Here is a 72,089-nt window from a genome sequence, read left to right as displayed (position 1 = left end):
CCCGTACCTTGACATGTTCGTGGTAATTTTCATTGACGACATTTTAGTTTATTCTAAGGACGAGAATCAACAAGCCGAACATTTGAGGATTGTATTATAAACCATGAGAGAGCATAAGTTGTATGCCAAATTTACAAAGTGCGAATTTTGGTTACGCAAGGTTTCTTTTCTTGGGCACATAGTGTCTAGTGAAGGTATATCGGTAGACCCGACGAAGGTGGAGACGATCTCGACTTGGTCCATGCCTAAGAATGCGTCTGAAGTTTGAAGTTTCTTAGGTTTAGCGGGGTATTACCGGAGGTTTGTACGTGAGTTTTCCAAGATTGTGTGACAGTTAACTCAATTGACCAGAAAAGATATACGATTCGTTTGGGATGATCAGTGCGATGAAGGTTTTAGAATTTTGAAGACACGACTCACTTCTACACCTATCTTAGCACTACTAGATGGAGAGTCAGAGTTCGAGCTGTACACTGATGAGTCGAAGAATGGTTTGGGGTGTGTGTTGATGCAGAATGGACACGTCATTGCGTATGCTTCACAGCAACTAAACACCCATGAGATCAACTATCCGACGCATGACATGGAGTTAGCTGCGGTAGTCTTCGCTCTCAAGATATGGAGAGACTATCTGTATGGTACTAATTTTAAGGTCTTGTCAGATCACAAGAGCCCTAAGTACATATTCACCCAGAGGGAGTTGAATATAAGGCAACGACGATGGCTAGAACTAATTTCAGATTATGACTTAGAGATCTGATATCATGAGGGTAAAGCTCATGTTGTCGCTGACACTTTGAGCCGGAAAGCTGTACATAGTTTGTGTAGTGCCTTGGCTAGAGTACGTTTAAGAGAGGAAATCGAGGAAATCGGTATCGAGATAGTAGAGCATGAAGCAGTGGCGTCGATGATGGAGGTGACATCTGATTTGTTTGAGGAGATAAGGATGAAACAGACCGAAGATATACACCTGGTTGAGAAGGCCTCTCTAGTGGTTGCAACTCCCGACCCACATTTTAGCATACACGAGGATGGCAGTTTGCGATACGAGGGCAGATGGTGCGTGCCTAACGACCCAGACTTACGTACTCACATTTTTAGAGAGGCGCATAGTTCATGTTTCTCCATACATCCGGGCACTGACAAGTTGTACCAAGACCTCCGGAGAACATTTTGGTGGCATGGTATGAAAAAGGACGTTGCTAACTTTGTTGCCAGATGCCTGACCTGCCTGAAGGTCAACATAGATCATCGGCGACCTCAAAGTTTGCTTCACCAGTTGCCAATACCCGAGTGGAAATGGGAATCAATATCTATGGATTTTGTATGTGGACTACCGAGGACCAAAAAGGGCAACAATATGATTTGGTTCATAATTGATCGACTGACAAAGTCAGCACATTTCATTCCAATGAAGGATACCTGGAACAAAAATCTATTGGCTTTAGCTTATCGTTAGCAAGTGGCGAGACATCACGGAGTCCCACGAGATATAGTTTCAAATAGAGATGCTAGGTTTTTGTCTAATTTCTGGCAAAAGCTACAGGATTCTTTAGGTACTGAGTTGAAAATGAACGCAACGTTTCACCCAGCTACAGACGGACAGACAGAGCGGACGATACAGACACTTGAGGATTTGGTAAGAGCTTATATGTTTTAGATTTTGGGGGTTCATAGGACGATAAGTTGGATATGATTGAGTTCTCAAACAGTTATAAATTTGAGTATCGGGATGGCACCATTCGAGGCACTTTATGGTCGTAGTTGTTGTAGCCATGTATGTTGGGATGATAGTTTAGACACGGTAGCTATGGAACCGCCTTTGATCCAGGAGATGATCGAACATGTCCAGCTGATAAGCAAGAGGATGAAAGCAACTTAGGATAGGCAAAAGAGTTATGCAAATCAACGACGTTGACCTCTTGAATTTCAATTTGGAGATAAAGTCTTCCTTCAAGTTTCACCAACTAGAGGTGTGATGAGGTTTGGGAGAAAGGGTAAGCTCAGTCTCAGGTTCATTGGACCCTACAAGATCCTTGAGTGCATAGGCGAGGTAGCGTATCGACTTGCGTTACCTACGTCTATTAACCGAGTGCATGACGTTTCACGTATCCCAGCTGAGACAATACATCAGGGATGATTCACACGTTCTTCAACCTGAACATTTGATCTTGGATGACACCTTACAGTATGAGGAGACTCCCATTCAGATTCCAAATAGGAAGACGCGTGATACACATCGGGGTAGTGTAACGCTTGTGAAGGTGTTATGGTTTAATCACGTTACCGAAAAAGCCACGTGGGAGGCAGAAGATGCCATGAGACACGATTATCCTTGGTTGTTTTCTCAGGTATTTCTATGTTTATCGTTTTATAGCTATTGCATCTCCTTAGTCTTAGAGAGTTAAGTTCGAGAACGAAATTTATTCTAAGTTGGGTAGAATCATAAGATGTCGGAGTAATACTAAGTTTTAACAATGCTAAGCCTTAAAGTTTGGTTGTTTCAAATAGTTAGTACGAGTAATGTAGATTCTTACGATGCACAAAGTATGAGAAATTGGGTAACATAGCTTTACAATATCTATATTAGCTGGATATTTGAGTATATACTTGAGACTTGGTTTAACTTTGAGGATGAAGTTCATTTCACGTTGGATAGAATGTAACATTTGAGAAATTAATAATTTAAGCTGAGTGAGTTTAAGTGAATTATTAGTGCGAGAATAACCTTAAATACATATGACATAAAACATTCTCAATTTAATTCCTCTCCCTCACGCGTATCAACCCAAAAAGGAGCAGGCATTCACCATCTTCTTCCTTCAAGCCATTCAAATCAGTCTTCATCCCGCTCACTGTCTCCAAATTCGAACCAGAGACCAAAAGGGAAAATCAATAGAAGCAATCTCTTCCTTTTAGCACTCGAAATTAGGGCAACAAAATTTCAGTCATCTTCTACCTCAAGTTCTCACAAGATCCATTGCAAGCTCTCCTCTCATGCCGCCATTTTCGGATAAACTTAGACACTCCATGAATGTTCTTTTCTTCTTGATTGATAATTGGTGTAAAAAAAAATTAAGGTTTGAATCTCTCAATCCCTATGTGTTATTTTACTCTATTATTCTCTCATTCTTTGATGTTCCTCTCAAGAACCGAACCCTAGCCATCTTTGATTGTTTTTTAAAGTAATAATTTCATATTGTAGGATTTTTCCCCTATTGTAGTAGAAATCAGCAAAGCAGCAGCCAGATTCTTCCCTTCCCAAGTCGCCAGTTCTGCCGAAATGGGAGAAAACAAATGAAATTCGGTCTTGTGCGTTTGAGCATTGAAATCCAAGTCAAACATCAATTTTTGAAATCTGTTTTGTGGTATCTTCTTTGCTACCGTCAAACAGAAGGTGAATCCTTCTTGATTCCCTTTTTTTCCTTAATATTTATGTTTTCTTATTAGGTTAAGTTTCTTTGGCATATATCCACTTTTATAATCTTTTATTTATGTGATAAACCCTAAATGTTGTTGAATCTTCGAATTCATATGAGTTAATTAGGTGAGTTCTTAATTAGAAAACTTATGAGAAATGTGTTTCTAGTAAGTTATGTGATGATAAGAATTTTTGTGTGGATTATAGTTTTAGTAGGAGATTACTTTAACGACTTGGTTTTGATTAATTAGTGTTCTTTGATATGTTGTTTAATTAGAAGATAAGGATCTTGTAGTAGATACCAGAATATTGAAAATGAAGACTTTGGCATATATTGTTGAAAATCATGGTATTGGTTTAGAAAATTAAGTAAACATGTTAGTAACAGAACCTTCTTCAAAAAGGTCTAAAGGATACGTTACATAACAAATATATTGATTTTCTTCTCCAGCAACGGGCTCGATGTTGTAGCATCGTCCTTTGTAACGATCAAGACTGGTAAGTCAGTCGGTCCATACACTTGTCCATGTACCAATAGAAGATTTGGCAGCTACTACAGCCCATGGTAATGGTAAAATGTTGAAGGATTGGATGTTCTTGAAAGAGTCTAGAGTTCGTGTGGAAATCATTAGTTGATTGGATGAATTAGCTTTGTTTTACTAATTGGATAGTTTGTTATTCTTGTTTTGGTTTCTTGGATCCTTTCAAATATTCTTGGTTGAGTTTAGATGAACATAGAAGTGTTTGAATTGGAAATACAAAGGGAGTTGTAGAGACGTATGATCTTTACAAGAATATAAACTAATCTAGAGCATGGTTATAATATTTTGATGATATGGAGTGTTTAAATTAGAAGTGCACTATCCTTTAATGCTTAGAAATGTTAGAATATAATCCTTGATGAAGTCATAGTCTTAGGAGGAGGTGCAATAACTTATATAGATCTAGATTGTAGTATCTAACACTCTTTCGTGATGTTGTGTTTGTTATGCTTCAGGAGGCGACATCATCGAAGAACCCTTCTAGTTGATAGCTGTGATCTGGTTTCGACTCCTTGAAGCATCTTTTGCAGAAAGTAGTAGCAGTCCCTTAAAAGGTCTGGCCAGACTACAATTTTGAAAATTGTTTTATTAAAGTTGGAATTCTATAATGTTGAGACAAATTTGTTATGAATGATTATGCTGATATTGATATGGTTAATGGATCGGGCTCACGTGCTGGTCATTGACGGAGTAGAGAAAATCTTTCTTACTCCCTATTTTGAGGTGATTGTCATTCAAAATTGACTAGCCTCACCCGAGAGTGACATAGCCTTAGAGCTATGGATGTTCCTCTCAACTAGACTCCCTGTGCGCACATAGATCTAAGAAACTGATGTTGCTTTTAAACCTTTGTTTTGAATTACTGTGTTTCGTTGTTTTGGATTGTTACTTCTCATTCAGTTTAATCTAACCCTCCGTTGTTTCCAACTTTTAGATTGTTTACAGATCGGAACCAGTCGGGAAGGATGGATTAGCAGTGTTGATTAGAGTTTCCAAGAATGTTATAATGAGCAGAGCAAGTTAGAATTTTGTAGTTTTGTACTAAGCTTTGGCAATTTTATATTAGTCTAGACTGTATTGGTTATGTTGGACTTTTATGATTAGTTTATGATTTAGATAGATGTTGAGATTTAGAATTAGCTGATTTAGCTATGTTTTAGATCTAAAGACTCGTTTGCACAAGTTTTGGAATTGAGATTTATGTTTTCTTGTGAAGTAATCTGTCAACGGTAAGTCGGGTTGTTACATAAGTCGGGTTGAATGAAAATGAAATTGTCACAACATTTGAGAGCTTCAATGAATTAAACGGTGAATTAAACGTCAAAATGGTGAATTAAACATTTGAGAGCATAAAAATGGTTTAGTGAAAATTATAAAGACAATAACCAACACTTAATAAGGGTAAAAATGTCAAAAGGTGAATTAAACGAAAATTAACAAGAATTTAATGGAAAATACTACGGTAGTTAGATAAGGTATAAATTGGATGCTACCATATGGAAAAATCTTACAAAAGTGCAACCACTGGCGTTTCATGAAAGTTCGATGCTAGCATGTGGAATTTCCCTAAACTCTACTTAGGGTATGCTTGGATTTGGTTTAAATATTTAAGGGGGAAAATAAAGTCAAACTAATGAAATGAAAGTAAATAGAGGTGCATTAAAATAGTTGAGATAGTTATAATGAAGGTAAAATGAGCATGAAATAAAAATAATGAAGGAAAAAGAAGATGATTTCCCTTGGAGGTAATACATTTCCCCACCTTCCTCTATAATAAATATTTTTACCCTACAAAATTGAGAGGTCCCTTCATTTTTATTGCTTTGCAACCATTCTTCCACCTCCACAACAATCAAATTTTACTAATTTCTCATTTATCAACTTTGTTTTCTTAGTTTGACTTTTTTTACCCCTTAAATATTTATACCCAATCCAAGCATGCCCTAAAGTCGAAAGTTTTTTTTTTTTTTCAATTACCAAAGTCGAAAAGATTAGTCAATCATTTAATCCATCATTGCATAAGCAATTTGATATTGTATTGATTTCTTGTAATCTTCTGTCCACATACGATCATTTTTGAAGGACCAATAATTAGGATCGGCCCTATATAGGGCAAGAGGGCGAGCTCATCCAAAAAATTAAAAAAAATGATGCTTTATTATTTATAACTAAGGTCCTATAATAAAATAGGTGTTTTTCAAGTATTTTTAATGAGATTTTGAAGTAGAAAACATGTAGGACTTGTAGAGATGTTTGAAGGAAGTTGTTTCAATGAGTTTGTGAGTGTATTAAGTGATAAATTATGAGTGAAATGAAGATGATGGAGGGGCTGTTTTTTTTACAGAAAAACCAGATTCTTTGGCCCTTGTATTTGTTTTTTGCAAGCTTGTAATGATACCCAACATAGATAAGAACAAAAGGGTTCTTGGGTAGAGTTTTTAGCTTGTGTATGTAAGAGTACAAAGGGCTATAAGTGGGGTTGGAGACAGCTATAGCATGGCTTGTTGGGGTTGCTTTTTTGGTGATTTTTGTCCATCATTTGGTCTATTATACTATAGGAAATGTTTATCTAAGATAGTTTAAAGTTTGGGTAAAAATTATTGTACATGTAACAAGTTATGTAATTTGTATTTTATGTTTAAAATCACTTGTATATATGTATGAAATATTTAATTTATTCCCATCATAGTTAAATAATATGGTCAGGTAATAATTATAATTTTCTCAAACTATTATGGATAATTGCTCAATTTCAAGATTTACCTCCAAAGTTTACGTTACATGTTACGATTCATGAGTACGTTATGAGTTAACAAGTTTCTAATCATTGTAGAAATTTTTTTGTCTCAAATTACTGCCATCACTAATTAAATTTCTAACCTGCAGCGTTCTCCTTACCACTTTCCTAGTTAATCCAAGTCAAGTAATTCACCAAAACTAGTGAATGCGGTCATTACTAGGAGTGGTAAGGTGTTATTAGAGGATACGTCTCCAAGCATGGTCCCAGTTCTACAAGAATCTGAGCATGAAGAGATCTCACCCCAACTTTCTAATGATCTAACTCCACGTACCCCTTTACCTTGCGTCTAATCTGTACCATTCTCACAAAGGCTAGCTAAGGCAAGGTTGGAGAAGAGGTGTGGGAAGTTTCTATAGTTGGTGAGAGTTATATAGTTGAATATCCCTTTCCTTCACGCTATAGAGATTCCATCCATTGCTAGATTCTTAAAGGACCACACCACCAACCACAAAAAAACTGAAGGAGTTGTGAACTTTTCTAAAGAATGCAGTGTGGTGCTCTTAATGAAACTCCCTCTTAAGGTTGATGATCCATGTAGCTTTTCTATCCTTATCTCTATTGGTAGTTTAGTTGTTGATGATTCTTTGTGTGACTTAAGGGCTAGTATTAGCCTTATGCCTCTTTCTATGTAGAAAAGGTTATCGAATTTGGGAAGCCTACTCCAGACTAGCATGACCCTGCAGCTAGCCGATCGGAGTATTAGGCATCCCAAGGGTATTATGAAGGATGCTCTAGTCTTTGTAGGGAATCTAGTATTCCCGTGTGATGTTGTCATGGAGATTTCTTTGAAGAGAGGTAAGCTAACCTTAGAAGTGGGTGAGGAGAAGATGGTGTTTGAACTTTGAAATCCAATAGAAGGTGCTTCAACTGAAAAATATCAATCGGTTAATGAGCTCGAGGAATGGCCTTTTGAAGTAGGATATCACGTTAGTAGTACCAAGGACAAATAGAATGGTGATCAGTTGATTTTGAAGGTAAAAAGCAACAACATTAATGTGTTTGGAAGGACCTACAAGGACTCCATTGGTATTTCCTAATGGTAATTTGGTGAGTCGCCTCGAACTGACGATGTTAAACATAGAGCTTCAGAGAGGCAACCCGTTTTACTTAAGTTTTCATTTCAGATTTCTTATTTTCATTGTTTTTGTCGTTTAGAAATGATTGTTTATTTTAGTTTTCGATTGCATAGTCTTGGTGTAGATATTTTCACTTGATCATTTTGTTAGATGATTTGCATGTAGTTCGGGAATAAGGAACAACAAAAGGCTAAAACTATAAACAATATTCATCAGGTATATTTCCTCCTCTTCTAATCTAATTTTCTCTCTTCTAGCTCCACAAAACATCCCCACCTTTCCCCGCCCTAGCAATCATTTCTTGAAATTCTCGCATATTCATTTACTAGCCACATGAAAATTCAACTGAATAGTTTATCAACTACACAAACATATACCCCTTCAATCCTATTACATTTATCGATTCCAAATCGCAAGATTTGAAAGCTTTGGGTTAATATGTGTTGGAGGGTTTGAATTAATGAGCATTTGTGTTATATTTGCATATTTTGGGTTGTTGGCTTATATGTTGTAGTTGATGCTTGCTTGAGGGTGATGGAGGAGGTGTGAGGGTTGTTTGTTACTTGGTAACATTGTTTTTCTTTGTACCATTTGCTTTTCTTAGGCATGGGGGGTGTTTGAGGAAGACTAGGTTAATCTAAGGAATGAAACTCTTTTAATCGTAGTCATTCTACCTTTGCCAACTAAGGGAGTTGGAGATCTTTTGTGCCCCCTACCGTCCTTAGTCCTTTACACATTGAGGACAGTGTTCAAATTAGGCATGGGGGAGGGAAATGTCATCATTTCTATGTGCATTCTTTTATTTGAGTATTTGATTTTTTCTTTCTCATTTTTTTGTGTTTTATATGAAAAAAAAACGAAAAGAAAGAATTGAAATGGAAGAACCAGACTTGACATTAGGTCAAGGAAAAGTGAGGTTCAAAAATCAAGAGAGAAAGCTCTATAACAAAATCATGATGAAAAGAAGAAAAATAATGAGTAGCTACATTGAAAACTCGCAAGGGCGATGTAGGGAAAAGGAGAGGCTTAGAATTGACTTTCATTTCTTTAATCGTGGGGTCATATGAAGGGAGTTTGGAGGCTTTGGTCACTCAATGATTGTTTGTAGTTAGGAATGGGAGTTAGGATAGAAAACCTCTACTAGGAGCTGGTGTTTCACAGGATAGTACTTAACTCAACGGTATTATCCCGAGTTAATGCTTCTTTAGAGGGAGATTTATCTAAACATCCCCAATAGCGATTGTGAGGTAGAGTGTTTAGGCTTGGAGTAAGCCTTGAGGTAGACATGAGGGAGGAGTTTGATTGTCCACTATGTCTGTGTTGTAGCCTGCCTCATTCTAGAGTTCCTTATTCTTAATTTTTATTAGGAGATGTTGCTTGATTGTGCTTATTGTTAATGCTTAGGCATGGGGAGTGATAAGTGTAGTATTTTACACTTATTGCGCCTTCTTTGTGGTTTATCGAGAGCTTTGTTTAGTGTGTTGAGGTTAAAAGTGGTCGAGATTTGCTAATTTGAGTTCAGTTGTCGTCGTGTCTTTTTGTGCCTTAATGTTTGACATTCGAGTGAGCGAGTTTCCAGCCATTGCAATCCTCAACCATGTCCATCAGGGTTCATTGAAGCATTATCACATGTATAGACATCATTTTGTGGCACACAAAGATATTTTATGAATATGAGGAGGTTTTGATAATCATTTGATGAGATTCCAAGTCATTTGGGCTATCTTGATGAAGTTTCAGCGGAGATTTGTGTATCTTTAGTTGAAAATAAGCTAAGAACAAGGCTTGGATTGATTCTAATGATGCTTCCGGCAAGATCCATGTAGCTTCGGTCGAAGCAGTGTGCTGAGCTATATTCTGATATGTGTTGATTGAAGATTTGGGCGAAGCTGCTGAAGTTTCGGGCGAGATTGTTCAAATTTGATCGAGACTTATATATCTTTGACCGAAGTTATGTTAATGAAGAAGTCTGAAGCCTGTTGTGATTAACTTCGAGCGAGACCAAGCCCCACTTCGGGCGAATCTCCACGCGGTTAATTGCCACTTCGATTCTCATAGACTCTTCAAAACCTTTGGGATATAAATACTACTTTTTTTGCTAGGTTTTTTGAGGTTATTATAGATTTATCATTTTTTTCTTAGTTTAGAAGCCTAATTTTTTTTATGCTTTTGTTAATCATTTCTTAATCTTTCTTTTTATTTCAATTAGTGTTTTTATCTTTATGTGATTTCAATCTTTCACCATTTTTAAACTTTTTTTTTTCGATTTGAATTTCTCATTTGTAATTTTATTGCGTTCTCTTCATCGTCCATTGGAATTACAATCATTGAGATATTATTAATTGGTTTCTAATCTCTTAATTATGTTTGTTATTATTCTTTTTGTTAATTTATTAAACTTAATTGCTTTCATGAATCCAATTAGTAAGTAGTCTTCTTTTTAGGGCTTGGTATCAGGGGCGAAACAAACAATTTCAAAACTCTGTTTTATTTTTTATAAATTTCTAAAAACGAGGTCATAACTATAAAGGAAAATTTTTCTTAAACTAAAATAGAAACTCAATATAATTTTTATTTTATTAATATTAATTTTATAAAATAATGTAAATTAAGTTGTTAAAAATTAAATTTTCATCTCTAATATTAAAAAGGAAGAGAAAAAATAATATTAGATTGATGGCTTATAATAAAAAAGAAAAAAAATTTAAAGGATTTAAAAATTAAGAAATACGTTGATTATTTTTATAAATTATGTTGGTGATAATTGGTGTTTAATAAATGAGTAAAATTAAATGATGTAAGAGATAATATTTAAAAGTTAAGGAGTTGCTTTGGAAAAACATAAAAAAGGAAAGACAAAATATAATCAATAGGATTTGAACATACAACCATTGAAATATAAAGCAAAACTTCAACCAACTTGTAACCGCCTCGAATTATGAAGGCAAACCACTAACTGAAATTAGTATTAATCAAGCGGAAAGTTACTTTTGCCAACACAATTAAGGGGTTACTTAAAGGTCAAACCAATATCCAAGTATAATACTTAAACCAAACCAAAGCAATATATCAGAAGTCTTAACTGTCCAAAATATAGGAAAATTACAACCAAATCGAAATAAGTCCAAAGTTCAAATTACATCCTTAAATCTAAACAAAAGGGGAGTCATACTCCAACTCGGGTTCATCTTCCGCTCACAGATCCATTCTCCGTCGAGGTGCCATAGAGGTTTACTCTAAAAACAAAACCATTGGAAAAACATACAAAGCATAGTATCAGCAAAAAGGCCGAGTATAAACACACTGGTGTCCGTCAAACAAGTTATTAAACTTTTTTTTTATTTGAGTAAAATTCATTTTGAAATGTGCTTTTTCATATGATAAATTATATTATGATTCAAATCCAGTTCAACGGCTCTATAGTCATTTCAAATTCTCATTTTTCATCATAAATCATAAGATCTCAATGGATCCAAATCAATTTCAAACTCATATCATAAGTTTACATGGGTACTCTGTAAGTCATCCTGTGACTCGTTTGTTAATCGGTCTACCGTCCGCGACATGTCCGGCAAGTGTAACACAATGGTATTGTAAACAATACGCGCTCAGCATTGGTGAGTCGTTTAATCATGCACACAACATTTGTTGTAGCATATGTACCCGCCATTTAGGCTAAAACATTTTTTTTACGTAATATATATCTTGTAATTTTAATAGCATTTGAAAGTAAAAAACATTAACTTTTTCCATATGATAAACATCTTATATTTGCACATAGCAAAACATATTTTATTTGTGACTTAGCAAAATCAAATCATAATATTTTCCACATGGGTAAAACATGCTTAGCATAATCATATCATTAAAACCTTTGTATTATATTGGGGCATCACTAGCATGTATGGAAATGCAAAAAGTGATTAAAGTTCAATACGATTTTTTAAGGAAAACCACTAAAATATTTCGTTTCAATCCTTCTTAAAGTAAATATAACTTAAAAGGGTTTTGAAATTCATTCAAAACAACTAGAATATGATTCATAAGTCTATAAAATCATTACGACAGAAGATTTCACAAAACACGATTTTCTTAAATACGAAATAATTTTGCCGGTAATAAAATCGATAATTTATTTACAAAGTACATATTAATTCTCCAACAAAGCCCAAATTAATCAAGTCAATAATACCTTATTTAAAATGAATTTAAGGTTGTCCCATCAGATTATAATTGGTTGTGCAAATTTATAACGATCTTACAATTATTTTCGACAATTTGGGTATTTACCGTTATTTAAATGGTGTCTTAAATCCGTAAAATTTATAAACCATCTAATTTAAACTTAATTTATACTATGAGGCAGTAGGTTATTAATATAATTATAAATTTTTTATATAGGTCTAATTTTACCCAAATTTAATTAACAATATTACACTTTTTAATAAATAAATATTTTCTATTAATTTAAAAAATTAGTAAATAATTAATAATTTATTTTGTAAAATTATACCAAAGTTCCAAAAGTCATATAACATGTTTATTAGGCCATTTGAACTTATAAAAATAATGTATGATGTTTTATTATTTTGTATAAACATTTTATCGATAAATAGAATCAAATAGCTTTAAAATTATTTGAGTTCGAATAAAATATTATAAAAGTTATATGATATTTCAGAAGCTATTTTAAGGGGTATAAAATTTTGAATAACCATTAAAAATTATGTGTGGTATTTTTAATAAATCGTTCTTTAACCGATAAACCGAATAAAATTTATTTAAGTCCAATATGGTCACGAAAATCCATATAAATTTTTGAATAAGTATCTACTGTTTACATAAGTGTCTCATAAAATTTTCATGTCCAAAAGAAGTCATTTAGTATTTATTTTATATTTTACCGTTTTCCAACTTACAGATTATTAATAACAGAGTAAAAATTATTAAGGTCCTTAAATGTCAACGAAACCTTCCCAAATTTTTACCAATTTTACCTACTATCAATATGAGTATGTGATAAAAATTTCAAGTTCATATGTCTTTTTTTGGTAATTATTTTATATTTTACCATTTTACAATTTACCGTTAAACAATTTAACGATTATTCAAAAATAATAAAAAAATAAATTCCAAACTAAATATATTCTGGCCAAACCTTGTTGGAAACATTATAATATGTTTTTATTAATTATTTTTGATGATGAAGAGTTCATCTAATACCATGTTTTATAATAAGAGTATTTAACACCTTAAAATACATTAAAATATCAATTTAACGAATAATCTCAAAAAAAAGTATCCAAGAAATTTTCTAAACATATAGCTACTGGAAATTTCTTTTAAAATGAATTTCAAATATTTTCGAATTCATATAATCATTTCCATCACAATAAATTTCACAAAGTAGTGTTAAACATGCCTTTAAACATACAATAATTTATATAATCAACATCCATGATGCTCACAATAATAATACATGTAATAAATTATTCCATACTCAAATTTATCAATTTGACATCATTTTTCAAGATTTAAGAACTTCACTTTGGGAATTTATTTTTTTTTTTTAAAAAAACAAGTTTATACACTAACTTTCCCAACTTGTTCTTAAATCTTTTAAAAATCACCCTATATGACATACCTCGACTCCAAATCTATATAATTATTCCGTAAGCTCCTACGCGTTCTTAGAAGTGGTTCTAACTTCGGGTCCTTGCCCTTCAAGTCTCAACTCCAACTCTTTAACTAAACGTATTGCATTCATCCAAAAATCAATAATAATTTTGGATTTCTAACATGCACTTAACTTTCCCTAGTTAGAGTTGTTAGACTAATACTTGTGATGATTTTAACATATTTAGAGTATACTTATTATGTTGAGCAACATAATTAGTTAAGTCCCATAATTTTACTTGAGTCATTTATGTAACAAAATTTATATGTTTGTGGAAATACATCTTCTTACTTTCTATTATGGCCTATTTTTATAGATTTATAAGTGATGATTTTCTTAGTTTAGAAATAAAATACTCATTTTATAATGATCTTAGTTTATAGAAAGATTCATGTAAAAAAAATGTTTTTACATGAATCAGTTTTAACTAAAACTAGTGGAATAAAGAAATGAACATAACTTACTCTATACTTGGTGGATTTCTTCAAGTTTGGTGTCTATGGAAAGCTCTTAAGATGAAGATTATTTTTATGGGAGATTTGAGTTTATAAACATAATTTTCAGAAGTTTTAGATGGGTTTTTGAAGGAGATTTGATGAGAAAAGAAGGTGTTTTAGTTATTGAAAGTTTGAAGGATTCTAGTGTTTGTTCATGGATGAACTTGGGAGCAAGGTGTTGGGGTTTATGGCTGAATAATTATTCAGAAAATAAAGTGTTTTTGCTTCAAATATTTGCCTCTTGCATGCTTGTAATGATGCACAAGCTTTGGGTAGAACAAAAGGGTTCTTGGGTAGAGTTTTTAGCTTGTGTATGTAAGTATACAAAGGGCTATAAGGGGGAGTAGAACAGCTTTAGCATGGCTGGTTGAGGTTGTTTTTTTTTTTGGTGATTTTTGTCCATCATTTGATCTATTATAGTGTAGGTAAGGTTTATCTAAGATAGTTTAAGGTTTGGGTAAAAATTGTTATATATGTAACAACTTATGTAACTTGTACTTTATGTTTAAAATTATTTGTATATGTGTAAAATATTTAATTTACTCCCATCATAGTTATATAATATGCTTGGGTAATAATTAAAATTTTCTCGAACTGTTATGGGTAGTTGCTCAATTTTAAGTTTTACCTCCAAAGTTTACGTTTCTTGTTACGATTCATAATCACGTTACGAATTAACAAGTTTCGAATCATTGTAGAGATTTTTCAAATTACTACCATCACTAATTAAATTACGGATATTTCATAATATACCACTGAGTTTCTTCGAAATTCACCACATACCACACGAAATGTTTTAATTCACCATATACCATTGAGTTTACGTCCGTTTGCACAGAATACCATTAATGACAACTGCCGTCAGTGTGCCGTTTGTGATAAATTACCAGTATGCCCTTACGCATTCAACTGGCGCCATTGTTAGGCTTAACTTCCCCAAACACAACGTATTTCTTCAAAAAATTGATCCTCCATCTTTCTTCTTCTCCATTCAAAAAACTTTGTATTCATCTACATTGATCTAGAACCCTTAAAATCCATCAAAAATCTTTAAAATCCTTAAAATCGATTCGTATAAAGTGAATTGCAAGCTTGTGAAGTGATTTAGAACCAAACACAGGTTTTCATTCATCTTTCTTTTTTTTTTCTTTTACTTCATTTTTAAAATAATCATTTTTTTTTACTTTTTCACTTTACAAGTTTTCAAATTTCAGTTGTTTTCTCTTACTTCAATTCCACCTGATGAATCAAAGGTATCCTTCGTTCACTCTTGCTTGAATCACTTTGGATTTGGCTATTTCATGACCGAATTTTCTTCCACTTATTGATTTTATGTTACAGATTCTCAACGGTGATGATAGCAGAATCATTTCTGATGATTCTGACTTAATTTCGGTTTCGAATAAAATGCATTTGCTTTCCATCAACGATGATACTATTGCAGAGTCCTCTACTGGTAACTCGCAGTTTAATGAAGAGTTACTTAAGGCTGATGAAGAATTCGCTCGATTGCTTCAGGTGATCAATGTTAGATTTGGTTCTAATTTGGTGCAAAATTGCAATTTTGAAATATCGCGTCACAATTATAGCATTTAGCTGGTGAAAGGTTCATGTCATGACTATTGTGATGGCTATCGTCAATCAAACATTTGAAGAAATTATGGTGACTAATTGTAATATAAAATCTGTTATTGTCTTTGATTAGTCTGCGTTTGAGAATACGTTGTTAATTTTTCAAGATTCTCAATCTCCTCTCACATAAGTTGTTGTTGGGCATAATTTAGGGGTTTTGTTTAGCCATTTACTGTTCTTGTTAGAGGAGAATGATGGTCTTACATATTGATATTGAGTAGCTCATGCTAATGATGTTAATATTAATGACAATTAATTTCAGATGTGTATGTTAGTTGCTAAATACAGAGATATATAGAGGCTTTTTGGAGAACTTTTATATTAGCTGATAAAGCTGCCATTTAGGCTGAGGAGGAAGCATTGCTTCTTCAACAGTACGCTGCTGCTGATGGTATTTGACGCAAATAAAAAAAAGTAAATGGTATATGGTGAATTATTAATTTACCACAAACGGCACACTAACGGCAGTTGTCATTGATGGTATTATGTGCTAACGGACGAAAACTCAATGGTATATGGTGAATTAGAACATTTTGTGTGGTATATGGTGAATTTCGAAGAAACTCAGTGGTATATCATGAAATATCCGATTAAATTATAATTAGTAACGAACAAATATATGAGGAAAATTAGGCGTTAAAAACGACTAATGAAATCTCCTAATAATACGATTGTTTCAGTCTTCCCTTCTTACAAGAGTTTCGTACTCGAAACTAATTCAAACTAATGGTTATAAATACATCACTCAAATAAGTAAGGGTATCTAATAAGTAAGGGTATCTAATTAACATGTCGTCCTCTTTTTCCCAAGTAGCACTATCGACATCCTGTCCACTCCATAGCACTTTCACAAGTGGAATCGTGCGGCTACGGAGTTTTCTAACCTCTCGACCTAGGATCCTCAGGGGCTTCTCCTCATACTGCAAGCTTTCAACAAGTTGAATCGGCTCATACTGGAGAACATGTGATGGATCAAACACATATCGGTGAAATTGCGACACATGGAACACAATGTGAATCTTAGCTAATTGTGGGGGTAATGCTAAATCATAAGTTACCTCCCCAACTCTGCGCAAAATTTCATAGGGTCCAATGTATCGAGGATCAAGCTTCCCTTACATTCCGAACCTCTTGATTCCCTTTGTTGGCGCGACTTTAAGGAACACCTTCTCACCGACTTGGAACTCAAGTTTCCTCCTCCTACGGTCTGCGTAGGATTTCTTTCGATCTTGGGCAGCCTTCATTCGGTCTCTAATGATTCTGACTTGTTCAGCGGTCTCTCTGATCATCTCTGGTCCAACGAGCACGCCGGGCCTCCCGGTATCCCAATAAAGTGGTGTCCTACACCTTTGACCATTCAAGGCCTCATACGGAGCCATACCAATACTACTATGGTAACTATCATTGTAGGAGAATTCTATCAATGGTAAGATGTCCTCCCACGAACACTGAAAATCAAGGGCACATGCCCGAAGCATATCCTCTAGAGTCTGGATGGTCCTCTCCGTCTGCCCATCTGTAGCTGGGTGAAAAGCAGTGCTGTAATTAAGGGTCGTGCCGAATGCCCTTTGTAGCTCATTCCAAAATCGAGCCACAAATTTTGGATCTCAATCTGAAACTATTGTCAATGGTATACCTTGTAGTCTAAGTACTTCTTTCACATAAGCATTGGCCAATTGTTTTGCTTTCCAAGTTACTTTAGCAGGAATAAATCTAGCAGTCTTAGTGAGTCGATCAACAATCACCCAAATAGAATCATTTCCTCTTCTCGAACGGGGCAATCCAACAACAAAGTCCATACTCACTAATTCCCACTTCCACTTAGGCACGGAAAGTGGTTGCAATTCCTCCGGAGTGCGCTGGTGGTCAATCTTGACTTGCTGACATACTAGACATTAGAGCTATGAAATCCTCGACATCCTTCTTCATGTTCATCCACCAAAAGTATTGTTTTAAATCTACTAGCATCTTATCCCGTCCTGGGTGGACAGAATGCATAGTCTAATGTGCCTCTTTCAGTATTTTCTCTATCAATTCAGGATCTTGAGGCACGCATAACATTCCCTTTAGATGAATACTCCCATTTTTAGCAATACTGAAGTCTTTAACTGCACCCTTTTCAATACCAATCTTCAACTTTGACAAGAAGTTATCATACTGTTATAGCTCACGGATCTCCTCATGTAGACTCGATGTTGTACTCATAGCATTGAGAACGATTTCGTATGATCCCTTCTTAACCACAATCAATTCTAGCTCCTTCATCTCCACATAAATCTCATAGGGCACTGAAATTAGTCCATTAATGACCATTCTCGGTTTTTGGCTTAAGGCATCTGCTACACGGTTTGCCTTCCCGGGATGATACTCCAAAGTGAGGTCATAATCTTTCATCAATTCTAGCCACCTTCTCTGCCTCATGTTAAGCTCCTTCTGTGTAAACAGATAAGTCAAACTCTTGTGATTAGTGTAGATCTTGCAAGTAGTGCCATAGAGATAATGCCTCCAAATTTTTAAGGCAAATATGACTCCGGCTAATTCTAAATCATACACTGGATAGTTCTTCTCATTTGGCCTCAATTGTCTCGATGCGTAAGCAATCACTTTCCCCTCTTGCATGAGTACACAACCCAAGCCCTCTAAAGATGCGTCACTGTATACCGTGAACTCTTTCCCATCCTCGGGCAATACAAGTTTTGGAGCCGTTGTCAACCTTTTCTTCAATTCTAGGAAAGCGTCTTCACACTTTTGTGACCACACAAACTTGGTATTCTTTCGAACCAAACTGGTGATCGGTAGTGCGATCTTAGAAAACCCATCAACATATCGTCGATAATAACATGCTAAACCCATAAAGCTTCTTACCTTAGTTACACTAGTCGATGCTGGCCAATCAATGATAGTCCTTATCTTCTCGGGGTCCACTATTATGCCATCTTTTAAGATTACATGACCTAGGAAGACAACTCGATACAACCAGAATTCACTCTTGCTCAATTTCCCATAAAAGCTTCTTTTCCTCAATCGTGTAAATACCAATCTTAAGTGCTCCTCATGATCTTTCTCTGTCTTAGAGTACACCAAGATATGATCAATGAAAACCACTACAAATTTATCAAGATAGTCATGGAATGTTCGATTCATCAAGTCCATGAATGCTGCAGGGGCATTGGTTAACCCAAACGGCATCACTCTACACTCATAGCGCCCATATCTGGTGCAGAAAGCAGTTTAAGGAATGTCTTCCTCCGCTATCCTCAACTGATGGTAACCAGATCTCAGGTCAATTTTAGAGAAAACTCTGGCTCCTTTCAACTGGTTAAATAAATCATAAATTCTAGGAAGTGGGTACTTGTTCTTGATGGTGATTTTGTTTAGCTCCCAGTAGTCAATGCATAGCCTCAAAGACCCATCTTTTTTCTTCACAAACAACACTGGAGCTCCCCATGGTGATACACTTGGTCTGATAAACCCTTTATCTTGTAACTCATCGAGTTGGGTTTTTAGTTCAGCCAACTCAAGTGGTGCCATTCTATATGGTGCCTTTGAAATAGAGCTTGACCTTGGAACTAGGTCAATGTGAAAATCAATCTCTCTCGTTGGAGGTAACCCAGGTAGATCATCAGGGAATACATTAGAAATTCTCGCACTATCAAGATCTGGCTTAAGTTGACCTCCTTGTATGTTGACTCGCTCATGTGGTAGACCTGGGCTTCCCCACCTCTCTTTGGAAAGGTTGTAAGCCTCTCAATCATCTCTGGCTCAATATTAGGTATGATCGCATCACTAAAAGCTACTTGATCCCCTGTATTGTTCCCAACCTTTACATTCCTCTCATAGCACTCAATCACTGCCCTGTGTTTACCTAACCAGTCCATTCCTAGAATGATATCAAACCCTCCTAAGTCAAATACAATCAGGTCTACATGGAACTCCTTACCCTGGATCACTAATGGGCAATCAATCAACTTTGTATTGCATGATACCGTTGATCCATCGGCTAAGTCAACTCTATGCATTATAGGGCATACATTAACAAAACAGTCTAAGGATCTCACAAATGACTTAGAAACATAAGACTTGTCGGCCCCAGAATCAAATAAGACACGGGCGGACTTACCAAGCAATAACAGTAATCCGAAAATGACTTTACCTTCTGTCCTAGGAATCAAGGTGCTAGGCTTCTCCGTTGTAGTAATGGCAATGAATTTTCGTCCTCCCGGGCGCTGGTTCCCTTGGCCTCCAGAAGATGAGGCTTTATTGTCTCCTTTATATTCAAGGCGAAGCTGAGAGTTATTGTTACGCTGGTTCCCTTGATTTCCTGAGTATAGTGCTCCACCATTCCCGGAGTTTCCCCGGTTCTTGCCCCAACAATTTCGAGCCAAATGACCTGGTTTTCCACAATTCAGCCACACAGCCTTACCCTCACAGTTGACTCCCTTAGAGTGCCATTTCTTGCATCTATCACACAGTTGACTTTTTAGCGGGTTGGAGTTTTGTGGGTTTCTATTGCTGTTGAAGCGGTTTTGGTTTTGAAAGTTTCTGAGGTTATGGTTTTGATTATTCCCCTTGAAGTTTCCCTCAGCTCTGGACTTCTTGCTCTAACCTCCCTGGTCTCCTCTAGATCTCTTTTTCCTCACATCTTCCTCTCTCTTACAGACCATTTCTTTCTCCACAGCATGTTCATACATAGCTTAAAAAGACTCATATTGACCCATCAACTTTTGGTAGCTGAAGTTGAGACCATTGTAGAAGCGATCCATCTTTTTCTTTTCATCAAGCACATAATCTTGGGCAAATCGAGCCAACTCCAAGAACTTGTTAGCATATTCGGTAACGCTAAGAGAATGTTGCCTCAGGTAAAGAAATTTTGATTCTTTTTGTCTCTGTAGAGCTGCTGGGTAGAACTTCTTCCTTAGTTTCTTCAAGAAATCTTCCCATCTCCAACTGGTGGGTTGTGTTGCTCCACCAGCAGATATGGAGGCAGCTGAGACACCTTTTAGGGCTCTCCACCAAAGCTCTCCGGTCCCACTAGATAGAATGCTGCAAGTTTAACTTTAAGATTTTCTGGACAGTTTACCACCTCAAAAATTTTCTCGGTTTCATTGATCCAATCTTCAAGGACAACTGGATCTGTAGCACCATTGTAGGTCTTAGGCCTGTGGGTAGCAAGCCTTTTGTAAAACTTAGTCTCGTCATCCACACTAGCATGTTAGCTGACTATGAACTTGACTAATTGAGCATTGGTCTCTTGGATGACTTTGAGTTTCTCGCTTAGGAGATTTAATTAGACTTGGGGATCCATTCCTTTCCCAATTTCCTCTAGGTTCCTGCCAAGAGGTAATAACTAATTAATAATTATGCCTTTAATACAAATAGATATGTACTTGCATAACACACTTTCTTAACTTTATTGATTTAATAACTTCATCAATTCCTATACCATTGGATCACTTGTTTAGCAGTTTCAACATTTTTAGTGATGATTCCTCAACTTAATTTACCATCATGCTTAGGCAACTTAGCCACATAATTGGATCATCACTTGCTTACAAGAAACCTTTAAGACTTCTACTTTAATAATACTTAGTTAATAATCTGATTTAAGTTAGACTTACTACTTAAATCCTTTCTTTACCAATGATCCCTAAATTTTAAGTTCATTTCCTAATTACTTCCATTAGTTACTCCAAACTTCAACTTCTTTAAGTTAAACTCGTTCTCTAATATTTTAGACAAGCTTCCAAAGCCTTGGCTCTAATACCAACTGTAATCGCCTCGAATTATGAAGGCAAACACTAACTGAAATTTAGTATTAATAAGGCGGAAGCTTACTTTTGCCAACACAATTAAGGGGTTACTTAAAGGTCAAACCAAAATCCAAGTATAATACTTGAACCAAACCAAAGAAATATAACAGAAGTCTTAACTGTCCAAAATATAGGAAAATTACAACCAAATCGAAATAAGTCCAAAGTTCAAATTACATTCTTAAATTAGTCTAAATCTAAACTAATAGTCTCTCAAATACAATAAAGAGATCTAAACAAAAGGGGAGTCACACTCCAACTCGGGTTCTTCTTCCGCTCGCAGATCCATTCTCCGTCGAGGTGCCATAAGGGTTTACTCTAAAACCAAAACCATTGGAAAAACATACAAAGCATAGTATCAGCAAAAAGGCCGAGTATAAACACACTTGTGTCCTCAAACAAGTTATTAAAACCTTTTTTTTTATTTGAGTAAATTCATTTTGAAATATGCTTTTTCATTTGATAAATCATATTATGATTCAAATCCAGTTCAATGGCTCTATAGTCATTTCAAGTTCTCATTTTTCATCATAAATCATAAGATCTCAATGGATCCGAATCAATTTCAAACTCATATCATAAGTTTACATGGGTACTCTGTGAGTCATCCTGTGACTCGTTTGGTAGTCGGTCTACCGTCGGCGACATGTCCGGCAAGTGTAACACAATGGTATTGTGAACAATACGCGCTCAGCATTGGTGAGCCGTTTAATCATGCACACAACATTTGTTGTAGCATATGTACCCGCCATTTAGGCTAAAACATTTTTTGTACATAATATATATCTTGTACTTTTAATAGCATTTGAAAGTCAAAAATATTAACTTTTTTCATATGATAAACATCTTTTATTTGCACATAGCAAAACATACTTTATTTGCGACTTAGCAAAATCAAATCATAATATTTACCACATGGGTAAAACATGCTTAGCATAATCATATCATTAAACATAAGTTACATAACCTTTGTATTATATTGACGCATCACTAGCATGTATGGAAATGCATCGTAACAAAAAGTGATTAAAGTTTGATACGATTTTTTAAGGAAACCACTAAAATATTTCGTTTCAATCCTTCTTAAAGTAAATATAACTTAAAAGGGTTTTGAAATTCATTCAAAACAACTAGAATATGATTCATAAGTCTATAAAATCATTACGACAGAAGATTTCACAAAACACTATTTTCTTAAAATACAAAATAGTTTTGGCAGTAATAAAATCGATAATTGATTTACAAAGTACATATTAATTCTCCAACAAAGCCCAAATTAATCAAGTCAATAATACTTTATTTAAAATAAATTAAAGGTTGTCCCATCATATTATAATTGGTTATGCGAATTTATAACGATCTTACAATTATTTTTGACAATTTGGGTATTTACCATTATTTAAATGGTGTCTTTAATCCGTAAAATTTATAAACCATCTAATTTAAACTTAATTTATAGCATGAGGCAGTAGGTTATTAATATAAATACAAATTTTTTTATATAGGTCTATTTTTACCTAAATTTTATTAACAGTATTACACTTTTTAATAAATAAACATTTTCTATTAATTTGATAAATTAGTAAATAATTAATAATTTATTTTGTAAAATTATACCAAAGTTCCAAAAGTCATATAACATGTTTATTAGGCCATTTGAACTTATAAAAATCATGTATGATGTTTTATTATTTTGTATAGACATTTTATTGATAAATAGAATAAAATAGCTTTAAAATTATTTGAGTTCGAATAAAATATTATAAAAATTATATGATATTCTAGAAGATATTTTAAGGGGTATAAAATTTTAAATAACCATTAAAAATCATGTGGGGTATTTTTAATAATTAATATCGTTATGTTACTGATAAACCGAATAAAATTTATTTAAGTCCATATATGGTCACGAAAATCCATATAAATTTTTGAATATGTATCAACTGTTTATATAAGTGTCTCATAAAATTTTCATGTCCAAAAGAAGTCATTTAGTATTTTCATCTCTAATATTAAAAAGGAAGAGAAAAAATAATATTAGATTGATGGCTTATAATAAAAAAGAAAAAAAATTTAAAGGATTTAAAAATTAAGAAATACGTTGATTATTTTTATAAATTATGTTGGTGATAATTGGTGTTTAATAAATGAGTAAAATTAAATGATGTAAGAGATAATATTTAAAAGTTAAGGAGTTGCTTTGGAAAAACATAAAAAAGGAAAGACAAAATATAATCAATAGGATTTGAACATACAACCATTGAAATATAAAGCAAAACTTCAACCAACTTGTAACCGCCTCGAATTATGAAGGCAAACCACTAACTGAAATTAGTATTAATCAAGCGGAAAGTTACTTTTGCCAACACAATTAAGGGGTTACTTAAAGGTCAAACCAATATCCAAGTATAATACTTAAACCAAACCAAAGCAATATATCAGAAGTCTTAACTGTCCAAAATATAGGAAAATTACAACCAAATCGAAATAAGTCCAAAGTTCAAATTACATCCTTAAATCTAAACAAAAGGGGAGTCATACTCCAACTCGGGTTCATCTTCCGCTCACAGATCCATTCTCCGTCGAGGTGCCATAGAGGTTTACTCTAAAAACAAAACCATTGGAAAAACATACAAAGCATAGTATCAGCAAAAAGGCCGAGTATAAACACACTGGTGTCCGTCAAACAAGTTATTAAACTTTTTTTTTATTTGAGTAAAATTCATTTTGAAATGTGCTTTTTCATATGATAAATTATATTATGATTCAAATCCAGTTCAACGGCTCTATAGTCATTTCAAATTCTCATTTTTCATCATAAATCATAAGATCTCAATGGATCCAAATCAATTTCAAACTCATATCATAAGTTTACATGGGTACTCTGTAAGTCATCCTGTGACTCGTTTGTTAATCGGTCTACCGTCCGCGACATGTCCGGCAAGTGTAACACAATGGTATTGTAAACAATACGCGCTCAGCATTGGTGAGTCGTTTAATCATGCACACAACATTTGTTGTAGCATATGTACCCGCCATTTAGGCTAAAACATTTTTTTTACGTAATATATATCTTGTAATTTTAATAGCATTTGAAAGTAAAAAACATTAACTTTTTCCATATGATAAACATCTTATATTTGCACATAGCAAAACATATTTTATTTGTGACTTAGCAAAATCAAATCATAATATTTTCCACATGGGTAAAACATGCTTAGCATAATCATATCATTAAAACCTTTGTATTATATTGGGGCATCACTAGCATGTATGGAAATGCAAAAAGTGATTAAAGTTCAATACGATTTTTTAAGGAAAACCACTAAAATATTTCGTTTCAATCCTTCTTAAAGTAAATATAACTTAAAAGGGTTTTGAAATTCATTCAAAACAACTAGAATATGATTCATAAGTCTATAAAATCATTACGACAGAAGATTTCACAAAACACGATTTTCTTAAATACGAAATAATTTTGCCGGTAATAAAATCGATAATTTATTTACAAAGTACATATTAATTCTCCAACAAAGCCCAAATTAATCAAGTCAATAATACCTTATTTAAAATGAATTTAAGGTTGTCCCATCAGATTATAATTGGTTGTGCAAATTTATAACGATCTTACAATTATTTTCGACAATTTGGGTATTTACCGTTATTTAAATGGTGTCTTAAATCCGTAAAATTTATAAACCATCTAATTTAAACTTAATTTATACTATGAGGCAGTAGGTTATTAATATAATTATAAATTTTTTATATAGGTCTAATTTTACCCAAATTTAATTAACAATATTACACTTTTTAATAAATAAATATTTTCTATTAATTTAAAAAATTAGTAAATAATTAATAATTTATTTTGTAAAATTATACCAAAGTTCCAAAAGTCATATAACATGTTTATTAGGCCATTTGAACTTATAAAAATAATGTATGATGTTTTATTATTTTGTATAAACATTTTATCGATAAATAGAATCAAATAGCTTTAAAATTATTTGAGTTCGAATAAAATATTATAAAAGTTATATGATATTTCAGAAGCTATTTTAAGGGGTATAAAATTTTGAATAACCATTAAAAATTATGTGTGGTATTTTTAATAAATCGTTCTTTAACCGATAAACCGAATAAAATTTATTTAAGTCCAATATGGTCACGAAAATCCATATAAATTTTTGAATAAGTATCTACTGTTTACATAAGTGTCTCATAAAATTTTCATGTCCAAAAGAAGTCATTTAGTATTTATTTTATATTTTACCGTTTTCCAACTTACAGATTATTAATAACAGAGTAAAAATTATTAAGGTCCTTAAATGTCAACGAAACCTTCCCAAATTTTTACCAATTTTACCTACTATCAATATGAGTATGTGATAAAAATTTCAAGTTCATATGTCTTTTTTTGGTAATTATTTTATATTTTACCATTTTACAATTTACCGTTAAACAATTTAACGATTATTCAAAAATAATAAAAAAATAAATTCCAAACTAAATATATTCTGGCCAAACCTTGTTGGAAACATTATAATATGTTTTTATTAATTATTTTTGATGATGAAGAGTTCATCTAATACCATGTTTTATAATAAGAGTATTTAACACCTTAAAATACATTAAAATATCAATTTAACGAATAATCTCAAAAAAAAGTATCCAAGAAATTTTCTAAACATATAGCTACTGGAAATTTCTTTTAAAACGAATTTCAAATATTTTCAAATTCATATAATCATTTCCATCACAATAACTTTCATAAAGTAGTGTTAAACATGTCATTAAACATACAATAATTTATAAAATCAACATGCATGATGCCCACAATAATAATACATGTAATAAATTATTCCATACTCAAATTTATCATTTTGACATCATTTTTCAAGATTTAAGAACTTCACTTTGGAAAATTTTTTTTTTTTTAAAAAACAAGTTTATACATCAACTTGTTCTTAAATCCTTTAAAAATCACCCCATGTGACATACCTCGACTCTAAGCCTATATAATTATTCCGTAAGCTCTTACGCGTTCTTAGGAGTGGTTCTAACTTCGGGTCCTTGCCCTTCAAGTCTCAACTCCAACTCTTCAACTAAACATATTGCATTCATCCAAAAATCAATAATAATTTTGGATTTTTAACATGCACTTAACTTTCCCTAGTTAGAGTTGTTAGAAAGATTCATGTAAAAAAATGTTTTACATAAACAAGTTTTAAAAAAACTAGTGGAATAAAGAAATGAACATAACTTACTCTATACTTGGTGGATTTCTTCAAGTTTGGTGTCTATGGAAAGGTCTTAAGATGAAGATTATTTTTATGAGAGATTTGAGTTTATAAACATTATTTTTAGAAGTTTTAGATGGGCTTTTGAAGGAGATTTGATGAGAAAAGAAGGTGTTTTAGTTATTAAAAGTTTGAAGTGTTATGAATGGTGTGACTTGAGTATGTTAATGTAGGTGTATTAAGTTGAGTCTTGATGATTGTGGTTTATGATGGTGATTAAGAGTATGGATTAATGAGGTAATGAAGTATAAGTTATTCATGGGAGTTATGGGACTTAATGAAGAAGTTCAAAGGTTTAATTCAAGATGCTCTACTATGCAAGTCGAGCAATACTGTCAGAAGCCTTCTGAAGTGCAGTTCGACCGAGTAAGCTCAGAATGGGTCGAGCGAGCATACAGAATGCTACCAGAAACTTCCTGTAGCCCGCTCGACCGAGCAAGCCCCTGTTTTGGTCGAGCAAAGTATCTGATACTCCTATGATGCTGTTTTTGACTCTTCAAGTACTTGGGGATGTTTCATTATCATTTATTCATAGTTTTTATGTACTTAATGTTACTTAGTGAGATCTCTCCTATAAATAGAGAGCTCTCATTCACATATAAAAAATCATCCACAAAATACACCCCAAGCCAAACGCTAGCCTATATCTCTTTTTTATTGTAATTCTCCATATTTGAGAGTTTTTTGAACTCCTTTGATAATATAAGAGATACTACACACTGGAGGACGTAGCCTAAGTTGGGTGAACCTCGTTAAATTTTTGTGTCGTTTTATTGCATTACTTTCTCCTACAAACATTGATATCATTGATAGCTTAATTTGTTTGTCACAAAACCTCATACATTCGATCTTGGCAATATTAGAGTTTGAAACACATTGTTCGAACTCTAATATAGCATCGTTTTCATGAAGGATTCTAGTGTTTGTTCATGGATGAACTTGGGAGCAATGTGTTGGGGTTTATGGCTGAATAATTATTCAGAAAATAGAGTGTTTTTACTTCAAACATTTGCCTCTTGCATGCTTGTAATGATGCACAAGTTTTGGGTAGAACAAAAGGGGTTCTTGGGTAGAGTTTTTAGCTTGTGTATGTAAGTATACAAAGGGCTATAAGGGGGAGTAGGACAGCTTTAGTATGGCTGGTTGGGGTTGTTTTTTTGGTGATTTTTGTCCATCATTTGATCTATTATAGTATAGGAAAGGTTTATCTAAGATAGTTTAAGGTTTGGGTAAAAATTGTTGTACATGTACCCATGTTTAAAAATCACTTGTATATGTGTGAAATATTTAATTTACTCCCATCATGGTTATATAATATGCTTGGGTAATAATTAAAATTTTCTCGAACTGTTATGGGTAGTTGCTCAACTTTAAGTTTTACCTCCAAAGTTTACGTTACTTGTTACGATTCATAATCACGTTACGAATGAACAAGTTTCTAACCATTGTAGACATTTTTCAAATTACTACCATCACTAATTAAATTATAATTAGTAATGAACAAATATATAAGGAAAATTAGGCGCTAAAAATGACTAATGAAATCTCCTAATAATACGACTGTTTCACAACTACTCTATCTCGCACACCCCAAGAACGGCCCATGCTTGGTATGAACCCTAATGTGTATTTGGATTAGTTTATTGAGAAATTCTTTGGTTTTTGTTGTCTAGTATTGATCAAATATGCCAAAATCCACTTAAATTAAAGTCTTTTATGCTTTTCATGTTCTGAAATATGAAAGTTGAGGTAGAAATGTATATTATTCTTAAGTGCAAAAACAAGTCAAATCCTTTAATCGTCATTCAAAATCACGAAAGCTAAGAATTGGTTGTTAATTGATCTTGTTGATGGTTAAATTAATCAAAATCACAAAAGTTGAGATTAAGAGAGAACGTTATTCAATCCACGATTAGTTGATTAACACCCCAAAAACAAATAATTAACTCTTCGCCTAAAACCTAGATAACATAACCAATATTGAGCTTGATTATCTAATCCTATACATATTAGTGGAGATTACTATTGCCCTAGGCCTTTTTCTTATCAAATGAGGTCTTTTAATATCATTGCAACTTAGTTTATTTCAAACTCTTTGATTGTTGGTTGTTTGATAGCAATTATTGACTGAATTACTCTAAACACGTCACCATCATGTGATTCGTAATCGTACTACAATACCTGTACACTGGCAATACATTAAAATAAAACTCCTAACAAAAGGACATTAGGGCAAATAATTACACATCTGAAAAAGCATTGAATGAGTTGTTGGAAGCAAGATTTGGTGTCATCCTAATAGGAATTGTTTGATATAAACCTAATTTTTTACATTGTGTTTCTAAATGGTAAATCCGAAACCATGTATAGAAATATGTAGAATAATGGGAAACACAATACTAAAGTACATTGTAATCGATATTCGGGAGCAGTTAATGTATACTTATGCATTGATTTTTATTTTGAAAATAACAACTAATTGCTAATTATTTTCCAATCCAAATAGTTCAGAATAAATATTATCACCGTGCAACGCATGAGCTAGCAATAAGTAGTATACTCATCTAGTAAGATAAGTAGACAAATACACGACTTTGCGCCTGGTTAGACAAACATGATTTTATCATAAGTGAAGGCCGTCTCACACTTTTAAAGGGCCCTAAGTGAAGAAAACAAATAGGCCCATCAGAAATAAATACGAATTACTATATTACAAAAGTAATAAAATTATTATTTATTAATAATTTTTTTAGTCATATATATTACTAAGTTTAAAACTACATATTTAAAACTATAACAAATCACTAGTCATGAAATATCAACCAATCAAATGCAATTTTTCATAATAATTCTGTTAGAGTAAGCTAACGAATACGAAAGAGTGGGCATAAAGGTGGCACGAAAGGTTAATAACCATGAATTGAAGGTGCACTAATGAACCATGGTTATATATAAGTATTAAGGTGATTTAAGTAATAAAATTAAATAAAACATTAACACCAAGAGTTAAGGTGGTTCACCATTAATGAGACTACATCCACCATCCTGAGCTAATGTATCAATATGTGTTTAAAGGATAGAGAGCTTGAAAGCTCATTACAATGTTGAAGGAATTATATCAATGAAGAGTAGTGTGTGTGTGGAGTACAGAATTGAATGAGTATGATAAGGATAAAATGGGAGGCTCAAGCTCTTGGCTTGGCACTACACTATACACTAAAGTGGTACAACAATATATAGACAAAGGGGGAAAATGGGACAGCAACTTGGAGTACACAAAAGGTGGCAGAAGCTGATGAAAAACGAGCAGGAGACTCGCTCGACTTGGTGCTCGGGCGAGCAGCCAATTGAGCGGCTAGTCAGCAGGTCCCTGTACATTTGTTTCTTCGTTCATGCATTGTCACGATCTCCAATACTTCAAACCCAAGTCCCATGACTGAATGTTTGCACTTCACAAAGCTTCACATGTCAAGCTAATGCTTCCAAATGTACAATGTACTTGTGATTCCCATATAAACCAATCACAATGTGTCCTTTACCATCTCAATAATACATGCTTAAGGTCTAATAAATAATTTCTTACTTCTAACCTTTAAGCCATAATTCTTCTACATTTTAATTGTCATTTAACACATGACTAATTAATGCAAAATTCAAGTCACACTTCTTTCAAATTCAAAAAATAAAAAAGTTTTAGTATCAAAAATGAAATAGAAAGAAAATTTTAAAATTTGTTTATGATTTTTTTTTTCACATTAGCATTGTGGAAATTCTTCCCATTAAATTGGAACCAAATATGACAAAATTTGCAGGCTACTTATATTCATAAAAAAAGTAAGAATGGTGGGCCCCTAAATTCTGCGCCCCGAGCAATGGCGCCTGGTGCTGCCGTGGAGTAGCCAGGCCTAGACTTCATTCACAATTACTCTCTTATTTCGATGATTTTAATTAATTTTTTTTTATCTAAATTGGAGTAATGAACTTGTCATATTTCTATTTTTGAATATGATCTTATCACTTTTAGTCTTTATATAAGATACATTTTCGTGTAAAACACGGATGTTATAAATATTTACTGATATGAATAATGATATTATTTTGTAAAATTAATTAATTTACAACATACACTTAATTATTAAATCTTTGTATTTGTTATGATATTATGACTATCAAAGTGAATAAATAATTTATTATACAATAATATCAAAACATATACTTATAGTAATTATTAATAGTTAAGACAAATAAACTATAAAAGTCTTCAACCATGATAGATAGAAGAGATAAGTTAGTTGAAAAAAATAGTCAAATTAGTTTGTTTATTCATTATGTGATAATAATTTATTATCTAAATTAAAATAAAATTTTACATATATATTCTTTTTTGGTTTATATAAGAAAATATAGTAAGAATGGTGGGCCTCTAAATTATGGGGCCCTGCTCCTGGTGTTCTTGTAGAGTATAGCCGGCCTTGGATGTTATTCAAAATTACTTTATTATTTCAATGAATTGCTTAATTTTTTATTTAAATTCGCGTGATGAATTTGTCATGTATCTATTTTTGAATATGATCTTATGACTTTTAGTCTTTATATTCTTAGTCTTATTTTAAAATACTCTATTTTTTAAGGTAATATACCCAACTCTATAGTCTTCCGGTCATTTTGCAAATTAGGCAATCCAGATGGGACGGTAGAGAATAGTGAAATGTGCGCGGGTGTGAATAGGCAATATACATGACTGACTTATGCAAGTCTCAGGCTGCTTCACTGAAACATTCTTATTCGAGTACTATTCTCTTAGGCTATACCCATGACTCTTTTCACACTATCCAAAACATCATGGATATAATAAGGACACTTTCTGAATCAAAAAAAAAAAGAAAAAAGATTATACAAAAAGAAGAAAAATGTCCAAAGGCTTGATTATTTAGAATATCTTCTCTTCGATGCAAAATCTTTATTTCATGGTGTAAAGTAGAGGTGTTCATTTGGGTCATCAAATTGATTTTGGTTCAGGTGTTTCAGGTTGGTTTAAAATATGATGTTGGGTCTTTATTGATTTTTACATAATTTTACATTTATTTTGAAATAGAGTCAAATCAGACTCGATTACAAGGTCAGGTAAAAATCAGGTCGTCGGATCTATTTTAAACACCACTAATGCAAAGATATCTAGATTTTATGTGGCTTCTCCAATTATATCAAACCTTTGTTTACTTTGAAGAATATTCTTTCCATTAATAAACTTAGGACTTCAATATTTACATTTACATTCTTTCTAATTTTATTTTTTAATCTTTATAAATTTAAGTATTGCAATTTAGAAAAATTGAAAGAAAGGAATTTCTTTTTTCCTAGGCCATCTATGATAAAAGAAATTCTAAACCTTAAAAGCTGATGTTTCAGCTAAATAAATAACTTAGGCTTTAGGATTTCCGTTGTCGGGTATTTCATTACCCTATATTTCATATAACCTCCTCAGGACTATAGCTTAGAATAGACCTTCTCGCACTCTATCCTTCCCTACCTACCTTTTCTCTCTCATACCAAAAACGGAAAATCTTATAATGCAAAACAAACTCTTTTTTAAGCTTACGACCTCGCCTATCTTCCTTGTATTTTTGTTATTGCCTTTCTCAGTTTTTTCAACATTCACAATATCCAACAATTGTCCATTCACAATATGGCCAGGGACGTTATCTGGGTCAGGTACACCCCCGCTTTCAACCACCGGGTTCCAGCTGGAGTCAGGGAAGACGGTAAGACTCGATGCGATTCCAGGGTGGTCGGGCAGGATATGGGCGAGAACTGGGTGTCGATTCGATGCGACTGGTGCTGGGATGTGTCTAACAGGGGATTGTGGAGGGAGGTTGGAATGTGATGGGAGCGGGGCTACACCACCAGCTTCGTTGTTTGAGATCACACTTGGGCAAGGCAATGATAAGGACTTTTATGATGTTAGTATTGTGGATGGTTATAACTTGCCTATTGTTGCCTGGCCAACTGGACCAAATGGTGCTGCTTGCAACGCAACAGGGTGTATTTCTGACATCAATACGGGTAAATTATCACATACTTTTAGTTCTTAAGAGTATAGTCGCTTTCCTAGTTTGACTTGTGGTGGCCAACTTCGAAGATAGGAGAGTTGATTTTATACAAACCCGATAAAGTTTCATTCTAAAATCAATTGGTATTAAGAGTGACCCATCAATTACTTCCTCTGTTCCTTAAAGCTTGCTCCATTTGACCTTCGAGCACTATTCGTCAGCGAAATTTAACTCTTTTATTGTCGTTAATTGGTGGTTTCCATAATTTTTTGATAAACATAAATAAGGATATTAACAATTAAAAACGAATAAAATTGTGCATTGGGGGAAGAGAAAAGCCAAATGGTGTAAGATTTAAAGAACGGAGGTAGTATATTATGTTAGTCAACCTCTCTCTAATTCTTCGATATATGAGATCATATGTGGGTATTGGTGGGTTTTACTGTTCTGAAGACAGACCAGAACGAATTCAGATCCATTCCACAAGCAACCCTCGAGTGTGCCAATCTTTTTGTCAACTTTTAGCAAATAACACAGCCAAAAAACTGGTTTGCCCATCTCAAAGAGCCTAATTGGGAATTTCTATTACTAATAAAAACATAACATATACTATGATTGCATAATTCCTAATCAAATTTATGATTCATGATTTCATGTAATGATAAAAACTCTGTGATGCCAGAAATACTGATGAAATTGAACTAATAGTTTTATTGGAACATGTTTGTAAACAGGATGCCCGAAAGAGCTGCAAGTGGTAGGCGGAGATGAAAAGGAAGGAGTCATTGCATGTAAAAGCGCATGTGAGGCTTTCGGACAAGACCAGTATTGCTGTAGTGGACAGTTCGCCAACCCAACAACATGTAAACCCACATATTATTCAACGGTTTTCAAGAGAGCTTGTCCGAGGGCATATAGCTATGCCTATGATGACGGCACAAGCACATTTACGTGCAAGGCTTATAACTATGACATAGTCTTCTGCCCTTCTACTGCTGCTATGTAATAATCACCAATCACGGTTTCCTTTAACTACTATTTCAGTTGTAGCTATGTCCCCCATACTCACTTATTGCTCTTTCGATTCTTCTTAATTTGATGCAGGAAGAAGAAACCCTTTGGCAGCACAGCTATGTCACCGCCACATGTCCCATATGACTCACCATCAATCAGCTATGGTACACCGCCAAGTAACACGTACAGTTCACCACCAATCGGCTATGGTACACCCACGAGTAACACGTACAGTTCACCACCAGTCGGCTATGGTACATCCCCAAGTACCACCTACAACTCACCTCCAACTGGATACGAGACACCACCGAGCTTCATTTATGACTCACCGCCAACAATCAGAAAGCACAGTTATGGGGCATCTGAAGGGGAGGTCTCCTCGGCATATGCCATTCCAGCATACCATGTGCATATACTTATACCCTTCAGTATGCTGCTGTGGCTCTGAAATGATTCATTAATGGAGCTGGAAATTCAGTACTTTGGACTGGAAGCTCACTCGGACAAACGATGCAGAAAAAGGTGCTCAAGGTGTTCTAGTTATTGGAATGATGGGAAAATGTAAGGACTATTCAGTGAGATAGAAGCTGTGTAGAAGATGATTAACGCAATTATTTCATGCCTCAAGGAACACAAGGCAGATCAAACACAAACCAAATGTCGATATCCAAAAATATTCATTTTTAATGATATAAAAATTGCTAACATAATTAAATTCTGCACAACACTGATTGTTCTCTTGTTTTAGCATGTATCTACTATTCTCTTCCATTTGGAAATTATTTTCATTTTCAAGCTATGAAACAAATTACTAGACGAATTAAACAAAAAGATTACAGGGTCTAATATCTATACTATACCTTTTGATTTGATTGAACTAATTGAAATAAAATACAGCAGCTAGCAACCAAAAACAATCATATCATACCATTTAATAATTTTGCTGTAAAATAACAAATAGCAGCTCATGAAAGCTTTATGAAATGTCATTATTTCAATGATTAACATATTATCATGTGTCAGTTAATAAATAATTAATTGGCCGAATCACCACATCATTTTAAACACGTTTACAAAAAAAAAAAGATTAGGTGATATAAAGATCTTATGACAACAAAATATTTGACCTAAACAATAAGACTTAACATGCATTATTCTCATACTTAGGGATTTATTTTAAGAATTTATTTTAAATATTGTAGTGATATCATAGAAGGAGTATATAATGTTATCAAAATCATACATTATAATATAAAACTTGGAAAATTGCAAATTTTACAACTAAAGAGAGTTTGTCAACTGAAACTTATTTATTGGCTAATGAAAAATGACATTACATTGGTCTTGACCAATATATCTATCATTCAAGTATCTTTAGCTAGTATTTATTTATAGTTAAATTGAGTAAATTAGAGAATATCATATATTGCATAATATATTGTTGACATCATTTCATATCATACACTATACTAAAAAACTTGAAAAATTCTAATTGTCCCAACTAAAGAGAGTTTGCCAAATGAAACTTAATTATTAGCTAAAGAAAAATGACATGAACTTTGATCTAAACCAATATCTCTACCATTAAAGTATCTTGGACTCACATTTATTCAAAATTGAGTAATTACAGAATATAATATACTGCATAATATATTATTGACAATTTTAAAATTATAGACATAATTTACTACATATGCTTGTCAAAGTGGAGTGTTTCTACTGCATTATATTTCTAGCTTTATCTTTTTATATCATATGTTTGTATATGTTGATGCTAAATAACCGTGCATTGCACACTAGTAGAATATATTGTAACGGACAATCCTTTACTAAAAATAGATTTAATATAATATAATAGTAAGTAATGCTAAGCGGAAGACTATCGAACCGTGATTATTGCGAAAAAGAAACAAAACAAAACAGTATTTAAAAAAAAACAAATAAAACTTAAATCATTAAAATAAAATTTTACATATTACATATTTCTTTAATACATAACTATCGTTTTTATATACCCATAATATAAATTACATATATACTATATCTTAACATCACATAGATAATTCAATAGCTTCATGTATAGTCACCTGTAGCATCTGCTCCCGTTATATGGGAACAGCAGACGGAAATCGGTCAGCTAATAAGCCGAGTATAAAAACTTACCGCAACTATACAAGTATGGATAATATATGCACGACAATAAGTAATAAGCAAAAATAAGTGAATTACAATAAATAATATGCAAGGTATCTTATGTATTATAGGAAATTCATCTTTTTTCTATTAGATTTATTTAAATATATTAAACTTCTGGTCCTTCTGCTTGAATACCAGGGCGTGATTTACTAACACTTCTGCTTGAGTGTTAGGGCGTGGAATCCGATTACTTATTTAATGAATGCAACACATATGATCTTTGTTTAATATATGTAAGGGCCTGTTAGGGTGAGGTAAACCAAAACCCCTAACTTAGTAGGAGTCGTCACTCCTCCAGTACAATGTTGCTCGAGCCACAGGTCAGGTTAAATAACCTTACTGTGTTCGCCGTATTTTACGTGCCGAAAAACACGTCCCACGTTTTTTACATGCCGGAAGCATCGTTTGGCATTTCCTTACTATCAAGCCTTTTTATTATCATGTTACTATTTTCATATAAATGCAACATTACAATAACATATAATAGAAATAAATTTATATCATCTTACATATAAATAATCATTTATGATAAAACTAAATCAAAACTAAAATAGGTCTTTAGTATTTATTTATAGATAAATTTTCAATTAAACTTTATTAATTTCTTAATAGCTTAGTTTTAGATTTAGTACATGAATAATTTATTTCCTTAAGATTCTACATGAAATATTTTAAAAAATTAACTTATTATTAAAAGAGTTGGTGTATATTCTTATTTACCAAAATAAAATAATTTTAATTATTATTTTCACTTTTCTTTCTTTTCGCCTATTATAACAATTTAGATTATTAATTTATTTCTTTAAAATTTAAATATCACAAAATTTGACAAAAATAATTTAAATTAAAAGAAAATGCAGTAATAATAAAATAAATTATTATTTTCCAGAATTATATAATTTTAACCCAATTTATGAATTTTCTTATTTAGCAAAAATTAATAATAATATTTATACTCAACTATAATTCACGAAATTAATACACAATTTATATCTCATTATTTATATGTACCGAAAAATTTTCGTTTAAAAAATTAAAATTATTTCGGATTATGCAGTTTTTTTGAAATAAAAATGAATAAATCTTATAAAATAAATTACAATGAATTAATTCACCAAAATTTGCAGAAAATTAAATTTATATATTATAAACACATATAAAATTTATGGGCATAATTTTATGTAAATAAATATATGTAAGAATTTATATCTTTAATAATTTCACTATTAAATAATTTTCTTTGTTGTAGAATTTCTAGCCACAAAATTAGCTTCCTCCCCTTGAATTTCTATAATTAACACTAAATACTATTATTAGGAAACTTTTGAGGATTTTTAGGAATTTTTGTAGGGTTTTTAGAATTTTTTTAGGAAGCTTATATTTGTGAATTAATTTTCTGATTTTTCCTTCCCTTTTTTAACCCACTGTATGCTTTTATAGGCTAAAACTTATTTTTTTTATTATTATTTTAATCTTTTTCCTTCATGGGCAAGAAATTAAAATGAATCCAAGATTTTTCTGCTTGGTTTTATCTTAGGATAAGACTAGATTAAATTTTTTTGGCACCAAGCCCACGCTGCCGCCACTCCAAGAGATTTTTTTCTTTTTTTTTAATTTTATTATTATTATATATTTTTTGATTTTTATTCATAATTTAATATAGAAAATAAAAAGATTAAGTTATTGTAGGTAATTTAACTAGATTTAATATTTAGGTAATTTATTTTAAGAGAAATAAGTTATACATAAAAGAAAATCGAGAACGATTAGAATAAAATTCTAACGGCATTAACAAGAAAATAATAAAACGAAACGATTATTTATGCCACTTTTTTTTCTTTTCTAGGATGATAATTTATGTCAACTTTAAAGTCTTTAATGATTTCCAGCCACCGCCTTTGTCACATATTCAGCTCCTTCTAAGTGAAGACATATTTCAAATTTTTATGATCAGTAAAGATCTTGCATGGTATTCCATAGAGATAATGTCTCCATAACTTCAGGGCAAAAATTACGACTGCTAGTTCAATGTTGTGTACTGGATAATTCAACTCGTGTGGCCTTAATTTCCTTGACGCATAAGCTAGTACTTTGCCTTCCTGCATTAGCACACATCCCAAACCTTCCTTCGATGCATCACAATATACCTCAAATGCTTTCCCACAGTCGGGCATGATCAACACAGGTGCAGTCGTAAGTCTCCTCTTAAGCTCTTCTAGTGTTTTACTATGCTTCTCGCCCCATTGAAACCGAACTCCCTTTTTAAGCAACTCAAACAACGATCGGGCAATTTTAGAGAAATTTTCCACAAACTTCCTATGATAGCCTGCTAAGCCTAAGAAACTTCTTACTTCAGTAACACTCTTTGGATTCGACCATTCCATCACTGCCCTAATCTTTTCAAGGTCAACAGAAATTCCATCCTTCAAAACAACGTGCCGTAAGAAAGATATCTTTTCTAACCAAAATTCACATTTACTAAACTTGCCATAAAGTTTCTCCTTTCTCAATTTCTCCAAAACTATCCTTAAGTGCTTCTCATGTTGCTCTTCCTTCTTCGAATACACCAATATATCATCAATAAACACAACTACAAACTTATCCAGGTAAGGGTTGAAGTATCTTTGCATGAGATCCATGAATGCTGCTAGAGCATTCGTTAGACCAAATGGCATTACTAGAAACTCATAGTGCCCGTATCTGGTTCTGAATGCAGTCTTAGGAATATCTTCTTCAGCAATCCTTAATTGATGATAACCAGACTTCAAATCTATCTTCAAAAAGACCCTTGCTCCCCCCCAACTGATCAAAAAGGTTGTCTATCATTGGCAAAGGAGAACGATTCTTGATGGTAATCTTATTGATCTCCCTATAATGAATGCATAGCCTCATACTCCCCTCTTTTTTTCTGACAAAGAGAACCGGAGCTACCCATGGTTAAACACTAGGTCGAATGAAACCTTTTTCCAACAATTCCTCTAGCTGCTTCTTCAGCTTAGCCAATTCAGTTGGAGCAAAACGGTAAGGAGTTATAGAAATAGGGGTGATATCAGGAATAAAGTCAATATGGAAGTCTACCTCTCTTTTTGGAGGTATATCGGGTACTTTTTCAGGAAACACATCAAAATATTCTTGAACGATTGGGATTTCTTGCAAACTAGGTTTAGGTTTCACTTCTTCAGTAGTAACAAAACATAAGAACCCTTCATCTCCTTGTCTTATCATTTGTGATGCTTGAATTACAGAAATTGTCACTAGCTGAGATTTTGAGTTCTTCTGAATACACTTCATTTCCTCGGGAGTTTCTATTCTAACAACCTTTTCCTTACACAAAATCTTCGCTGAATATCTCTCCAACCAATCCATGCCCAAAATGATATTAAATGTTCCCAAATCAAATTGAATTAAGTCAGCTGGTAAAAGATTCCCATAAAGCTCCAATGGAAAATCATAAAAGATGCGATCACATAGGTAAGGTGTACCATCAGGTAAATTGATACACAAGTGGGATTTTTGAGGTTTCAAAGAAATAGAAGATATGTGGAGAAAAGCACTAGAAATAAAAGACCTATCCGCTCCACAATCAAACAAAACATTTGCTGTTAAATTACTAACAGGAAATATTCCAGAAATTACTTTACCTTCAACTTCAAACTCCTGGTGTAAACCATCATAATGATCTCCAATTGCATGCAGGCCCACGGATGCTCTAGTCTCATTCTTCTGAGTGTCAAATGCTCTGTTACCTGCAGCTTCTGATGTTGTTTTGCTCTGGTTGAACGTTTCCCCGCAATTATTAGCCAGATGTCCCTCCTTGTGACACTTGTAACATACAATCTTCTTATTACAATTTCGGCCTCGATGATCTTTTCCACATAACCTACATTTCCACCGTGTCGGCCTTGCTACAGTCTGAAACGGCTGCTTTCCCTCACCCTTGGCCTTCTTGTATCCATCGCCCCCACTAGATTCATTCTTTCTTTTATTAAACCCGTCTTCTTTTTCCAAAATACGCTCGTACTCCAAGGCTTGATTGTAGAAATGATCAAAATCTTGGTATCTAGGAGTGCCTTTTTGGAACCCTGAGGTTCAGACCCTCGAAAAATCTAATCGCCTTGCCTCGATCAGAGATTACTATTTCGGTAGCGAATCTAGCCAGCTCTCTTAACTTACGTGCATATTCGATCACTGACATAGTTCCCTGCCTCAAAACAAGAATTCATTCTCTTTCTTTCTCTGAAGTGAGGGTGGGTAAAATTGATCACGAAACTTCTTTATAAATTGTTCCCAAGTAGAATCTACGACAGTTTGTTTTACAGTCCTCCACCATAATTCAGCAGTGCCTGTTAAGTAAAACGCGGCTAATTTCACTTTTATCTTTGACGGGAAGTTTATGGCCTCCAATAGTTCTCCATTTCTGCAATCCAATCCTCAAAGCGAACTGGATCAGGTTCTCCGTCATATTTTGGAGGTTGATGACTAGACAATATCTTATAGAATTTTCCTTCATCATCTTCAGGGGAACGACTCATCTGCTTCTCCATTAAGTTCAACAGCCTCTCATTATTCCTTTACATCATTATTAATTTATTTTCCAGAGCCTGAACTCTTGCATTTTACGTCATATCATCAGAAAAGTCGTTCTTCATTTCCAAAGGTTCACCTCTTGCGATACACCCTCTACCACCACCTCTTGGAATCCTTTAATAATGTAGGGAAGTGTTGCGTTAGCTATATTTTAATCGCAAATCACAATTTTTTTAAGCACATAAAACACATAAGCACATCATTTTTACATAAAAAAAATTTCAATAAAAATTCTGATTTTTTTTTCAAAAATGTAATTTATCACGGAGTTTCCTAGTATCGGATAAGAAGATCCGACCATTCAAATAACGTTGGCTCTAATACCAAGTATAACGGACAATCCTTTTCTAAACATAGGTTTAATATAATATAATAGTAAGTAGCTAAGCGGAAGACTATCGAACTGTGATTATTGCGAAAAAAAAAAACAAAATAAAATAGTATTTAAAAATAAATAACTAAAACTTAAATAATTAAAATAAAATTTTACATATTACATCTTTCTTTAATACGTAACTATCATTTTTACATACCCATAATATAAATTACATATATACTATATCCTAACATCACATAGATAATTCAATAGTTTCAAGTCACCTGTAGCATCTGCTCCCGTTATACGGGAACAGCCGATGGAAATCGGTCAGCTAATAAGCCGAATATAAAAACTTACCGCAGTTATACAAGTATGGATAGTATATGCACGGCAATAAGTAATAGGAAAAAATAAGTGCATCACAATAAATAATATGCAAGGTATCTTATGTATTATAGGAAATTCATTTTTTTTATATTAGATTTATTTAAATATATTAAACTTCTGGTCCTTCTGCTTGAGTACCAGGGCGTGATTTACTAACACTTCTGCTTGAGTGTTAGGGCATGGAATCCGATTACTTATTTAATGAATGCAACACATATGATCTTTGTTTGATATATGTAAGGGCTGTTAGTGTGAGGTAAACCAAAACCCCTACCTTAGTGAGAGTCGTCACTCCTCCAGTACAATGTTGCTCAAGCCACAGGTCAGGTTAAATAATCTTACTGTGTTCGCCGTATTTTATGTGCCGAAAAACACGTCCCACGTTTTTTACATGCCGGAAGCATGGTTCGACATTTCCTTACTATCAAGCCTTTTTATTATCATGTTACTATTTTCATATAAATACAAAATTACAATAACATATAATAGAAATAAATTTATATCATCTTACATATAAATAATCATTTATTATAAACTAAATCAAAACTAAAATGTGTCTTTAGTATTTGTTTATAGATAAATTTTCAATTAAACTTTATTAATTTCTTAATACCTTAGTTTTAGATTTAGTACATGAATAATTTATTTCATTAAGATTAAAACCTACACGAAATATTTTTAAAAATTAACTTATTATTAAATGAGTTGGTGTATAATCTTATTTACCAAAATAAAATAATTTTAATTATTATTTTCACTTTTCTTTCTTTTCGCCTATTATAACAATTTAGATTATTAATTTATTACTTTAAAATTTAAATATCACAAAATTTCAAAAAAATAATTTAAATGAAAAGAAAATGCAGTTTAATAAAATAAATTATTGTTTTCCAGAATTATATATTTTTAACCCAATTATATTATTTTATGCGTTTTTTTAGCAAAAATTAATAATAATATTTATACTTAACTATAATTCACGAAATTAGTACACAATTTATATTTCATATATATATATGTACAGAAAAGTTTTTGTTTAAAAATATTAATATTTACTATTTTAATTAAAATTATTTCGAATTATGCGGTTTTTGGAAATTAAAATGAATGAATCACATAAAATAAATTACAACGAATAAATTCACCAAAATTTGCAGAAAATTAAATTTATATATTATAAACACATATAAAATTTATGGGCATAATTTTATGTAAATAAATATATGTAAGAATTTATACCTTTAATAATTTCACTATTAATCAATTTCCTTTGTTGTAGAATTTCTAGCCACAAAATTAGCTTCCTCCTCTTGAATTTCTATAATTAAAACTAAATATTATTATTAGGAAATTTTTGAGGATTTTTAGGAATTTTTCTAGGGTTTTTAGAATATTTTTTGGGAATTAGCTTATATTTGTGGATTAATTTTCTGATTTTTCCTTCCCCTTTTTTTTAACCCACTGTATGCTTTTATAGGCTAAATTTTTTTTATTATTATTTTAATCTTTTTCCTTCATGGGCAAGAAATTAAAATTAATCCAAGATTTTTCTTCTTGGTTTTATCTTAGGATAAGACTAGATTAAATTTTTTGGGCACCTAGCCCACCTTGACGCCACTCCAAGAGATTTTTTTTTCTTTTTTTTATTTTATTTTATTATTATTATTATATATTTTTTATTTTTAATCATAATTTAATATAGGAAATAAAAAGATTAAGTTATTGTTGGTAATTTAACTAGATTTAATATTTAGGTAATTTATTTTAAGAGAAATAAGTTATACATAAAAGAAAATCGAGAACTTAAGAACGATTGGAATAAAATTCGGAACGGCATTAAAGAGAAAATAATAAAACGAAACGATTATTGAATTTGTCAAAATATTTAAGATTAAGAAAAAGGGTCTGTTACATATATATTGGTGTACAATCTTTTTCTTGTAATTTTTTGTATGCGATAATTTATCGCGTTGATTTGTTGTTGATCATGTAGACGACATCATATTGTTTGATTAAGGCTTTAGCAATGTTGTTGTGTACTAATATACAACTTATAGCCAAAATTTAAATCTCTTCTTCTAATTAGTAGTCTTGCCTTTCATTGGCTTTTTTTGCTCATCCATCAATCTTGTTAGGAAGCTTGATGATGAAACACATATTTTGATTGATAGGACTCCATGCATCGTGTTGCTTGATTCGAATAGTATTGGTAGATTCGTATAAGCGTCAATATATTGTTAGATATTAGTTTATATATATTGTTAGGATGGATTTCATATGTTATCAAATTATATTTTATTAAAAATATTAGTATTAAGTATACAAATTAAAGTCTATGAGATAAGATGTCTTAATGTTTGATTATTCCAATTTAACCTATTTTATTTAAACAAACCAACACTTTTTGGAAGATATATTTTGTTGTATTGGAATTTGAAAAATTGGTTGCTAGATCTTGGAATAAGTATGCTATGTGTTGAAATTGAATATCAAATTTGAATCAACTACAGTTAAAAATACTCCGGAAAATTCAAACGTGCTAGATAATAAAAAACTTACCTCAATACATAAAAAAATTCATACTTATATGTCTTAAAAAGAAATATATTCGTAAGTTTTTAGATTTAGTCTTCTTAAGTTAGATTTTATATTTTATCTTTGAGTTAGGTAAATCGTAAAAGCTAGATAATAAATTTATATAAGTGCTAAGCTTGAGAGATTAGTGATTAGAGTTTGCCTCGTTTATACTTTATTAAGTACTATAAAGGTAATAATAATAATGTAAGTGTTTATTGGAGTTATTCTTTATAATTACTTAGTGAGTGCCTAGGTTGTAGTGGCATGCTATTGCTAAGGTCTTTAGCATAGACGATGAGGAAACTTCTTCTAGCTTGTGTGTAAGATATAGCAAAGCCTAAGAGTAATAAAAATAATTGAGTTTACAAATCCCAAGGGTTTGAAAGAAACCCAATTGTGGAGACATAGATCTTGGATTAAACTCCTTGCATACTTTATTTTGTCCAATTTTATTTATATCTTTATTTTTCGCATTGACTAGTCTATTAATTATTTTGAGACAAAGAAAACCTCAAAATAATATTAAGGGACTACTCAAAATAGCTGAAGAATCGAACTAAGACTCCTAAAACTCATTATTCGAAATCAGCTATTCTATATTCAAATCCTCCTAGAGTATAGTTACGTAGGATTCTATATTCAATATCATAATGAATCCTAATAATGGAGAATTTACTCACGGAATAAGATCCACCAACCATCCTTCAATTTTCAATAGAGAAACGTTTTCTTGATGGTGTGCTATATTGCAGGTGTGCATGAAAGACCAAGATATCGAGGTTTGGTAAATTATTAAAACTGGTCTCAAGATACCTATAAAGACTAGTCAAAGAGACATGGAAGTTCTAAGAAATGAAAGGGAATTCTCACAAAATGATTAAAAGTTGGTTGTTAAGAATTATTGTGCTATGAACTTGTTATATTGCACCATTAGCTCGGATGCATTTAACGGAATCAAATGTTGCAAAAGTGCAAAGGCAATTTGGGATAAGTTCGTAGCTACCTATGAAGGAACAAGCCAAGTCAAGAATATGAAGATTAGTATTAATCATCAACACTATGAATAATTCAAAATGGCTCCTGATAAGAGTAGCAAGGATATGTTGATAAGATTTACACAAATCGCTAGTAACCTTGACTCTGAGAAAGAGTATACAAATAAAGAAAAGGTTCGAAAGTTCATAAGTAACTTACTAAAAGCCAAATAGGGGTCCTAAAGCTAGCTATAACAATAAAGAAAGCTCAGAATCTCACAAGATTGCCACTACATGCTTTGGATGGAAAGCTAATAATACATGAGCACACGCTAAACAATAATGATGGAGAATTTTCTTTGCCAATAAAGAATTTGGCTTTAAAAGCTCCGAAAGAAGAAGTCCTCATAGATAATGAAGAATGTGAATTAAATGATAACTGTAACATCCCTATATTTTTTGTATAAATATTTTACAAATATTATTTATTTTAGAAGAATTTACTTTTTATTTAAAAGGTTGCACCTCTTTCTTAAAAGTGGGCTAATATATGCAATTTCAACCCATTTTCAATCCAATATTTAACCTAACCTAGTCAAACTTATCTTTTAACTAAAAAAATTAAAATAAAATTAAGGGAAGATGAATAGGGTCGTCCGACAATAGGAGTGTTTAGGGGAGTTTTGTAACTCCATTTGAGAGTAATTTGAAAAGATTACTTCCTATATACTAATTATGCTAATTTCACAAACTTATGTCATTCCCTTCTATCAAAGCAAGAACAAAAAAACTCTTCTTCCTCCTTGCCCTAGCCTTACATGCCTACTACCCCTCCTCCACATTTGGTGTTTCTTCCATTTTTTCTAATTGAGTTGTAAGAATACTCTTTAAACCGTGAACGTTGAAAAGGACAAATATATCCTCTTTACAATTCCATCTTTTTTTCCATGTTTGACACACTATTTTCTCTTTCCTCCGCATCATTTTTCACTATTTTCATCATCTTCCTCATTCTATTCCTTTAATTTGTCCATTTGTCTAACATCCAAGGGTATACTATTTCATCCTCGTTTTATGTTCTTTGTCCTACTCACATATACCCTACCACACATTCTTTTTCCTATCATCAAATTTAATAATTTTAATTTGTTTAAATACTGAATGATATATATTGTTTACCAATTTTTGTATAATTAATTAATTAGGGATTTGAAAGTTGATAGGAGGTCGAATACTCACTAGAGGGGGGATAGAGAGTATGGGCGTTTAAAATTTTGTCTGGAAGAATATCTCAAGAGATTGAGTGACCTTTCAAAAATGTTTTCTGAGATAGTTTTAGGTCGACTTGCAAAACTATAACGTGTGTGCAGAAAATAAACTTAAAGAATAACAAAATGTATGTTAACGAGGTTCGGTTCTAAACAACCTACTCCCCGCCTATGGGTTCTCTTTCAACCCCTAGGATTTCAACGCCTTTTATTAATAGACTTTAAGACAAACTAGAAGATCTCACTATCTTCTCTCACCACGTTCTTCCCCTTGAAGAAACGTCTTACAAGTCCCTTTAATAAAAGCAAATCCCAATCTCATAATAGAGATTACAAGTTGAACACTTTGAAAAGTATTCTAAGTTAGGCGTATCAAACTATAAAATAATCTAACTCTTTTTAACACTTAAGCCTATTACAAATTGTAAGAGCTAAATGAACTAAAAATTACAACTCTTTTGAATACTTAGAGAATACTAGATCTTAAGCCAAGAGAGAAAATTGTAAGAAGAGGTGCAATCTTAATCCTTGAACAAAGCTTTGTATTTATGTATGTCACGCCTCAAAATATCCTTGAAGAGCAAGAAAGCTTCATCCGTTAATGTCGTTGATCTGGATATCCTGTGCCAGTCTTCAAGACCTTGAGCTTTAAATCAAAATAACATTGCACTGACAGCTCATCTAATTTCGTCCTTGTGTGCTGTAATTTGTTTTTAACAACCAATATTGTGCCGCCACGTTAGAACTCATATAAGATAATGAAAACTCAACAAAAACCAGATAAATCAACGTGTAGAATAATATTCAAAATTATTCCTATTTTAAGCATTAATTTAAATTGTCATTTCCTATTTTTAGTATCAATTTAAAAATATCTCTTTATTTATAGGAAACTCTTTAATTAGCTTAACAACACATTTTAAATTCAAATATTAACGTGTACTAATAATAACAAAACGTGTTTAGCTTGTACTATGGATATTTAATCATCCAACTATTTTAAGCACATATTTTATATTCAAATAAAATATTCAAACGTTAATAACAATCGAATAAACAAACTTAATTTAATTTTAAAATATTTCAAAGTTAATTTTAATAAACCTTGACCTATTAAAATATTTCAAAGTTAATTTTAATAAACCTTGACCTAATAAAATATTTCAAAGATAATTATGAAACTAACCTTATTATAAACATAATCACCTTCAAGACATTGAAACTAATTTCAAGACTTATAAATTCAACCTTAAGATAAGCTTAAGTTATTTAAGCATATTCCAACAATTCGGACTTACACATATATATCAATTATTAACTTTATATCTAATATGATTTTAGAGCGACTTAAACAACTAAATGTAATTACTTAATTTATTTGTTTAATCAATATGTGTTTTGAATATCATCATTTAAGAGAGTTGAGTCTTCAGGATTATTAGTGTTGCAACCCACAAAAAATATACATAGTTTAAGATTTTTATAATGTAATTCACGATTTATGAAACTTAAAGAAACAAAGTACATACATTATTAAAATACGGAAAACATAGAATTTAAAAAAATAAATACTGCTATGTTATTCCATTCGACAATTAGTCTGCATAGGAGATTCGAACTTTTCCCACAGATGCTCTACCAAATCACTCTTCAAAGACATACATATATTTCTATCACGAATCACTTATCTTGTAGCTAAGAGTGTTGTAAAATTATAATCATCATATAGTTCGGGTGTGGTAGAAATGTTCTACCATTTAAGCTTGATGAAGCTGCTACATTTTTAGGTTGTTCTTGGGCGAACTCTTATGGATCTTTATAATTAATATAATTATCGCACTCGTCTTCCACAATCCTATTGTGGATAATGATACATATCATCATGATTTTCCACAGCATTGGCACACTCCACGATAAAGCAGGTTTTCGAATTATTGCAAATCGAGCTTGTAGTACACCAAACGCACGTTCAACATCCTTTCATGCAATTTCTTGGCGTTGAGTGAATAACCTTTGTTTATAGGTTTGGGGCGCGGTTATGGCATCAATAAAGGATACCCATTTTGGATAAATCCCATCCGTAAGATAGTACCCTTTGTTGTAGGTATTTCCATTTACGTCGAATTGCACTTGTGAAGCTCGACCGTTGAGAAAGTCGTCAAAACCGGCAAATGCTGGAGTACAGTTATGTCGTTGAAAGATTCTCGTGTTCTAAAAAAAGCATGCCAGATCCATAAATCTCTAGAAGCAATGACTTCTAAGATTACAATCGTTGTTCTAATTCTTCCTTGATACATCCATTTTCAACCAATGGGACATTTTTTTTCCATACCCAATGCATGCAATCAATGATCCCTATCATACCTGGAAACTCTCTATCTTCCCCTTCTCTAAGAAGACATTAGAGATCTTCAGTATTTGGCTTTTGAAGGTATTTTGCCAAAAATTCCGCAATTATACCATCAACAAAGTGTGTAAGACACTCCTTCGATGTTGTAGCACCATGTTTTAGAAACTCGTCAATTTGATTAGCTACACATCCATATGCTAACATCCTTATAGCTGCAGTGCATTTATGAAGAGCAGTAGCACCTTGCTGCATACATGCATCCAGATTTTGTTGGAAAAAACGATAATGTAAACTAAGGATATCCACCATGCGAATGAATACATGTTTTCGCATGCGAAACCTATGACGAAACTAATGTATGTCATATAGTTGTTGGTTGCTGAAGTTGTTAGCTATGAAACGATCGTTTGCTAATTCTTGATCTCTAGAAATATAAGTTCTCTTCTTTCTTGGACGTGAACCCTCATTTCCAGCTCCTTCGATGGTGGAGTTAATAATGTATCTTACTACATCCTCTACCGCTTGTATCACACGACTCTCTTCGACAAAATCCATCAGTATATAGTCATAGATTTCATCCTTACTTGAACTAGAAGAATTAGAATCAAGATTCGTCCCGATATTCATTTTGGGAGGATATGTAAGATTGTGATAAAGATGATATGTGAATGGAAGTATACATATTTATAGGAGATGTTTCAATGCATGAACTAATACGAATTGACAAGTCCCTGATAAAATACTTTAATATTGATAGGAGATGTTTCAAAGCATGAACTGATATGAAGTGACAAGTTCTGATATGAATTGATAAGTCCCTGGTGAAATACTTTAATATTGATAGGAGATATTACAATGCATGAACTGATGTGAAGTGACAAGTCATGATATGAATTGACAAGTCCCTGGTGAAATACTTTAATACTTATAGAAGATATTACAATGCATGAACTGATAAAGGGACAATAATATCAAAAGCAGATGTTACAATTACTAAAAATATAAAATAACTTACTTAGTAAAGACAAATTACAATGACGTTAATAAAATTGAAAAAGCACTCTTAACTAAATAAAAATAACGAGAAAGATGGGTTTAGCCATCAACATACATATTAATTTTCAAATCATTAATCAAAGATTAAACTTATTATTGAATTCGTCCCCGAGCTTCCGGTACATTTCCGCTTCAACTTCATCAAGGACAGGTTTAGCCATCAACATACTTAACATCCTAAACTTCATCGCCTCCTCATTTTGCTTTTTTCCTTCTTCACCTCATTCCCTTATCAGAATCATCCAACTATTTTAAGCACATATTTTATATTCAAATAAAATATTCAAACGTTAATAACAATCGAATAAACAAACTTAATTTAATTTTAAAATATTTCAAAGTTAATTTTAATAAACCTTGACCTATTAAAATATTTCAAAGTTAATTTTAATAAACCTTGACCTAATAAAATATTTCAAAGATAATTATGAAACTAACCTTATTATAAACATAATCACCTTCAAGACATTGAAACTAATTTCAAGACTTATAAATTCAACCTTAAGATAAGCTTAAGTTATTTAAGCATATTCCAACAATTCGGACTTACACATATATATCAATTATTAACTTTATATCTAATATGATTTTAGAGCGACTTAAACAACTAAATGTAATTACTTAATTTATTTGTTTAATCAATATGTGTTTTGAATATCATCATTTAAGAGAGTTGAGTCTTCAGGATTATTAGTGTTGCAACCCACAAAAAATATACATAGTTTAAGATTTTTATAATGTAATTCACGATTTATGAAACTTAAAGAAACAAAGTACATACATTATTAAAATACGGAAAACATAGAATTTAAAAAAATAAATACTGCTATGTTATTCCATTCGACAATTAGTCTGCATAGGAGATTCGAACTTTTCCCACAGATGCTCTACCAAATCACTCTTCAAAGACATACATATATTTCTATCACGAATCACTTATCTTGTAGCTAAGAGTGTTGTAAAATTATAATCATCATATAGTTCGGGTGTGGTAGAAATGTTCTACCATTTAAGCTTGATGAAGCTGCTACATTTTTAGGTTGTTCTTGGGCGAACTCTTATGGATCTTTATAATTAATATAATTATCGCACTCGTCTTCCACAATCCTATTGTGGATAATGATACATATCATCATGATTTTCCACAGCATTGGCACACTCCACGATAAAGCAGGTTTTCGAATTATTGCAAATCGAGCTTGTAGTACACCAAACGCACGTTCAACATCCTTTCATGCAATTTCTTGGCGTTGAGTGAATAACCTTTGTTTATAGGTTTGGGGCGCGGTTATGGCATCAATAAAGGATACCCATTTTGGATAAATCCCATCCGTAAGATAGTACCCTTTGTTGTAGGTATTTCCATTTACGTCGAATTGCACTTGTGAAGCTCGACCGTTGAGAAAGTCGTCAAAACCGGCAAATGCTGGAGTACAGTTATGTCGTTGAAAGATTCTCGTGTTCTAAAAAAAGCATGCCAGATCCATAAATCTCTAGAAGCAATGACTTCTAAGATTACAATCGTTGTTCTAATTCTTCCTTGATACATCCATTTTCAACCAATGGGACATTTTTTTTCCATACCCAATGCATGCAATCAATGATCCCTATCATACCTGGAAACTCTCTATCTTCCCCTTCTCTAAGAAGACATTAGAGATCTTCAGTATTTGGCTTTTGAAGGTATTTTGCCAAAAATTCCGCAATTATACCATCAACAAAGTGTGTAAGACACTCCTTCGATGTTGTAGCACCATGTTTTAGAAACTCGTCAATTTGATTAGCTACACATCCATATGCTAACATCCTTATAGCTGCAGTGCATTTATGAAGAGCAGTAGCACCTTGCTGCATACATGCATCCAGATTTTGTTGGAAAAAACGATAATGTAAACTAAGGATATCCACCATGCGAATGAATACATGTTTTCGCATGCGAAACCTATGACGAAACTAATGTATGTCATATAGTTGTTGGTTGCTGAAGTTGTTAGCTATGAAACGATCGTTTGCTAATTCTTGATCTCTAGAAATATAAGTTCTCTTCTTTCTTGGACGTGAACCCTCATTTCCAGCTCCTTCGATGGTGGAGTTAATAATGTATCTTACTACATCCTCTACCGCTTGTATCACACGACTCTCTTCGACAAAATCCATCAGTATATAGTCATAGATTTCATCCTTACTTGAACTAGAAGAATTAGAATCAAGATTCGTCCCGATATTCATTTTGGGAGGATATGTAAGATTGTGATAAAGATGATATGTGAATGGAAGTATACATATTTATAGGAGATGTTTCAATGCATGAACTAATACGAATTGACAAGTCCCTGATAAAATACTTTAATATTGATAGGAGATGTTTCAAAGCATGAACTGATATGAAGTGACAAGTTCTGATATGAATTGATAAGTCCCTGGTGAAATACTTTAATATTGATAGGAGATATTACAATGCATGAACTGATGTGAAGTGACAAGTCATGATATGAATTGACAAGTCCCTGGTGAAATACTTTAATACTTATAGAAGATATTACAATGCATGAACTGATAAAGGGACAATAATATCAAAAGCAGATGTTACAATTACTAAAAATATAAAATAACTTACTTAGTAAAGACAAATTACAATGACGTTAATAAAATTGAAAAAGCACTCTTAACTAAATAAAAATAACGAGAAAGATGGGTTTAGCCATCAACATACATATTAATTTTCAAATCATTAATCAAAGATTAAACTTATTATTGAATTCGTCCCCGAGCTTCCGGTACATTTCCGCTTCAACTTCATCAAGGACAGGTTTAGCCATCAACATACTTAACATCCTAAACTTCATCGCCTCCTCATTTTGCTTTTTTCCTTCTTCACCTCATTCCCTTATCAGAATTAGCGTACATTCACCCCCCCCCCCCCCCCCCCCCCCCCCCCCCCCCCCCCTCCCAATTCATTTCTCTGGGAAGCATTTTCTTCAAATGATGAACTGAAAGAAGCGAGCTTCACTAATGACATTGAAGAGGTAGCTGCTTCCTTTCCTTTGCGCTTTTTCTTCTTTAATCCGTCAGGTCTAGTTGGAGTAACCGCTTCCTCAATTGGTGTATCCGGGCCTGATCTTTTATTGCTACCTCAGCTTTCGGAAGGTACTTGCATTATTTCAGGGCTCCATTTATCAAATTTTCTCATAATATTGATACAATGCATCAATTAAAATGGTTTACCGTTATTCGATTTTTGTTAAACCTAAAAGGCACGTTCCTCCATATCTGCATCTGATTCTCCACTCTTTTTGTAGCGTAATTCATAACTGTAAACCTCCACCCATTTCGAAACTTTACCGTTCATATGATCCCAACATTGTTGCATGGACTTTGAGGTCTGTTCACAAATTTCCCCAGGATTCTCAGTCCGAACAATCTCATAATGTTTAAAGATTTCCATCCATAAGTTGACTTTTCTTGTGTTTGTGTTTCGTACTACATCTCCTCCAGCATTGATGTAGCCCGAAATAATTGCATTATCCTCAGCAACGCTCAAAGGCGCCTTTTGTCTGGTTTTCTCTTTGGCTGCGACAAAGAGTTCTCGTGGAATCGTTTCAATATCAACCTCCATTATATCATCAAGATGTCTTGTTGCACTTAATTCCAAAGTTGGAGTAGCATTGTAACTACCTTCACCGCCCGTGAATGCTCCATTTGTTGAGTAATATGTTTGGATATGGGAAATATTGTATTATTTCAAAAGATTGTTGAAACGATATATAGCTTGGATAAGTTAGATTCATTGGTCTAGGTTGAGAACCAAAACCATTGTAAAGCAGCTTGAAATTGATGATTATTGATGATATTTGGATCAAAAAGGGATGTATATTTGAGTTATTTTGAAGGTATGGGTAGTATGGAATGATGAAATTTCTTTCATAATTTGGATTATTTGGATTCATAATTAAGGATATGATAATGTGAATGAAATTAATAAGAAAATGAGTTTAGATGGGTAATTTTTGAAAATGGTGCTAAGTATAGAAGAGAGAGAAAAGACCGAAAAATTAAAGTGTGTGAAATATAGACAAATTTAGGTTCATTTTATAGATAAAAAAATAGAACCATTGGTGAAATTATTTTAGAATTTTACTTTACCTTTTTTTATGATCGTTTTAAATAATATTGTTGTAAAAAAAATAAAGTTATAATCATATTGTGCCAAGTGTACCAATCATTGTGACCCAAATCCTTTTTTCCTTCTTTTTTCCTCCTTTTTCTTCATTCCAATGTGTGATTGATTATTTTTATTCATTTTATTCTATCTTCTTCCTTCCATCTCTATCCTCTTCATAGAGAGGATTAAGACCAATCCTCTTGGTCAACAGGATTGTTATTTTCTCTACACATTCAAGAGGATAGCTTAAATGAGGAAAGAGAATGCTAAGAGGAAGGTAAATCCTCTACAATGTTCATGGTCTTAAACTATGTTTATTTTCGTAAAAGGCATGATTTCTATGTTTAAATTATCAAATTATAACATTGATAAAATCTGTAAATTTTGTTTAATACTTCCTTCATTCCAAAATACGTACACCAAACACATTTTTGCACAATCCAATGCGTTTGTCGAATCGTGTATGTCTAGAGTTGTAGATAAATAAAAATTATAAATATTTTATATTATGAAAATATGCGAACAGACGAATCAAACAAGATCCCACATGACTACGTTTTTTTCTCGTATAATAGCCGAAATATGTAAATTATTATAGAAATGATGAATAGTGCTAAAGTTAGTTTGGTGCAAGTAATATGGAACTGATGAAGTATATTATAAAGTATGTTATAGTTTTATAATGTTTATGTGATGTATAAATTTTTAATGGGTATTAGATTGTAGAAGTTTTGAGCATGCTTATATAATTGATTTTTGTAGTAATGGTTAGGAAATTCAATGATGTGTGTATATTACGATATAAGCATAGAATTTTGTTCATCCATTTTTCATATCAAGAAAAGAGAAATTTTTGGATGTGATATATGCGCTAAAATTTTATAGATTGTGTTGTGAAAGTGTGTAGTTTTGGTTTAAATTTTATTGTGATGATATAATGATAAAAATGAAATAATTAAAATTAAAAAAGTTTCTAATTTTGATATTTATAAAAAATTTGGAATGGATAAAAATAATATTAATATTGTAAGTTTTTCTAAATAAATTGGTAAAATCCCGTAAGGTTTGAAAATTTGTCCAAAAAAGGGGTTTTTTTTTTTTTTTTTTTTTTACTCTTTTGACCTTAAAATAGGTTAAAAGTACCTAGGGTACTTTGAATGTCATGAAATTTGGAATTCAGGGTTTTGATATCTTCTAAACTCAACGATAAAGTCGGAATTTCGGTTTAATAGTCATAACCTGTTGTTTTGGACTGATTCTTAAATCTGAATTTTTTAGTTAATAATGTGATTGTGTGAACTGAATTTGATGACATTGTGATTGTTATAGAATGTCTTGGGACGACTTGTGTGTGTGATGGTTTGTGATTTAAGATAGCATGAATGTGTGCTTATTTAAGTATGTACGATCAAATTATGTAAGATATCTATTGGTGACGGAAAGTTGATAAGTACGTTTAAAGTTGCTTTTGTCTTCTAAAGGTATGTACACGCAGTAAAATATTATATCACGTTGATTGTTTATGAGGAAAAATGGATGTAGTATAAAAATGATAGTATGTTTTCCTAAATCAAGAAGTATGATTTTAATAATTTGATAAATAGAGGTAGTATGCCCTCACTAACATAAAAAGTGGACGTAGTATGACGTCAATTGGTGGATTGTTTTTAATCGCTGTATATGGGGGCATTATGAGCCACCGCGAGGGTATGCATACTTAACCATAAGCACCGAAGTATGGTGTGTTGCCTATGGTAGAGACTTGCTTAGGCATTAGCTCCCCCTAATGTATTGTTCTTACACTTGGAGATTTGGTTGTTTCCGCAGTATGGCAAGTTTGTTCCGATAGTATGGCTGGGTGGTTACAGCAGTATGGCTGACTATTTTATTTATAGTGAATTATTTATAAACGATGAAGTCGACATTAACCAGAAGTAGCTAAAATAACTACGATGGATCAGGTTTATATGAAATGTTATTACATTAACGTTATGATTTATTTTGTGTAGTATTTTGCTGACGTGTACCTTTGATCTTAACGATCCTGCGATGATATTGTTCCTCTTGTGGTTAACAACTAGCAACTGGTGAAGGTACAGGTTGGGGAGTGAGGTTTCACTTGCGAAGAATAAATTTAATTAAGTATGGAAGAACCAGAATTTAAACTTTCTTTCATTTACTCAGACATTTATGTTTTAATTAAGAGGCGTCAATGCTCTCGAGTTGTATTTCTTTTCTTATAATTAATGCTTTGAACTATTTTACTTTAATTTCCGCTGCTACACCTTAAACTTTAATAAAACCTTAATAACAATAGTATGACTCGATCCGCCAAGTCTTCTTTCAAATAAAATTTATTTTACTGTTCCAATACTACATCCTTGATTAACTTGATTTCTTATTTTATTTAAAAATATAATTCTTTTATCGAACTGAGTTTCTACGTGACGGTACAACTGGTATTATAGCGAGATTTCTAATCTAGTGTTATAAAGGTAATTAAATAACTAATAAGAGGAAAGAACCTATGTTCTAGAATTCGTCGAATAGGGGTATCAATCCACATAACCACTTTAAGAAGCCCAAAGCCTTTGGGGGTTATCAGGGAAGGATGTATAATCAAGGGCAATATAGTAAAATTAGGGAGGTTAGACATTTGACGCCAGGACAAAGAAACCACTATATGACCACAATGGGAAGGGAAGAATCTATAACTGTAGGAGTTGTCAGAAAAATGATCCAAGAAGACATTGTCGGAGAGCATTAGTAGATTGTTCACATTATGGTAAGCCGGGGCATAGGATGTATGAGTGTTATGCTCAATTAGGAGAACAAGAATTCCATGTGGGGAATCGGAGAAGTATTCAACAAAACTGCTTTGTCAATAATGGCCGGAATGGCAATGAAAATAGGAATGCTAGTCATTACGGTGGTGGACATGGTGGAAACTCCGTGAGTGACTCAAACTCTAGGTTCTAGAGAAATTATTCTTGGACTCCACAACAATAAGGGAATGCTAGGAATGAAAATTTTTTGGACAAAGGGGTAGTTAAGGAAATGCTACCGCGAGAAGCATCTCGAATGTTTAATGTGGTCACATGTACGTTTACCATCAATTCAAAGCCTGTTAAAGTTCTGTTTGATTCTTGTGCATCGTATTTTTTCATTTCTATGTTTAAAATTAAAGACTTAGGATTGAAAAATCCCGAGAAAACATCTTTCTCAATTGCTATTCCTTCTGGAGAGACCTTTCATTGTAATATGTTATTCAACAAAAACTTTAAATGATTTGTTTGCTTTAGGAATTGATGTTTTAGACGTTATCTTAGGGATGGATTGGATGGGTAAATACAAATCTGTGATAAATAGCAAGGAACATATGGTAACACTAAGTGGACACCGAGGAGAGAGAGATAATTAAGTATAGATAGTATCCCAAGGGACCTTAAGAAAAAAATTGTGACATCATTAGTTATGAAGAAATTAATCAAGCACAAACACCCATGATTTTTGTGTACTGTCAGCATGGTTATTAGAATTCCTATTTTAATCTACGATTCTATGATCATACGATCTAGAAATAGGCGACCGATCTAGATTGTAGGTAGGATCTTAACTTTGGTAAGATCATACGATCCTACTTATCTCAAGAATTTTAGAGTTAGAATCATAACTGGATTCCACGATCCTACGATTTAACGATCCGATCCTACAATGGTAGTCCCAATCGTAAATAAATTTATCTTACAATCAAGATTTCACTTAATATAAATATATGTATAATTATTATAACAGTATGACTATATAATTCAAGTTTCTCTTTATTTGCAATTTAAATGATTATTAAAAGTATTATGTTTCATAACTAAATAGATGAAGTCAAATAAATTATGATTTACACCCTAAACTTTTTTAAAAAATAACAAATATAATTGATAATCAATTATCTAGAGCACATTAATGCATATTTGTATAAGTTTCTACCGATGTTGATTCTACCCGCTCATCAATCAAAAGTAGAATCTCGATCCTAACAAGCTTAGTCGTATGGCTCACAAGTTAGTTCTTGGTGAGCCATATGACCTAACTGAAGGGGGTGTCTAGGAAATAAGAATATTTCCTAAATTATTTTATTGTAATTATATTCTACCATACTAGTTTTTCATCTTCATGTATAAATATACGGTGTAATCGTCATTTAAAATTAATAAAAATAATATTCATAAACCAAATTCTGCATTTTAATTATCTTCAAGTACTAGTTAATTAGTTATGACACCTAATTCTAGACAAAGTTAATTAAGCTAATAATTATAAATCTTCTACTATAGTTGTACTAAATTAAACCATCTTTTGTTTAAAAATGATATATGCAAGGATGTTAATAAGTAGGTTCTACGCAATTATCTGTTTGAGAATGATAACAACAATAATAATAATAATAATAATAATAATAATAATAATAATAAAACTAAAAAACATGGCCAGTGCTTTAACACTATTCACAATTGGGATGTGAATAGTGTTTTTGCCTACAGAGATGCCACGTATACAGGTTGCTTTCCACGTTAGCTCCATGTCTTCCTGCCTCTACCATGTCTACTTCTATTATCCTAACTCATCATCCTCATTAATTGCATGTACTCTAAAGCAGAGTGACTATTCCAATGTTGTTGCTCAAATCCTTAAACACAATCTCCCAATTGATGCAATACCCAAGGTCATTAATACTTATTGTTCAGCTTCCCATACGTTTACTGTTCAGCTTCTCATATCTCCTTAGCTACGCCTGTGAATGTACACACAATCTCCCAGCTGCTTCAATATCCAAGGTCATTAATGTGTTTACTATTCAGCATTCCATTCTTCTCGTCTACCTCTGTGGATGTCTCTTTTTCACAGTGCTTGGGCAGCTCTTAGCATTGACTCATTCTACATCTCTACAATGGCATGTATGTATTTATTGCATCAATTACACCACTTGCTTCACATACAGTTACTACATTCTCTCTTGCAATTCATTGGTACGTTTTTCATTTAATTGATTGTTTGTATTTATTGCGCATTCATATGATGTTCAAGTGAAAGCAAATGTTCCAATCTTCATTCTCAGTGCCGTCACATTGATCGTTCTTTTTTCGCATTTGATATTCACTACAAATAACTATCGAAATAGCGATGGAAAAATAGCGAGGGGTTTGGTTTGTCGCCAGTGACGACGGACAGGCGAGGGCAAGCTACGTCGCCAAATGGAAAAGCAAATTAGCGACGGGATGTGTGGTCGCCAATCCGTCGTTAAAAGCTTTTATTTTTTTAAATTTTTTAAAAATACTTAGCGAAGAGGACATTGGTCGCTATATGGTCGCCAATGAAGACAATATATTTTTTTTTACATATGGCGACGGGTGTACTGGTCGCTATTCTTTTTTTTTTTTAAATAATTCATTGGCGACATTTAAAAATATGGTTGCCATTTAGTCGCCAAGTAGACCGTAATTTTTTTTATTTTAATAAATATAGGCGACGGTAGCTTGGAAGCCATATGGTCGCCACCACTTTTTCAATTTGAATTTGAAAAGATGGCGATGGATTTCTCATGGCTATATTTTCGCCATATTTTCTATAAATAACACGCAGAATTGTTTTGTATTGTATATTTCGGTAACTAAAGAATTAGAATAGGTTAGTGATTTTCTTATTCTATTATCTAGCTTGCACTAGTGGAAAAAAACGTATTTGCTGCTTATCATTTGCTACGGTTTTTTCATATACGCAGCAATAAATAGGAAAAAGAATAAGAAAAAAAAAGAACCATTAATTGCTGCGGTTTTCGTCTTCGACTGCAGTAAATACTCTGTTGCATACACAATTGCTGCGGTTGTATGTGTGCCCGCAGCAAATAGTCCATGAATAATTCATAACTGCTGCGGTTATGTCTGTGACCGGAGCAATTAAATCGATATTAAAATGGCGCCTAAAATTTTAACGTTTATATTTTCATTAGAAACCCTTAAGCTTCTGTTCTCTCCTTCATTCCTTCATTCCATCTAGACGCACAAACCTTCGTTCCATTCTCGCTCCTTCGTTCATTAACTTCAAACGCACAAACGAACAACAGTAATTCCTTCACTCTCCTTCGTTCCATTCCAGACTTCAAACGCAAAAACCCTTCGTTCCATTCTCCTTCGTTCATTAACTTCAAACGCGTTCTTGTTCATTATCGTACTACTCTTTCATAAACAGTACAGCGATTTTCTTCAATTCGTACTGCTCTTGTTCATCATCATTTCTTCAAAACCGTTCCTGTTCATTATCAAATTAAACTTCAAACTTCGAATTTTCATAAACATCAAATTATAGGGTATTATTATATTTCTCTTTTTAATGTGGTTTGCAAGTTCAATATAATACATTTGAAAATTAGTGCTAATTTTTTTTTTCTTTGTAGATTATTACATAACCCACGAAATCAAGGTAATTTCTATTTGTTTTGTAAATTTGCAAGTTTATATTTTTATTGTTTCACTTGTAATTTAGTAATTTAGTTAAAAATGTGGTTTGTTAATTAATTATTTGCATATTTAGTAATTATTTGTGAATGTGGTTTGTGTGGTTTGTTAATTATTTGCATATTTTATTAGAAACGTGGTTTGTTGTTATACTTGTCTTTAATTATTAGAATTAGAATACTTATATTTCTAATATTAAATGATTTAATTTTATTATTTATATTTTGAATGTTATATTTCTAAGGTTATACAATGTTAATTATTCAAATTATATATTTTTAGGGTTAAATATGTTTGTTAGAAATAATTATATATGTTTAAAAGTTGTGTATTAATTTTGTTTTGAATCAATTAATCACACTAATTAGGATGACAAAAGATCGTTCTTGGATGTATGAGAGCATTGAATCGTCGAAATTTATTGATGGCGTATTAGAATTTTGTAGTATTGCGGTTGAACATCAAGTTAGGACGGGGGAGTTGGTTTTTATTGCCCATGTGTCAGTTGTGGCAATGTATCAAAGGTAGATAGTATTGATATCCTTAGGGAGCACATACTTCGACGTGGGTTTAGGCCTCAATATCATATTTGGGTTTGGCATGGTGAAGAGGGAGTTTACAAAGAGAAAAGTGTTGTTGAGGATTTCAATGAGGATGTAGTAGATCATGTTGATGGGTATGAGACAGATGAAGAGAATGTCGATGAGGATGTGGATCGTATTGATGAGATGATGGAGGGAGTCGAGGATGAGTTAAGAAAACGTCCTCGTGTTTTTGATTTGTTGACAGAGGCTTCTCAAAAGCCTTTGTACCCTGGATGTACAAAGTTCACCAAACTAACAGCAGTGTTGATAATTTTCAACATTAAGTCAAAGTTCAATTGGAGTGACGCTAGTTTCACAATGTTATTAGAAGCGTTAGGTGAGATGCTTCCTGAGGGAAACGAACTTCCAAAGTCGACATATTATGCCAAAAAGCTCATGTGTCCTTTCGGCTTAGAGTACCAGAAGATTCATGTGTGTCCGAATGATTGTGTGTTGTATCAGAATGAAAACGAGAACTTAGAAGAGTGTCCTAGGTGTGCGTTATCGCGCTACTGATGTATGCATTTCATACTATATTTTTATGCTCCTTTCCCTTGCATTTTATGGCATTTTGATGTGTGATTTCGCATTTTCCATGTGATTTTACGCTTGGTTGGAGTTTTATGTGTCTTTGATTATTTCAAGCCATTTTACTCCACTCTTGTATTGGAAGCGGGTCACTCCTGAACATTAGAATGCGTTCTTCAAGATTTGGCAGAGTTCGAGACCGCATTACGACACTTTTGTGAGCTCACGGGTCCATTCGGACATGCTTTTAGTCCCGTTGAGTCTCGTTTGTACTTTTGCCGCGTTCTCATGAAGAAAAGTAAGCACAAGATGATGGACCCGGGCGGGTATTTTCATACCCGGGTGATTTCAAGCAAGAAGTAGGAACGTAATCATCCAAGCCTAGGACCCGGTCGGGTCTAGCTTAAACCCGGCCGGGTTTGTCAAAAATCACCTGCTTGAATGTTCAACACACGGACCCGGTCGGGTCTTCCAAAAAACGCGGTCCGGTCCTGCTTTAATAACCGCTTTTTGCACAGTTTTCTTATTTTAATCACTAAGGAATGTATTAGACGGGGGGAGTTAATTTGGCTCTGCTTTTTTTTAGATACAAGGAATTCTTCACTTTGGGAGAAAGAAACTATGTAACTTTCATTTACTTTCATTCATCATTTGGTATTCGAATTCAAGTATTATTTCTTTATCCCTTCCTTGTTATTATTTTTAATCATGTTTCCTTTAATGAATTCTTATTTTGTTGCATTTGATATGTGTGAGTAGTTTCTTAATCTAGGGTTAGATGGAACCCTAGCCATGATGTTGATGATGAATTATTGAATGCTATTCTCTTTTTGTTATGCATAATCCTTGTTCATGCTTGGTTTTTTATGCGAGTTAACTCATATATTTTCAAGAGAAATTTTGGAAATTGTAGTTAACAATTCACTCAATCGCTACCGAAAGTTAGAGTTGAATGAATTGCCTTTTTAACCAAGGGCTTGATAATCTTCATGAAAATAGATAGATTTGATTGTTGGATCTTATAGAATACTATGCTCAATGTCATTACTATACTTGATTCCATGAAAATAGGTTTGATAGTATGGTAGTGAAGCTAATAGTCTTCGAGAGGAGTTATTAGTATTCTTAATGGTGTATTCGTTCTATTGAACTCGGTTATGATTGTTGTAAGGGTAGTAGGATCTCCTTGTCATCATATCATGCTAGTGGGGAAGTTTATCGCTAGATATTTTAGTATCATCGATTTACCTTTCTAATTTAATTGTTTGTGCTCTAGTCATTTAGTTAGTTTAGACATATATTCTCCAATTTTGTGTGTTACTTAGAATCAATTGGTAGCCAGAAAATAATTATTTACTACGTTGTTCTCTGTGGATTCGACCCTAACTGCTGCTATACTAATTGCATATTAGGATTTGTTTGATAGTACATAAACGACCTATCAAATTTTGGCGCCATTGCCGGGGGTGGGGTGGGGGGGGGGGGGGGGGGGGGGGATAATCACTTCCCACTCACTCACTCATACAACAGCATATTTTTTTTTTGTATGCATGCGAGAAATAAAACCTAACTCTATATGCTGAAAATGATAAAAAAATGCAAAAAAAATGCAGTTGCATGAGTGAGTGAGTGGGAAGTGATTATCCCCCCCCAAGCCAGTCCAAGCACGGTCCTCAGTGTTTGGCACAAGATGAAATAAATGATTACTGACCCGAACCACCACCTCCAGAACCAGAAGGACCGCCCCATCTAGTGGGGTCAAACAAAGAAGGGTGTTCAGAAAACCCTTGAGGAAATACACCGGTTTGATAGAATTGGCCGTAAATAGGCTCGAGAGCTCGACGCTGGTCAAGCTCTAACTGAGCCATATGCTGAGAAACATCATCTAACCGGGTGTTCATTTGAGAAAATTGGTTCATGACTGCGCGTTGGAAATGGGTGTAAGAATGGGGGATTGGAGGAATGCTCGGATAGAGTGGAGGGTCGTGAGGTGGATGGATGTCTTCCTCTTCCTCATGATCTTCCTGTGCTAAATGATCATATTCCTCCTCAACCACAAAACCAGCAGGAGGGAATAACAAATAGTGAGGCAGATCAGGGGAAAGTGGGGGGAGGTTCCTGGACGGTAAAACAATTGTTCTTCTCCCAACATGCCAAAGAACAGGACCGGTTTGGTCCGTAATATAGTTGGCATGTTTGAGGAAGCCGGTTGTAAGCAAGGCATCAGGGTGCCTCTCATCAGAGTCTACAAAACCAAAATGAACAGCAATGCAAGTCACAATGCCACCAATTAAAAGTTTCAATTTAATAGGCCTGGAGTTCAATCCGGTCAAATGTTTTATCATTCGTAGGAGAAGTGCATGTTGAGGATCGGCAATTCTCCTAAGAGCGTGGGCCAAGAATGCGACATGATTTAACCTAGATGCATTATGATCATGCCGGGCAAACAAGGTTGTAGATAGAAATTTCAAAAAAATTCTTAATCCCGGATGTTGCACATTCGCAATTGTTAGATGCTTCGGGTCAAATTCCTGCTTTCCGGTTATTTTTCGCCAAATCACATAAGCAGATTGACCTGAAGCACCCTTCAAAAGCCCCCAATCAGGATCTAGCCCAAAGAGTTCTCCAAGTTCAGCACAAGATAAAAAACGGTACATTGAATAAACAGAAGGACATGCCATGTGCACCATTTAGCACTGCTTCCTCACAAGAACTTAAGAATTCATAAACTAGTGCAGGGTGAGAATTATAATACATGTTGAACATGGTAGTAAAATTCAATGCAGCACATAGATTTGACATATCATTATGAATTCCAAGTTCTCTTAAAGATGCATGACAGAAAAAACGTGAAGGAAGAATAACCCGTACCTTAACCTGAAGAAATTTCTGATGTTGATGTGCATTTCGGAAGATGATGTTGGGGTACTCCGGGTCGGAAGGAATTTGTGCTTGACGGCTTCCTCCGCGAGAAGATGATGCTCCACGAGTTGTAGATCGTTGCCTCTTTGACATCCTTATGTTTGATAGAAAATGGAGCCCTTTTTGAGGAGAGAGAAAGTTAGGGTTTGAGTTTAATTGAAAATGGAATGATGGATGTTGAAGAAGAGAGGAAGGGGAAGAGAAAGGTGAAATTTTAATGGAGTTTTTGTGTGTTTTGATGAAATTTTTTGAAGAGAGAGAAGGTGGTGAATGTTAGAGAGAGAAAGCTTGAAAATGGGTATGGAGGAAAATGGAGAAGAGAATGGAAAAGGGGAATTTAAAACAGTCGTTCGAAAACCCGTCCGGGTATCCCACTAAACCCGACCGGGTTTGCTGATTTCAGAAACTATGTTTTTCTGCTGCCTTACGGACCCGACCTGGTCTTCAGTGAAACCCGACCGGGTTTTCTGATTTTCAGAATCTTCTGTTTTCTGCTTTCTCACGGACCCGACCTGGTTTCCAACTGAACCCGACCGGGTTTGCTTTCAATCTAGTTTTAGGAGTAATGAAGCTTACTCGGGCCCGACCTGGTCTTCAGTGAACCCGACCAGGTTTAGCTAATTTCCAGATTTTATCTTTTTTTTTTTTTTTTTTTTTTTTTTTTTATTAAGCATACAAATCACAATGGAACTAAATTAGAATAACTCACAGACTTGGGTTGCCTCCCAATAAGCGCTTTCTTTATAGTCTATAGCTAGACTTCCTTCAACAACTCAGTGGGAAGAAGGAAGGGAAAGGTTATAAGCCTGATTCCCTTGAATGGGTACTCCAGCTCGGTAATGTTTCAACCGTTGCGCATTCACCTTAAATGTACCGCTCTCCTTGCTCCAAACTTCTACGGAACCATAAGGGAAGACCTTGGTGACTTGAAATGGTCCAGACCACCTGGATTTGAGTTTTCCCGGAAATAGCTTGAGACGGGAGTTAAACAATAGGACTAGTTCTCCTTCCTTGAATTCACGCCTTTGGATGTGCTTGTCATGCCATCTTTTGGTTCTCTCCTTGTATAACTTAGAACTTTCATACGCATCAAGGCGAAGCTCATCTAACTCTGCAAGTTGTAACATTCTATTCTCTCCCAAAGCATGCAAGTCAAAGTTGAGAGCCTTGATAGCCTAATAAGCACGATGCTCAAGTTCAACGGGGAGATGACAAGCTTTTCTGTACACCAATCTATAGGGAGTGGTACCGATGGGAGTCTTGAAAGCAGTGCGGTACGCCCATAAAGCATCATCCAACTTGTTAGCCCAATCTTTCCTTGATCTTGCAACTGTTTTCTCTAGGATGGATTTGATTTCACGGTTAGATATCTCTACATGCCCACTAGTTTGGGGATGATATGACAATCCTACACGATGGTGCACACTATACTTTTTCAACATAGACTCGAACTTCTCTTCTATAAAATGTGACCCTCCATCGCTAATCAACACACGGGGTGTCCCAAAATGAGGGAAAATAACTCTCTTGAAGAACCGAGCTACTACTCTTGCATCATTAGTGGGGGTGGCAATGGCTTCCACCCATTTGGAAACATAGTCTACGGCAACCAAGATGTACTTGTTCCCGTAAGAGGAAGGAAAGGGTCCCATAAAATCGACACCCCAAACATCAAACAACTCTACCTCAAGAATGCTATTCAAAGGCATTTCAGACCGCCTAGTTAAGTTTCCAGTACGCTGACAACGATCACACGATTGCACATACTCATGAACATCTTTGAACAATGTAGGCCAATAGAAACCGCAGTGAAGGATTTTTGCAGCAGTTTTAGTGGCACCGGCATGGCCTCCTGTAGGTAAATCATGACAATGGGCAATCACCGATGCTACCTCATCTTCCGGAATACATCTCCTAATGACCGTATCGGGACAATGCTTATACAGATTAGGGTCATTTTAATAATGCTTCTTTGCTTCATGGAGAAATTTCTTCTTTTGCTGGTAAGTGAGATCATAAGGTAAAATTTGATTAGCCAAAAAGTTGGCTATGTCGGCGTACCACGGTGCTTTGCCAAGTGAGATGGCAAAGAGATGATCATCTGGGAACGAGTCATCTATAGCAGGACCGTCATCAACATTATCAAGAAGAAGGCGAGATAAATGATTAGCTACTACGTTTTCGGCCCCTTTTTTATCCTTAACTTCCAAATCGAACTCTTGAAGTAATAATACCCAACGAATCAGTCGAGGTTTAGCATCATTCTTGGTCATCAAATACCTCAATGTTGCATGGTCTGTATGTACAATCACTTTTGACCCAAGAAGGTAGGATCGAAATTTCTCCACCGCGAACACTACCGCCAACAACTCTTTTTCAGTGGTAGCATAATTGAGTTGGGCGGCATCAAGTGTCTTACTGGCATAATAAATGGCATGGAGTTTTCCGTCTCTCCTTTGGCCCAGCACTGCCCCAACTGCAAAATCACTTGCATCACACATTATCTCAAACGGCAGGTTCCAAACCGGTGGTTGGATGATCGGTGCAGAAATCAAAACTTGTTTTAACCTGTTAAAAGCTTCAACACAAGCATTAGAAAACACAAAGGGAGTATCTTTAGCCAAGAGCTCAGTTAATGGACGAGCGATTTGAGAAAAATTCTTTATGAAGCGGCGGTAAAAACCCGCATGCCCAAGAAAGCTACGAACCCCTTTAACAGGAGTGGGGGGTGGTAATCGCTCAATCACATCAATTTTTTCTTTATCGACCTCAATACCCCTATTGGAAATAACATGACCTAAAACGATTCCTTGTTGGACCATAAAATGACATTTTTCCCAGTTCAATATCAGATGGACTTCCTCACATCTACTTAACACTTTTTCCAAATTTCGCAAACATAAATCAAAAGATGTTCCGTAAATCGAGAAATCATCCATAAACACTTCCATGATATTTTCAATGAAATCTGAGAAAATTGCCATCATGCATCGCTGGAATGTGGCGGGTGCATTACAAAGACCAAATGGCATTCTGCGATATGCAAAGGTGCCATAAGCACAAGTGAACGTCGTCTTTTCCTGATCACTTGGATGGATGGGAATTTGAAAGAAACCTGAGTATCCATCTAAGTAACATAAAAAAGGAATGCTTAGCCATTCTTTCCAACATCTGGTCAATGAAAGGGAGAGGGAAATGATCTTTTCGGGTGGCTTTATTCAGCTTGCGATAATCAATACACATTCGCCACCCTGTGACGGTTCTAGTGGAAACCAATTCCCCTTTGTCATTCTTGACAACGGTCATACCTCCCTTTTTGGGAACTACTTGAACCGGACTCACCCAATTGCTATCTGAAATGGGGAATATTATTCCCGCTTCAAGTAGTTTAAGAACCTCTTTTTTGACTACCTCCTTCATAATAGGATTAAGTCTTCGTTGTGGTTCTATAGAAGAGGTATGATCATCTTCAAGAAAAATCTTATGAGTGCAAAATGAGGGATTGATACCCTTGATGTCATAAATAGTGTACCCAATAACACTCTTATACTTTTTCAGAACTGTGAGCAATCGTTCAATTTGAGTGCTATTGAGTTCAGCATTGACAATAACAGGGTAAGTGTCATTATCCTCCAGAAAAACATACTTCAAAGAAGGGGGAAGGGATTTTAATTCTACCTGAGGAGGCGTAGTACACTCCTTTCGTTCCTCAATGGTGGACACCTTCCAAGGTGGGATGTCCTTAAACTCAGCTTTTGCAGGAACAAATGTAGGTGCAGCATCTAAAACTTGGACCATCTCAATCACATCGGCTCTATCCTTATCATAGTTGCCTTCAATAGCTGCATAAAGTGGATCAACAATGGAGGGTGTGGACTCCCTCTCTGTAGTAGCATCAACTATCGCATCCATCCGATAGACGATCTCCCCAATGGCAGGATGTGCCATGGATGAGGGGAGATGGAAATGCAGCTGTTCTCCCAAAATCTCAAGCGATAACTTTCCATTCTTCACATCAAAAATGGCTGTTGTAGTCTTTAAAAAGTCGCGACCCAAAATCACCGGAATGCGGGCATCCTCTTCCATATCCATAATGACAAAATCGCAGGGTACGAAGTAATTACCAACTTGGACGGGGAAATCCTCAAGAATACCAACTGGGTATCTCACAGATCGATCGGCTAATTGTATGGACATCCGAGTGGCTTTCATCTCGCCATTAATCTTTTTGCATAATGTTAACGGCATCACACTCACACTAGCCCCTAAATCAGCAAGGGCTACAGCAGACACATCGTTCCCCAACTTCAGTGGGATAGTAAAACTACCAGGATCAGCTTGTTTCTTAGGAACCTTGCACTGCAAAATAGCGCTACATTGCCCATTCAGAGTCTCCACCACACTCTCCTCTAGCTTTCATTTGTTGGAAATGATGTCCTTGAGGAATTTAGCATAAGAGGGCATTTCCATAATCACTTCCCACTCTCCTCTATCAAATTTTGGCACCGTTGCCGGGGGGGGGGGGGGGGGGGATAATCACTTCCCACTCACTCACTCATGCAACTGCATATTTTTTTTTTTTTGCATTTTTTTTTTATCATTTTCAGCATATAGAGTTAGGTTTTATTTCTCGCATGCATAAAAAAAAAGTGTTATGGCTTGATGAGAACTGTTGGAATCTCCTGTATATGTGTAACATTGTCCTTTCCCCTAAAATGAATTTTGCAAAATATTTTGACTGGTATTCTGGCATGTGATACTGTTATTTGGATGTCAGAGGCAAACCGCAGACACTCCTAATTTGAGAACCAGTTAAGTGGCATTTAATTGCCTCATGAGCATGAGTAGGTTAGCTGGTGAGTAAGCCTATTCAAATGTGTGTGCATTATCTGTTAGGACGCCCATTAGGGGCTAGACTGATCTTGACTTTGCTTTACTCCTCTTAGAATTTGACTAGCTGTACCTAGTTGAAAATGATTTTCAAGCTTAGATGTTACTTGAAACCGCATGGACTAAAAAGCCACCTTGCACTACTTGACTTTAGGTTTTAGCCCTCTTGAGTTTGAGCCTCTTTTCTTTCAACCCGCATTACTAAAGCTCCACAATCCCAAAATTTCCCCCCTTCACCTTAGGGAGTGAATTGATTATTTAAGTTTGATGTTGGTTATTGGTGTGGTTACTAATCCATAATGGTAAAATCTCGAGTTTCTTTTAAATTCTTCTGTATATAGACACCCCCAAGTACTATTTCAAAAAAAAAAATTATATATATATATATATATATATATATATATATATATATATATATATATATATATATATATATATATATATATATATATATATATATATATATATATATATATATATATATATATATATATATATATATAAATCATCAAAAAGAACATGATTTATGTTTATAATTAAATGTTCAAATAAAGGGGTTATGTCTTGTCCTTCTAGAAGCTCGAAATTTCGCTGGTTAAGTTCATTCAAGATTGGTTGTATGTTGTTCATGCTCCAAGTGTGTGTAATTGCGAGAAAAGAGTATTCACTCCCTATTGTCCCTACTGGATCTCATATTTTTAGCACGAGCCAACGTTAGACCCGTTATTAGCCTGATTTGATTCTCTTGGTAGTTGAAGTCTTTTTCGAAGGAGAAGGAAAGCAAAGTTAAAGTGAAAGTCTTTAGAATGTTATTTGTATTGGAGAGATCATTTTGTCCTTTTAAACACATGAGTGTAAGAGTTGGGAGGGAAACACTGCTGGGGAATGGAAGTAGTCATTTTTACTGCTTTGGTGTGTGTAATGAGTTCTAGACTCATCGAGGATGGAGTGGTAAGTTGCCCCGTGAGTACCTCCTCATTTGATTTATGATGTGTTTACGATGGCCTTAACTGGTTACCTTTTGGATGAATTGTGAAAGCCTTATTGCGCTATGATATTCCGGATTGATGTTGAGTGCACCTAAATGCCGAGTCGTTTGAAGTTGCTTTTAAATGAATTTTGAAAACTTTTGGGGAAGAACTTTGTTGACCTATATGATCTCCACTTTTCTTTGATGGTCCATTTGCTTGGGGACAAGCAAGGGTTTGGCTTGGGGGAGTTTGATGTATGCATTTCATACTATATTTTTGTGCTCCTTTCCCTTACATTTTATGGCATTTTGATGTGTGATTTCGCATTTTCCATGTGGTTTTACGCTTGGTTGGAGTTTTGTGTGTCTTTGATTATTTCAGGCCATTTTACTCCACTCTTGTATTGGAAGCGGATCACTCCTGAGCATTAGAATGTGTGCTTCAAGATTTGGCAGAGTTCGAGACCGCATTACGACACTTTTGTGAGCTCACGGGTGCATTCGCACATGCTTTTAGTCCCGTTGAGTCTCATTTGTACTTTTGCCGCGTTCTCATGAAGAAAAGTAAGCACAAGATGATGGACCCGGGCGGGTATTTTCATACCCGGGTGATTTCAAGCAAGAAGTAGGAACGTAATCATCCAAGCCTAAGACCCGGTTGGGTTTAGCTTAAACCCGGCCGGGTTTGTCAAAAATCACCTTCTTGAATGTTCAACACACGGACCTGGTCGGGTCTTCCAAAAACTCGGTCCGGTCCTGCTTTAATAACCGCTTTTTGCACAGTTTTCTTATTTTAATCACTAAGGAATGTATTAGACGGGGGGAGTTAATTTGGCTCTGCTTTTTTTTAGATACAAGGAATTCTTCACTTTGGGAGAAAGAAACTATGTAACTTTCATTTACTTTCATTCATCATTTGGTATTCGAATTCAAGTATTATTTCTTTATCCCTTCCTTGTTATTATTTTTAATCATATTTCCTTTAATGAATTCTTATTTTGTTGCATTTGATATGTTTGAGTAGTTTCTTAATCTAGGGTTAGATGGAACCCTAGCTATGATGTTGATGATGAATTATTGAATGCTAATCCATTTTTGTTATGCATCATCCTTGTTCATGCTTGGTTTCTTATACTAGTTAACTCATATATTTTCAAGAGAAATTTTGGAAATTATAGTTAACAATTCACTCAATCGCTAACGAAAGTTAGAGTTGAATGAATTGCCTTTTTAACCAAGGGCTTGATAATCTTCATGAAAATAGATAGATTTTATTGTTAGTGTTGGCCTCTTAGGTTTTGATGATGACTTCAGTTTAAATAAACAAACATGTTTTAGAGATTGTTTTGTAGGTGAATATCCGATTTTGTTGAAATCGTTGATGAAGCCTATGACTTGGTTCGTGGAAGTTGTACGTGTCTTAGAATATCCAAGAAGTTAGATAAGTGCTTAGGACGTTAAAGGTAGACAGACAGTCTATTGTTCCCGAAGTTGATAATCTGACTGAAGTTGTAGATGGAGACAGTGTACTGTTCCCACGTCGCAGGTCTGGAGAAAAATATCGGCTGCAAAATTGCGAATTTATTATTTTCTGTTTTTAAGTTGATGTAACGGTTAAGAATTAAATTAATTGCTTAATTAATTAATAAATTGATTGGCAAAACTATTTTTAGGTTATCTAAAAATAGCCTAAGACTTATTCTTTCTTTAGATGAGATCTCCTATTATTTAGGATCTTGTGTTTTAATTCCTATGCTATTTTTAGCTTGAGAAAACCGGTTTTCTCTTTGAGCAAATGACAGTCGGACATTTATATTTTTGGCAATTCCACTATCTTTTTCTTTTGAGAACGTGGAGGATAGTGGGAGGTGTGTCTAAGGTAACTGCTGGCTGTTCCCACTATAAATAGGAGGAACTTTGCTCAAACCATGATATGATCCAAGAGTGTCCATTAAGGGAGATCAATTAAGAAAAATATTTTCAGTTTTCCA

General features: G+C 33.6%; 2 protein-coding genes across 2 annotated transcripts; one reads left to right on the top strand and one right to left on the bottom strand.

Annotated features, from left to right (window-relative positions):
* The first annotated feature begins 32,218 nt into the window (after positions 1 to 32,218).
* On the top strand, positions 32,219 to 34,653 carry LOC130813944 (pathogenesis-related thaumatin-like protein 3.5). The gene is made up of 3 exons (XM_057679914.1): positions 32,219 to 32,818; positions 33,540 to 33,807; positions 33,910 to 34,653. The coding sequence occupies exons 1-3, from the start codon at positions 32,326 to 32,328 to the stop codon at positions 34,265 to 34,267; spliced, it is 1,119 nt and encodes a 372-aa protein (XP_057535897.1). The 5' UTR covers positions 32,219 to 32,325; the 3' UTR covers positions 34,268 to 34,653.
* Positions 34,654 to 44,460: 9,807 nt separating this feature from the next.
* On the bottom strand, positions 44,461 to 48,786 carry LOC130807499 (uncharacterized). The gene is made up of 5 exons (XM_057672728.1): positions 48,588 to 48,786; positions 48,492 to 48,517; positions 48,186 to 48,338; positions 47,968 to 48,104; positions 44,461 to 44,587 (listed from the first exon to the last, which is right to left on the bottom strand). The coding sequence occupies exons 1-5, from the start codon at positions 48,784 to 48,786 to the stop codon at positions 44,461 to 44,463; spliced, it is 642 nt and encodes a 213-aa protein (XP_057528711.1).
* Positions 48,787 to 72,089: the final 23,303 nt, after the last annotated feature.

This window comes from Amaranthus tricolor, chromosome 1, assembly GCF_026212465.1.
Source record: "Amaranthus tricolor cultivar Red isolate AtriRed21 chromosome 1, ASM2621246v1, whole genome shotgun sequence".
NCBI classification, from domain to species: Eukaryota; Viridiplantae; Streptophyta; class Magnoliopsida; order Caryophyllales; family Amaranthaceae; genus Amaranthus; species Amaranthus tricolor.
Note: the sequence above shows the minus strand (reverse complement) of the source record. Positions and strands in the feature narration are given on the sequence as shown.

What these genes read in the sequence shown, in the direction of transcription:
- LOC130813944 (XM_057679914.1), top strand. Translation starts at nt 32,326, where the DNA reads ATGCAAAACAAACTCTTTTTTAAGCTTACGACCTCGCCTATCTTCCTT. An exon ending in TATTTCTGACATCAATACGG is followed by an intron (nt 32,819 to 33,539) that starts GTAAATTATCAC and finishes GTTTGTAAACAG; the next exon opens with GATGCCCGAAAGAGCTGCAA. An exon ending in TGCCCTTCTACTGCTGCTAT is followed by an intron (nt 33,808 to 33,909) that starts GTAATAATCACC and finishes AATTTGATGCAG; the next exon opens with GAAGAAGAAACCCTTTGGCA.
- LOC130807499 (XM_057672728.1), bottom strand. Translation starts at nt 48,786, where the DNA reads ATGGTGGATATCCTTAGTTTACATTATCGTTTTTTCCAACAAAATCTG. An exon ending in GGAAGATAGAGAGTTTCCAG is followed by an intron (nt 48,339 to 48,491) that starts GTATGATAGGGA and finishes TGCTTTTTTTAG; the next exon opens with AACACGAGAATCTTTCAACG. An exon ending in AATAGGATTGTGGAAGACGA is followed by an intron (nt 44,588 to 47,967) that starts GTGCGATAATTA and finishes TGAAAATTGAAG; the next exon opens with GATGGTTGGTGGATCTTATT.